Source organism: Pseudophryne corroboree, chromosome 4 (assembly GCF_028390025.1).
Source record: "Pseudophryne corroboree isolate aPseCor3 chromosome 4, aPseCor3.hap2, whole genome shotgun sequence".
Lineage (NCBI taxonomy): Eukaryota > Metazoa > Chordata > Amphibia > Anura > Myobatrachidae > Pseudophryne > Pseudophryne corroboree.
Genome location: NC_086447.1, coordinates 256862422 through 256934510, shown reverse-complemented (window position 1 = coordinate 256934510; position 72089 = coordinate 256862422). Strand labels below are relative to the sequence as shown.

General features: G+C 44.0%; 1 long non-coding RNA gene across 1 annotated transcript; it reads left to right on the top strand.

Moving 5' to 3' along the window:
• The first annotated feature begins 45061 nt into the window (after positions 1-45061).
• Positions 45062-49572, top strand: LOC134911317 (uncharacterized). Its single transcript, XR_010176475.1, has 2 exons — positions 45062-45146; positions 49097-49572. It is a non-coding gene; the product is annotated as an uncharacterized LOC134911317 (long non-coding RNA).
• The last annotated feature ends 22517 nt before the right edge of the window (positions 49573-72089 follow it).

Sequence of the window (72089 nt, the reverse complement as noted above, 5' to 3'; positions counted from 1 at the left end):
CCAACGCGTCAGTATTTGATAATTTTTTTGCAACTTGGTCTTCTTCTACATTTGATCCACAGTCTTCCAATAACTCATTGAAAACCTTCACCCGCCTGTTGGATAATTCAGTGACACGCTATATAAATACCCCGATCCAACAAAGGAACAACCTGTCCAAAGAGGAAAGGAAATCCCTCAAGGAATTGGGCAGTTATGAAGATGTGATCTTCCGCCAAGCGGATAAAGGAGGGGGCCTGGTTATCCAAAACACAGAAGATTGCAGGGGTGAAATATACAAACAGCTAGCAGAGACCAGCACATATCAGTGCCTAGAAGGTGATCCAACCCAACAGTACAAATTGGAATTGGATAGAGACTTGGATGAAGCTAAACGCAAGGGTTTGATTACCACTAAAGCAGTGGAGGCATTGACACAGAAAAATCCAGTAGTACCAGTCCTGTTCACGACCCCTAAAATACATAAGGACAATAAGAATCCACCTGGGAGACCGATTATATCTGCCAGGGACTCCCTTTACCAGCCAATTTCACAATATCTAAGTTGTGCCATACAACCATTGGTAACACGACAACCGTCCTATATCAAGGACATCACCGACTTCCTGTTAAGGCTTAAAGAAGTAGGCCAGACACCACCAAATACATTGATGTGTGTAATGGACGTTTGTAGCCTGTATACTAGCATCCCCCATGATAAGGGAATACAGGCTAAGAGAGAATTTCTGGAGGATGAAGACATGTCAGTGGTGGACAAAGACCTTTTTATGCATCTGCTATATCTTACTTTACACAGAAACTATTTCTTATTTGACGGGAAATATTACCTTCAACAAAAGGGATGTGCGATGGGCAGTAGCGTGGCGCCGGCATACGCTAATGTCTTCATGTTTAAGGAGGAGGAAAAGCTGTTCTTTGGTAAGAGAGAAGTCGCCCAACACATACTGTTATATTGTCGATTTATCAACGATATATTCATGCTATGGACAGGGGGGGTGGAGTTATTTAAGTCGGTAATGGACGGTATTAATGCTGAAGCAACCTATATTAAATTCACGTACCAATGTGACATGACATGCCTGAACTATCTTGATGTGTCTTTAAGCATAAGGGACTGTAAGATTACCACAACCCTATACTCCATGCCTACCGACAAAAACACCCTGCTTAGGGCAGATAGCCACCATCCGAAACCCCTCATTCAAGGATTACCAAGATCCCAATTGATTCGAACAGCAAGGATCCATAGTGACCGTAGTACATTAGAATTGGAACTGGATAAAGTAGTAGAGAGGTTCACTAGGCGGGGATATGATAGAGGGAAACTCCGGGAACAGAAAAGGGAAGTTCTAGCATTGGAAAGAGACACGCTGCTAACCATAGTGAATAAAGGAACTAAGGATGTTATCCCATGGACCAGTAAGTTCTGTACTTCAAGTCCAGTGGTCCAAAGAGCCACAAAAGCACTGTGGCCCATAGTGGCAAGTGATGATAAATTGCAGTGCTTCAGGTCAAAAAGACTGATGTGTTGCATCACTAGGGGAGAAGCATCAAAGAAACTATAGTATATTCCGATATCACTGGGTTTGGCAATAACCCCCCTGTGAACTTCCTATCCAAACCTCCCGGGTGCGATAAATGCCTAGGATGTACAACCTGTAAATATATGGTAACCGGATCCAAATTCAAACACCCCAGCAAAGAACAGTTTTTCAATATCCGACTCATGTTAACATGCACCTCGACTCATGTCATCTACCTCATCACGTGCCCCTGTGGATTGGGGTACGTGGGCAAAACCATCAGAGATCTAAGACAAAGAATGGCACTCCACAGATCAGCCATTTCTGCAGCCATCAAAGTAGGGAGATCAGACCAACCAGTGGCACAACATTTCGTGAATAAGAAACACCCACTAAGCGGGTTAAGACACATGATTATCGACCACGTCCCTAATAGCCAGAGAGGTGGCAACAGAAATGGAAGGTTACTGAAGATGGAAGCAAGATGGATCTTCAAGTTAGAGACCATACAACCGTATGGCCTGAACGAACAGATCTTGTGGAACTCGCTTAATAAGCATTGATTGTTACATTTAGATCTAATTAGAATTGATGGTGATAGGCTCTCTTTTTAACTCTGGTTGTGGGATTGGGTACACCATAGGGGTGATGGAGTCCGTCGTTCTCTATGTGTATCTTTACAGCTGGGATCATGATCTTTCAACAGAATTTATTATTAGTAATTACATTGCTATCATTAGTAATAATTAAATTAACTACAGTCTAATTGTATTGTCCAGTCCATTTGGTGTTATTTGTATGTTATTAACATTGTATTTATGGTAAAGGCACTTGGTCTTTTACACACTGTCACTTTCACTATGTATTTCAGCCCCTGTCGCTGACACGCTGTGGGGAGCGCCTGGAGTTGCCTGGGTAACCGAGACGCGGACCCGGCGTGCTGCTTAGCAACGAGACGCCGGAGACAGAGAGGCAGCGCGGGTGACACAAGTTCCGCGATCCGCCGGAAGTCCCCGGCGCCCGGAGCGGCAGGAAGCGGAGGGGATGTCTTTCCTCACGGGTGAACAACACATGCTTTAAAGGTAAGATGGTTTAAGTTTACACACTATATCACGCCTTGACAAAGGGGCTGCGGGCCCCGAAACGTTGGAGCACCTATGTGATTTGTTTATTGCAAATACACTTCTATTGTTTGCACAAGACCTGGAGTGACGCCGTCTTTTTTCCTGATTATGACAATTCCATTACGGAGGGCACCAAGGCAATTATGAAAGGGAGGACCAGTAGTGCCGGGCACCACAACTAGTATATGTATGTGTGTGTGTGTGTGTATGTATATATATGTATATATATGTATATATATATATATATATATATATATATATGCAAAGATAGATCGGCACTCACGTTACTGTCCCATGAAATTGCTCTGTTGCCCTCCTTAAGTCCAAAAGACTCCAACATAACACACAAGAAGGCGGCACTCACAAGGCTCCCAATGGATGAGTAATGAGACGAACAGCGTCTATAGTTCAACGTTTCAGTCTTTATGGACTTTTTTCCAAGAACAAGAAAAACGTGTACAAACATACCTTAAATAGTGCATGCCGTCCTGGTCGCCAAGCCCGCCCTTCCGTCACCTCGGGTCCCCGTCCGATGATGTCACCGTGCTGGCCGTGTTTGCTCACCGCAGCTTTCAGTCCGGTCATCTGACCTCTTCCCACATGGTGACCGCTTCCGGCGCTGGCTGCAGGGAACGCAGCACGTGACTCACCATCCGGAAGGGTAGAGGAGACGGGGTGGTTACCATGGAGACCTGTAAACGGAAAAGTAACAACACAATTCTAAAGTGCAAGTGCAAACAATAAATACAAATACAAAACATTAAAGTTTAAATTATAAGCCAAATAACATTCTTGCTTGGAGTACCCCCTGTTATTCAAACGGTTGGTAGACATCAACACAAGCTTGTCATTCATATTTATGTTATTTGGCTTATAATTTAAACTTTAATGTTTTGTATTTGTATTTATTGTTTGCACTTGCACTTTAGAATTGTGTTGTTACTTTTCCGTTTACAGGTCTCTATGGTAACCACCCCGTCTCCTCTACCCTTCCGGATGGTGAGTCACGTGCTGCGTTCCATGCAGCCAGCGCCGAAAGCGGTCACCATGTGGGAAGACGTCAGGTGACCGGACTGAAAGCTGCGGTGAGCAAAAACGGCCAGCGCGGTGACATCATCGAACGGGGACCCGAGGTGGCGGAAGGGCGGGCTTGGCGACCAGGACGGCATGCACCATCTAAGGTATGTTTGTACACGTTTTTCTTGTTCTTGAAAAAAGTCCATAAAGACTGAAACATTGAACTATAGACGCTGTTCGTCTCATTACTCATCCATTGGAAGCCTTGTGAGTGCCGCCTTCTTGTGTGTTATGTTGGAGTCTTTTGGACTTAAGGAGGGCACCACAGCAATTTTATGGGACAGTAACGTGAGTGTCGATCTATCTTTGCATACATTCAAGAGACTGAGGTCTCCTTGGGGTAAGGCACCCAACACCAATTGAATGTATACCTATCAGTGACATTTTCTACAGAACCGAGCAGTGCTCTCTCTGTTGTATGCAGCTTTTTAGTGGACCTTTTTGAGTCCAATGATAACTGAACACTGGTTGCTGATCATTCATTCACCACAGGTTCAACATGGCAGCAGGGGAATAGAGCATGGAAGTGGCTTTTTGAATTTACAGCTCACAGTGGGAGATGTGTTGTCCTTTAGTGACTCTGAGGCAGAAGCCCTGTATTTCAAGGACTCTCTGACATAGACTGCCGGAGCGGAGTCAGCAGGAGAATTGTATTCCATACTGTGTCGATTAAAAAAGAAGGAAGTAGATTACTACTTGCATGGGGTTACTTTGACCGATTATCACAAAGAGAAAAAGATACCCCGAGGGTTCAGGGTTAGAAATGTGCCGACTATTGGACGTAACAATGTCGAGTTCTGTAAACGATGGGTGGCCGTGCTCAACAAGATCGCGTTAGATCTCATCCTTCTGGTCATTGAGGAATCAACAAGAGAGATGCGCAACATTCAAGAGAAGATTCACACGTTTGAACTGGCACACAAACAAACCCTGTTGGACGATCCCTCATGCAAGTGGATGGATAAACTACAAACTCAGATAGATGAATACAAGAGAGAACTCATTAAGTTCAAGAAAGAAAAACTCTCCAAAGTCAATGCAGACTATCAGGAGCAGAGAGTATATTCCTGGGTCACAGGGAGACACTTACAAGGAGAAGGACGGTACAAACATCCACACAGAAGGCGGCCCAATAGGTTTGATAGTGATCAATTAAGAGGCAACAGCACTTCCAACAGTGATGCCGACAGCTCCTGCAAATCTTCTGCTAAGAAACCCCCTTTAGGGGTTACCACTCGCGCCACAAAAACGTAGGGCGCACACGAGATGCGGGGGCCAATGCAAAAGGGAGAAATGCAAACAAGAAGAAAACTTAGTTGTTAATCTATCCAGACGTCCCATTTCCCCTGTAGAAGCCAAAGTCTTGAACAAAGGATTAACTTTCATACCCACAGCGTACTTTGACTCTTTTGAATGGAAAAAAGAACTTTGGAAGTTCAATCGGAATCTCAAATTAAAAGAGTTTTTTCCTCAAGATGACGACGCCGACAGTTTCTCAGATGCCGGTTAAGAAAAACTCAACCTTTGAACCCCAATCGTTTAATCCTCCCATAAAAAGCTATACACGTCTTGTGGATCAGGAAGTTATGGATGCCCAAAAAAAGAATTCAGACAAAACACACTATAATCTATCTAAAGAAGAATTTCAAGCTCTGCAGATATTGAGTAAAGATAGTTCAGTGGTTTTCAGGCCAGCGGATAAAGGGGGAGCACTGGTCATACAAGACACAGAGGCCTATCTCGGAGAAATGTATAGGCAACTCAACATGACCGCTGATAGCTGAGCTATCTCAAATGTTAACATCCGCTGTTGCTGAGGGGTTCATAACTGAGAAAACATGTGATGCTTTAACCATTCAACATCCTGAGGTATCTCTGATTTATAGTTTGCCGAAAATTCATAAATCTATGCAGGCCCCTCTGGGTCGCCCCATAATTTCGGCCAGAAATTCCCTTTACAGCAAGGTGTCAAAATATTTAGACCATTTTCTCCAACCATTGGTCCAGATGGAAAGTACTTACCTTAAAGATACCAACACTTTCTTAGACAAGCTTTATAACTTAGGGAGTCTTCCAGAGGATATACTGCTTTGCACAATAGATGTTGTTGCCCTGTATACAAGCATACCACACCAAGAGGGCTTGAGTTGTCTGAAAGAATTCCTATTACAGAAACCTGATTATGTTGGACCACCAGTACACTTTTTTGTTGAGTTATTAGAAAAAACCCTTACTCGCAATTATTTTTTATTTAATAATGAGTTTTTTGTTCAGCTGAGGGGGTGTGCCATGGGGAGTCACGTGGCCCCCTCTTATGCAAATGTGTACATGTTTCAAATAGAAAAATCCTTGTTTTTTGAGCATATTTCTTTTCAACAGTATTCCCTTTTTTGCACAAGATATATAGACGATCTTTTTCTCATATGGACTGGCTCAGAGTGCAGCTTCAGACATATGATGGCAGACCTCAATGAGGCACACCCATACATCAAATTCACTTTTGATTGTCACCATCAGTGGTTTTCAGGCCAGCGGATAAAGGGGGAGCACTGGTCATACAAGACACAGAGGCCTATCTCGGAGAAATGTATAGGCAACTCAACATGACCGCTGATAGCTGAGCTATCTCAAATGTTAACATCCGCTGTTGCTGAGGGGTTCATAACTGAGAAAACATGTGATGCTTTAACCATTCAACATCCTGAGGTATCTCTGATTTATAGTTTGCCGAAAATTCATAAATCTATGCAGGCCCCTCTGGGTCGCCCCATAATTTCGGCCAGAAATTCCCTTTACAGCAAGGTGTCAAAATATTTAGACCATTTTCTCCAACCATTGGTCCAGATGGAAAGTACTTACCTTAAAGATACCAACACTTTCTTAGACAAGCTTTATAACTTAGGGAGTCTTCCAGAGGATATACTGCTTTGCACAATAGATGTTGTTGCCCTGTATACAAGCATACCACACCAAGAGGGCTTGAGTTGTCTGAAAGAATTCCTATTACAGAAACCTGATTATGTTGGACCACCAGTACACTTTTTTGTTGAGTTATTAGAAAAAACCCTTACTCGCAATTATTTTTTATTTAATAATGAGTTTTTTGTTCAGCTGAGGGGGTGTGCCATGGGGAGTCACGTGGCCCCCTCTTATGCAAATGTGTACATGTTTCAAATAGAAAAATCCTTGTTTTTTGAGCATATTTCTTTTCAACAGTATTCCCTTTTTTGCACAAGATATATAGACGATCTTTTTCTCATATGGACTGGCTCAGAGTGCAGCTTCAGACATATGATGGCAGACCTCAATGAGGCACACCCATACATCAAATTCACTTTTGATTGTCACCAACATCAAATACACCATCTAGACGTCAACATACATTGGAATGGAGCTGAACTCAGCACCTTGGTATACATTAAACCTACGGATGTGAACAATGCTCTGCATGCTCAGAGCCATCATCCTGCAGCCCTGAAAAAGGGTCTTCCGTTCTCCCAATTTTTACGTATACGCAGAATCACAGTGGATGACGGACTGGCCGCATTGGAGATTGACAAGATGATTAAGAAATTTTGGTCCAGGGGGTACTCCAAGCAAGAATTAATCAGTGCCAAAACCAGAGTGATGCAACTGGGCAGGGACAAGTTGTCTAAACAGAAATGTAAGAATGCCATTAAGACAACTATTTTTGTCAATAATTACAACACGGGCTCCAGGATAATCAATTCAGTGGCTAAGAAATATTGGCCTAGTGTCAACACTGATCAATCATTAGTGTCACTCAAGGACTCCAGACTGATGATGGGACATAAAAGAAACAAAAATTTGAAGGATTGGTTGGTACACAACAATGTGGTGACCCCAACTACAGGCAATACTTCACACTTTCTTACAAAAAAAGCTGTCTGCTATCGGTGTATTGGCTGCACAACGTGCAGATATTTGGAGACCGGTCATTATGTCTTACATCCATACTCAGGGAGAAAAATTGCCATATGCCATGTGCTCACATGCACCACCAGATATGTAGTATACATGATACGGTGCTCCTGTAGTTTGGTATACATCGGCAAGACATCTTGTACCCTTAGGGAAAGGATGACCCAACACCGATCAGCCATACGTATGGCGCTGGAAGGGAAATCTATAGACCAACCAGTGGCCCGACATTTTAAAGAAAAGAAGCATTCACTTTCATCTCTAGTGTACAAATTAATGGATCATGTACCTGCATCCATCTGCGGTGGGGATCGAGACAAAAGGTTACTCCAGTTGGAGGCCAGGTGGATACACAGGATGAATTCGGTTTCACCACATGGACTTAACGAGACTTTGTCTTTTTCTTGCTTCCTTTAGTGGAATTTAAAGATAGTGTTACCATCGGTTCAATGATGGCCAGGCATGCCATGCATAAGGTCTCATTATATACGGAGACAGCAGGTTGGGTTCAACAAGGTTAATATACTACCATAGAACTGCAGGCACTGGGCTCCTCATATGTATAATGAAGTTATATAACATGTATTTCTTAGGAGGAGTGAGCCATAGAATTGGACCGTGATTAGGGGTAGCTCTCGTTTAGTATAAGAGTTTGTTTTGATCAATTATTGACATTTTCACGATCAATGTTTCAGCATCATACATTATCTATTAGACTTTGGCAGTACATTTCCACATTAATTTCTACAGAAAGTAGCACAAGGGTCTGTGTAAGTTCACATGACCGTTTTTAATTTTCATTTTAGACTAGCACATTTTTTCACCTGGCAGCAAGCTGCCTTTTTTTAGGCTTTCCACAGTACCATTACAGGGGAGTTTATGTAGTTTAGCCCGCTGTATCTTATTCTGCTCGGTTGGTAGATATCAACACAAGCTTGTCATTCATATTTTTATATATAGACGTCCATCATCTTGGCACTCACCCTTCCAATAGCAATGGCACTCTCCAAATGAATAAATAACTAACGGATCAGGTGACCTACTTTATTTGTCATGACATAACGTATCAAGTAAGTCTCCTGACCCATTATTTATTTATTTATTTGGAGAGTGCCACTGCTATTGGAAATGTGTGTGTGTGTATATATATATATATATACACACACACACTAGGTACCAGCCCGTCAAAGTGATGGAACAACACAACAATGTCAGCACTGGCGGCTGTGCATGCCTAATTGGAACAACGATTGAATTGCTCAGTCAGTCACCATCTAGTGGCCACCAACGTATAAAAACACTTGAATTCTCCTCATAGAGGTGAGGAGCAGCATTAGCTTTTTATTATATAGGATATATACGATAGATAGAAAGCATATATCAGCTTCTGATGTGAATTCACAATCAGCCAGTCAGAAGTGGCTATCTATTACTGGTAACAGTCAACATCACCAGCATATACTTGCACCTCGGGCACCTGTAATTGGTTCGATATCCATCGGTGACATGCAGTGAGCTCAGTGACTGGGGAGCCACTGACTAATATCAGAGCCAGATTTCCAGACATACAGTATATGAACCCAAATATTTATGCGTGCATTATCAATGATGCAGCAGTATATATACGTTAGAGATATATTCTTTGTATTATTCCGATAAATTTTATAGTCAAAACTCTGGCGTGTACTGGAGTATGACCGGTGAGGATCTGCCTCACATGACTACCCTGACTGCATGTCTCTGATATCCAATTCTGTGCAGATCTTCTAACATTCTCTACAGATGTGTCCTCACGAGAGGAGTAGTGCACAGTTTTTTCTCTTTAATTTGCTACAGCTAATTCCTATTTGTATTCTGGCTGTCTCCTAGCAACTACGATGCTGGCTGCTACATGCAGCAACACACCTGTTTGGAATGCCTCGTTACCTGACTCCAGCCAAATGTATCTTGTGATTGATCTTGCTCCCTTACATTAGAGATCTGGCCAGTTCCTGTTGCCAGTGATATTCCCAAGTTCCTACACCGTGGGGCTCATTCCGAGTTGATCGCACCTAGCAACTTTTTGCTGCTCGTGCGATCAACTAGACTCCGCCTATGGGGGAGTGTATTTTAGCATAGCAGGGCTGCGATCACTTGTGCAGCCCTGCTATGCTAAAAACAAGACCAGGGTCAGACTTACTTACCCTGTGCGACGGATCCAGCGACGAATGTCCCGGGATTGACGTCAGACATCCGCCCTCCAAACGCCTGGGCCTGCCTGCGTTCGCCTCACCACACCTTGAAAACGGTGAGTTGACGCCCCAGAATGCCTCCCGCCTGTCAGTTTTCATGCGATCGCCGCTGCAATCACTTTCTGTGCTGGCAGCGTCCCTGCCCGGCGATGACCGTTGCCAGGCAATGATGCTCATGCGCATTGCGGGTGCCGCGTAGCCACAGTCCTGACCTGTTCACACCGCAGCGAAGGACCGCTGCATGCGAACGGGTCGGAATGACCCCCCTAGTGAGCTTTTCACATGGTCATTGTAGCCTGTACAGTTCAAAGCCTGCCTGTCTGTTCCTGAGTCCTGCTTCCCTGCCTTTGTGTACCTGCATTCCTGTATCCCACCTCAGTCTTCTGAGTGCTGTTCCTGCCATCCCTGCACCCATGCCCTGTCAGATCCTGCCCTGTGTTCATGCTCCGTGTTATTTTCTTGCCCTAGCCCTCCAGTTACTCTTGTGTCTGGTCCAGGCTCCTGCCAAATCTCTGAGATTATATCCTGCCAGCTCTGGTTCCATGCCCATCTAGTCTGTGTGTCTGCCATCACCTATTACAGCAAACTACATTTATTTCTGCCGTGCCTTCAACATCAAGACTGCAGCTACCTGTTTCTAATGCACCCAAACCAATACTTAAGTCACAGCTTAGCCACTTTGTTGTATTATGTTATTTCAAGCTGTGGCCTAGTCACAATTCATACAGCAAAACCATGCAGTGGTTTGCCATTTCAGTCAGCTCTCAGCCTGAGTTCAGTTCACACCCCGCTCCTGATTTCTTCCACAGTTAACCATTGCCTTGCTTTGTTTCCACTACACATTCAGCTCCAGATTGTTTTACAGTTAATTCCTGCATTGCTGTGTATCCAGTTATCATCAAATCCTGCTGTCTTCAGTCATATCAGCTTAGTCTGCATTACGTTGCCAAAGTCTGTTTGCCATTAACCTCAGCCTTCCCGAGTCATTCTGCTGCTACACTCCAGGCTATTACCTTGTGGTCTCCAGCAGTGCCGTAACTAGGCATTTTAGCGCGGTGTGCAGGAAACGGAATTGGCGCCCCCCGCCCTCCCTGTGCAAGACAGGGGCAGTCGGCTCGCAAAAAAATATATAGGGGCGTGGCTTAATGGGAAAGAGGCGTGGTCACAAAATAATACCAATTTATACTACAGTGCACAGTAGTCTCCATTATTCAGAATACGCTGCACAGTAGCACCACTACACCAGGTAGAGCCCCTTTTCACACATTACGGCAGACAGCGTCCCCTTTTTACACATTACGGCAGACAGTGTCCCCCTTTTTACACATTACGGCAGACAGCGTCCCCTTTTTACACTTTTTGGCAGACAGTCCCCCTTTTTACACATTACGGCAGACAGTCCCCCTTTTTACACACTATGGCAGACGGCGTCCCCCTTTTTACACAGTACGGAAGACAGCGTGCCCCTTTTTACACATTACGGCAGACAGCGTCCCCCTTTTTACACATTTACGGCAGTCAGTCCCCCTTTAAACACATTGTGGCAGAAGAGAGAGAGAAAGAGAGAGAGAGAGACTTACCATGTCTCCCTGCTGGCAGTAAGGCTCCTCGTGCTGGCAGAGATCCCGGGCAGCCGCAGGGGAGAAGGAGGAAGAGGGAGGGGGACTGGAGCCGCAGCAGCGATATGTCATTGGTAGTAGTGCCGCTGCAGCAGCCCTCTCTCCTTCCGCATTGGCTGCCCGACGATGTGAATGCTGGGAAGAGGGAACCACATCCCAGCATTCACAGCAGCGCCGGCCAGCCAATACGGAAGGAGAGGTGAGTGCTGCAGCGGCACTACTACCAATGACATAGCGCTGCTGCGGCTCCAGTCCCCCTCCCTCCTCCTCCTTCTCTGCCTCCGGCGCTGCTGCTCTCCACCAGCGCGGTGCACGGCAAAAAACTGCCGGCTTGTATTGAGTCAATTTGACTCATTACAAGCCACTGGCCATGCACCCTCAGGGTAACTGCGCTGTGTGCCAGGTACACTTGGCACACAGGTAGTTACGGTACTGGTCTCCAGTCTATTGTCAAGTCTCTACTGCTAGAGGTTTAAGTTCAGGCTGCATCTCAAGTACTGGTGAGCATATAAAGCTCTAAGGGAATAGGAACGGCTGTTATTGACAGAAGACACTCTTACCAGTTCTAGGGGTCTCACACAAATAGTGCTGGACAGTGGTGCAAGTAGAAAAAATGTCTTATAGGTACTGTGCGCGTGCCAAAAATGGGTGTGGCCAAATGCCATATGTGGCGTGGCCAATGAAAATGGGGGCATGATACACATATGGGGGGGCAGATACACATATGACCCCAATAGTGCCAGATACACGTTGCCCCACAGTGCCAGATATACATTGCCCCACAGTGCCAGCTATACATTGCACCACAGTGCCAGATACACATTGCCCCACAGTGCCAGATACACAAATGCCCCCATAGTGCCAGATATACATTGCCTCACAGTGCCAGATACACATTGCCCCACAGTGCCAGATATACAAATGCCCCCACAGTGCCAGATACACATTGCCCCACAGTGCCAGATACACATTGCCCCACAGTGCCAGATACACATTGCCCCACAGTGCCAGATACACAAATGCCCCCATAGTGCCAGATATACATTGCCTCACAGTGCCAGATACACATTGCCCCACAGTGCCAGATATACATTGCCCCACAGTGCCAGATACACATTGCCCCACAGTGCCAGATATACAAATGCCCCCACAGTGCCAGATACACATTGCCCCACAGTGCCAGATACACATTGCCCCACAGTGCCAGATACACATTGCCCCACAGTGCCAGATACACAAATGCCCCCATAGTGCCAGATATACATTGCCCCACAGTGCCAGATACACATTGCCCCACAGTGCCAGATACACATTGCCCCACAGTGCCAGATACACATTGCCCCACAGTGCCAGATACACATTGCCCCACAGTGCCAGATACACATTGCCCCACAGTGCCAGATATACATTGCCCCACAGTGCCAGATACACATTGCCCCACAGTGCCAGATACACATTGCCCCACAGTGCCAGATACACATTGCCCCACAGTGCCAGATACACATTGCCTCCATAGTGCCAGATATACATTGCCTCACAGTGCCAGATACACATTGCCCCACAGTGCCAGATATACAAATGCCCCCACAGTGCCAGATACACATTGCCCCACAGTGCCAGATACACATTGCCCCACAGTGCCAGATATACATTGCCCCACAGTGCTAGATACACAAATGCCCCCAGAGTGCCAGATATACATTGCCTCAGTGTGCCAGATACACAAATGCCCCCACAGTGTCAGATATACATTGTCCCCCCAGTGCCAGATATGCTCCCAGTGCCAGATACATATACGCCCCCAGTGACAGATATTCCCCCAATGCCAGATACAGAAATACCCCCAGTTCCAGATACACCAGTCCCCACAGTGCCAGATATGCCCCCAGTGCCAGATGTAGAAATGCCCCCACAGTGTCAGATACACATGTTCCCACAGTGCCAGATATGACCCCAGTGCCAGGTACACATGTCCTCACAGTGTCCCTCCTTCCCCTGCTGCTTACCCAGCTGTTGCTGTCCTGTGAATGAAAGGGTGGAGAGCGCAGCGTGCTCCTCTTTTGCCCCTCAGTCTCCAGCGGCTGTGTGGGTGTCTATCTTCAATTAGGTGCCGATCCGTGAGCCATTCAAAGCTCGCGGTCCGGCAGCCAATCAGGAGCCTTGGCTGCCGGTCCGCGAGCTCTGATTGGCTCACGGGCCGGCGCCGAATTGAAGGTAGACACTGAGGGGCATGAGAGGTGCACGCTGCGCTCTCCTCCCCTCACAGCAGCAGCGCAGTGAGCAGCAGCGGAGGGAGGGAGGGAGGGAGTGGCGGCCCGTGGCTAAATTCTTAAGGGTACGCTGTACCCACGCGTACCTGCCCACTTGCACCGCTGATGCTGGAGTTCCCTATCAATTTTGCATCTTATTTGCACTAGAGACATATACTCAGACGTTAATTAGGAATTTATTTTACAGGCATACAAAGCCGCAGATGACATTATTACACAGATTCAGATTCAATCGCACACAGATGTGCAAATGTCCCATATCCACTGGCGTGTCTATAATGGGTGCAGTATGTGCGGTGCACACGGGCCCCTGAGTCCAGAGGGGGGCCCCATCGCACACGCTGCACCCATTTTCTAAATACTCACCCCTCCGGAGTCCCACGGCGACGTCCACGGCTCTATTAAAACTCTGCATATATTGGGAAAGAAAGATACTCAGTGTGGCAGAGTGGCCTCGAATCTGGAGTGCCACGGAGGCTATTTGCCACAACTAAAGTCACAGTTTAAAAGGACACATCTGTAGATCATGGAAGAAAATCTTCATACATAAGCCACATCATGGTGTCATTATAAAAGTGTCACTGTAAAGATCCAAAAGTTATGCCTGCAAACAATTCAACCAATCCTAGACACAACATCACCACAAGGACAATGCAAGCATTAAGCATTGGCAAAAGAAAACTCAAATAATACATTATTCTTGTATAACATAAATTGTATCACCAAACGTATGATCAACTAAACCCCTGTGATAGCAATGGACGTCAAAAAGAATAAATACACACGGATCTCTCATTTGCAGGCATTGTCTGCTTTATCCTAGATTTACAATTTCACAGTTGGATAGAGAAAGGGATTGCTACGCTCCATGAGATCACAGTAGACGGAGTATTACTCTCATTTAATCGAATACAGGCACAATTCTCCATCCTGATGATGGATTTTTTTAAATACAGTATCTCCAACTTCGCCACTGACTATTCAGCAGCACAACCTGCATTTAAAATCCCCTATACCTAAGTATATTCATGACACATTTATTAGGGTTGCCTATAGTATAAAGGAAGAATTTCATGGTGGTACAGTCTCTTATACCCCTTTCACACGGTACAAATAACCCGGTATCGACCCGGTATATTGCTGGGTCAACACAGGTCGCTGTGCAGTGTGAAAGGGGTCATGACGAATTCCCGGGTCGCCTGACCAGGTCATTCAACCTGGGAATAAAGCAGTGTTATTCCCGGGTTAAATACCAGGTCAGGCGCAGTTTGAACAGGTTGCTAGGTCAATGCGACCCGGGACTCGTTCACTGCATATGGATAGCGCAGAGATGATCTGATCTCCCAGTGCCACCTCCGCACCTGCCCCACATCGTGGTTCCCACCCCCAATGGCAACCCGACCCAGCATATTGCCGGGTCAGGGAAGCCAGTGTTAGGGTCCAATGCCGGGTCGCACTCGGGAAGGACCCGTTTCCAATTCCTGGGTGCGCCCCGGCATTTGCAATGTGAAAGGGGTATTACTTAATCTACATACACCTGTAAAACCCTCTTTGCTAAAACAGTGGGAATTAGATTTAACATGCACTTTTGCAGAAGAAGATTGGGCTTTGATGTTCATATATGCTTCCACCTCTCTAAATGTATCACCCTTGTGGAACATTATTACAAACTCCTGAATAGATTGTACCAAACGCCTGGCCATCTTTATCCAATCTTTTTTGGAGAAACTATGGCCAGAGGTTCTCTGCTACATGTATTCTGGTCGTGTCTGGTGCTCGCCAACCTTTGAGCCTCAGTGTTCAACCTAATCTCTATGGTTATTAACATTATGATTCCTCATAATCCTCAAGTAGCCATATTTCATCTATCTTTGGAATCTCTCTCCAACAATGATTGTTATATTAATGGCCATATCCTTATTATAACTAAAGTATTAATTGCCCATCATTGGCACTTAGTGATAACCCTAAGCGGGAGGCGCACAAATATTTGGGCTATGGAGGGGCACATATTTTTGTGTACACACTGGGAGCCAAATTGTCTAGAAACAGTCCTGTCTGGCATTACGAGTGTCCACTGGGCCCTAGGCAGGAGCCTATGTTGACTAATAAATGATCTGGCTCTGGGATGGATATAACAAATGGAGGGAAATACAGGGAGACGTTTAGAGTTATAAATTTCATCCTAACACTCATGCAGAATACAGGTCCCTAAGCTTAATTTCCTACAGTATAAGCTTACTGTACAGTTTGATATTAGCACCACAAATGTAACAGAATGAACAGGTATGCCAATTATCTTACCACTGGCCCATCTGTTCTTGGTAGGGGAGTTTGAAAAATTGAATGTCTCTATATATAATTAATCAAAGAAGTTTAGACAGTATCCCAGAGCCACATCTTTAACAAATTTAGATACTGTACATCTAGTAATCTACACATGTTCCATGGTACTCAGGGCCTAATTCAGACCTGATCGCAGTTTCTACGATCAGTCACACTGACATGTGGGGGGATGCCCAGCACAGGGCTAGTCCGCCCCGCATGTCAGGCTTTGCGTTTGTACTTGACGAGCAGCCTGCTCCTGTGCAGCACATGCGCAGTTCAGACCTGATCGCTGTTGTGCAAAAACGCACAACAGAGATCAGGTCTGAATTAGCCCCTCAATACCACTGATCCATCTTCTCCCTCTGTGACTCTGTGATGCCAACGTACTGGGCAGGGTATCAGTGCAGTGGGCAGGTTTCTTTGGGCTTAGTGGGAACCCATGACCTGCTAGGCTGCAATTCATGTGCCAGTCTTGTCCCTCCCTTTAGGGAGCCTTGAATGAGAGCCTACATTCTATGAGAGTGTGGGAGGTGAACTGGAAAGAGGGGGTAGGATAAAGTGCTGGAGTTATGACTGTGAGGATGGCTGGTAGGCTTTATATGTATAAACAGATGGTTTTCTTAGCGCACATTTGAAGCTCTGCAGGTTGGTAGAGAGTGTTATAGGCTGAGAGAGTGAGTTTCACAGGAAGGGAACAGTGAAAAGGAAGAGACAGAGTATGGGTTGAGATGAGGTTGGAGATGAGGAAGATGAGAAGGCATAATTGAGTGCTTTGAAAGTGAGGGTGTAGAGTTTAAATTGGACTCTGTTGTAGGTGAAGGAGTGCGAGAGAAGGACCTGATAAAGAGATTGACTCAGAGCAGAGCAGCGAGATAAGCAGCAGCATTGAGGATGGAATTTAAGAGGTGAGAAATGGAATACCAGAAATAAGACCAGATAATAAGTTATAACAAAGGTGGAAAATAACAATGACATGAATAAGTGATTGGTTGCCTCTGTGGTGAGGGAGCCTTTGATCCAGGAGATATCGAGGAGGGTTATAGTAAACCGGAAAAGACAAATGCAGAAAAAGTACATTTAAACTATAAGTTGAAAAAGTTAACATAAACACATATCTAGGCAAGTGATTCTGATTTTTATCATTGACAGCTTAACCTAAGAGCATGTGAACATATATGTGAGAGTGCACTGGTGCCAAGTGCACAGACATTTTGCAGATACAGTATAATGAACTCACCTGTACCTGCTGCCACAGGTTATACAAAAGTGTTATGACATTAGGAACTCATTCGTTTCCCATATCAACTTGTTTAAAGGCTTTATAGAACCCTTACATCATTAGAGTGACCTATCAGGAGGTGAAGAGGGCAGTTTATGATAGGATGTAAACATATCCCAAAAGCCAGACTCCAATGTGCTCACAATCTCTTCGAAGTTCATCTGGGTCAGCTGCTGTTAACTCATATAACAATAAAGTTATGGGCTAAAGCTTAGTCTAGACCAGTGTTTTTCATCCACTGTGCCGTGGCACACAAGTGTGCCCTGAGCAGTCTCCAGGTGTGCCGCCATAGAAGCACAGCCAGGCCCGTCAGTGTTTTGCCGCTACTGAGGCCCTGGAAGGATCAATACTGGTGGGTTTAGTGGTTACAGGGCCAGTTCTAATGCTGGGCCCAGGCAGTGTTGGGCTCTTCTGGCTTTCTCAGATGTGGCTCAGGCATTAGCTATGGAGACGCTGCAACATGACATCCTAGGACACGCAACTGTACCATGCATCACCATTATATTTCAGTGTGCCTTGGCAATATTCAAATCTTGTTCAGTGTGCCGCGAATGCTAAAAGGCTGAAAATCTCTGGTCTAGACCGACAGTATATTGCTACTGAATTAGAGAATGTCTAACTATCTGACCAAAATAAACAAATGTAGTTTATATCTATATTTCTGTCTTTAGCCATGCACTCTTAGGTGTCATTAAACACCAGTAGAAAAGTTACACTTCTGAGTGCTAAAAAAACAGAGCTGCTCAATATTATTAAACTTGTAGCCTATTCAATATAAGCAGTCAGATGAAACATGAAATATATTTTTTTTATTGGGTATACTTGTGGGCCAAGTCACAATGTGTGCTTCTTGGCTCAGAGATATAACAACTCTCAAGCTTACACTGTAAAGCAGCCAATAACCTTTGTGTATGGGACTGTGGCCAGAATACTAGCTTTTGCGGAACTCCTGCCTATAGATCACTAAACCTGCTTTTGTAATAGTCATCTGGAGAGTTTTTGGCTAACAAAGGCACGAGGGGTATATGAATTACACAGCTGGCCAAATGCTCAGTGCTCAAAAAGATGAAATAAATATGTAACATGCATTACAAACAGAATATATTTTAGGTAACTATGAGTCAAAGAGAAAGTTACAAAATATTATTCCTACTACATATTAAGCTGTTGAGCATGAATGGCTATTGGTAGAAACTAAGTGTTGAATGAGTTGCATGTTTTGCCAAATTTCATCTAACCTATTTATACAGTACATTCTACACTTCTATCATCTGCATTCACCAGGCAAATGACATTGAAAGTTAAGTAATAACAATTTTTATTTTAACCCATGTGGGGATGAAAGGCTGAGATAACGGATTATTATGGTGGTCATAGGCAAACGCAGGGGGGGGGGGGGGGTGTTCTGGTTGCTCGGAAACCCCCCTTCTCTTGGCTCAAATTTTGACAATACCAACGCAACGGTATATAATACGATTACAAGAGCTGCTGCCACATCATGCAAGTTAAGAGACAGAGCAGTGCTGCTACACATGCCCAGTGGTAGCAGCTACTTCTATCAAGTTTGCGGTGTGTGGATCTGAGCACTCAATCAGTGTACTGGACCAGAGAGTAGCTACCAGGAAGAAGAGACAGGAGCCTTATCATGAGGTGGAAGAATGTGTGCTTAGAAAGTGTAGTACTGGTTCCATTGTGTTTGCGTATTTATTTATTTATTTATTATAGTATGTTTAACCTTTTTCATGACAACTTATCTTATTTATATTATTTAAATGTTTGATACAATCTATACTATAGACCGTCTATAGTGTTACATGTTAATTTAATACTGTATTCCATGCTCTGCAGAGTGGTAGACTGGATTACATTTGGAAACCCCCGTCTAGAAATCCTGCGTCTGTCACTGGTGGTATATGTACTGTATGTGTAATTACTGCTGTCACTTACTGAATTTTCTGCAGGAACCTGATATACAAATGGAGCCTCGCTCATCTTGGCCTCTCTGCTGCGCCTAGACACACCATGATTTATTAGTATAAGCCTTTCATCTATTGTTCTCAGCTGCAATACAATAAGAGAGAACAATACAGCAGGGGATTAAGTCCGACTGCCCTGGCTCAATTAATTCTATTAAAGGCCAAGATAAAGATGGCTCCATCTGTAGTACATCATGAGTACTCAGGCATACTTGTAATAGGCAATTTAATGAACACATTGAAACACTGATGCGCTGATCATTGACAGATTTTCTGTGAGTAGGAAAAAAAATATTAGTTTATAATTTTATATTATTTTTTTTCTTTCATTTTTAAAAATGTCTGCAATTTTTCAATAATGCCACATACATTAAAAACAATTATGTAAAGATTCTTTTAATATATGTAACATATTGTATTTCTTTACGCTATTGCCTTGTGTTCATAATCATTTTGTATTTACAATTACCTAGTTATTGACCTTGCTTGATGATCTGGAATACAATCTTCTTGTCTCTTTGCATTGGTATCTAGTTTGACTTTTTGACCTCCAGTTTTATGACAACATTACATTGTCTTGGTTGCTCTCTTCTGGTATAGACTGTTTAGCTATGTAAAAAAAAAACACCAGTGCAGTAGTCATGGTGACAAACAAAGCCCAGAAGTGAGGTGGCTCCATCTCAGGCTCCTGTTTCCCCCGGTAGGAGTTTACAGTGCATGCATCCTTCCAACCCTTGCTCTATTCTTTTGAGAACAAGGTGTGGCCCATGAAAATAATAGTGGCATCAAAGTATCCTTACCCAAATGTTTTCTATGAAGCCGGGCAATGGATTGTTCCGTCCCTGGGCCAAACCAAATACTAGTCGTAAAGATGAGGAGAGACATATCTTTAGGTGTCTTTTACAGGTTACAAGGGCTCGGTTGCATGCGCCGCTTCACGGGCTCACTTCGGGCTCAGTTGCATGCACCGCTTCACTTGCCACATAGGTGGTCATTCCGAGACTGTTTAGCTGTTTAGACTGTTTAGCTATGTAAAAAAAAAACACCAGTGCAGTAGTCATGGTGACAAACAAAGCCCAGAAGTGAGGTGGCTCCATCTCAGGCTCCTGTTTCCCCCGGTAGGAGTTTACAGTGCATGCATCCTTCCAACCCTTGCTCTATTCTTTTGAGAACAAGGTGTGGCCCATGAAAATAATAGTGGCATCAAAGTATCCTTACCCAAATGTTTTCTATGAAGCCGGGCAATGGATTGTTCCGTCCCTGGGCCAAACCAAATACTAGTCGTAAAGATGAGGAGAGACATATCTTTAGGTGTCTTTTACAGGTTACAAGGGCTCGGTTGCATGCGCCGCTTCACGGGCTCACTTCGGGCTCAGTTGCATGCACCGCTTCACTTGCCACATACAGATGTAGCCAACTTTATCTTGACTGTTTCTCCGCCGAGACGGGCGTTTAGCCACGCTAAGGCGATAGCTGAGTTTAATCACAGGCAGGCGCGTTGAGACGATCTAGATACTCATCATGCATTACACATCTCCACCACTGTGTGGCTAATGCTCCACTAATCCAGTACTTTCGATCGTACAGTATAGCGGCGGATTGATCTACAGCTCTGGCAATACTGTAGGCGTAACGGGAAGCGGTGGAAAAAGTATGGAGTACAGTACTGTATGTGTATGGAGACGCAACTACAGTAATTGTGTAAAAGGAAGAATGTACAGTACAATGTATAAACACCGTGCTTTTAAAATATATGAGCGTCTGAGTTCGCTAATGCATAATGGGAATGGAGGACTAGCAGGAGGCGGAGGAAAACACCGTGCTTTACAAATGCGAGCGTCCGAGTCCTCTAAGGCATAAACCAACAGCAATGGGGCGAGGGCCGGGCGCTGTTTGCAGTACTTTCACACATGAAATTAGAAATCTCTCATGAGGCGTCGTGGGCTAGGGGTGAAGGCTCCCACCTCCCTCACTGGGGGTCCAGGGTTCGAGACATGATGTGCTTTCTTTCTTTTTTTTTTTTTTTTTTTTCTGTAATAATGCACTGTATTATTTTATTTACATTGTAAGACAGTCAATGGAAGGATGCACACAGGTTTCACATAAATCAAAGTACATCTGCAGGAGCGATTCTTTACGCTAAATGCACCCAAACAGCGTGAATGAAATGAGTGTATTCTGGCGCTACCAACTAAGCAAAACAGTACTGTAGATCTTCAGCGTTTGTGCATTGCACAGGACCTGAATTTCCTCCCTGTGCAGGCCCCCAGGGGGGAAGGGCGATGGGGGTAGGGGGGAGACGATGGAAAATACTGTGCCTTTGAAATGCAATTACATGAGCGTCCGAGTACACTACGGCATACTGTAAACCAACACCAATGGGAAGGAAGTGCCAACCTTATTTTTAATGTGTTCCCGTGACATTCACTTTAACATTTTTTTTTTTCTCTCCAATACAGTACATCCAATGGAAGGATGCACACAGGTTTCACATAAATCAAAGTACATCTGCAGGAGCGATTCTTTACGCTAAATGCAACCTACAGTACGGTACTGTAAGTGAGCAAAATAGTACTACAGTGGGCGTTTGTGTATTGCACATGACCTGCATTCCCTCCCTGTCTACTGCATGATCTGTGCAGGCTCCCATGGGGGAAGGGCAACAGGCTAGCAGGAGGCGGAGGAAAACACCGTGCTTTACAAATGCGAGCGTCCGAGTCCTCTAAGGCATAAACCAACAGCAATGGGGCGAGGGCCGGGCGCTGTTTGCAGTACTTTCACACATGAAATTAGAAATCTCTCATGAGGCGTCGTGGGCTAGGGGTGAAGGCTCCCACCTCCCTCACTGGGGGTCCAGGGTTCGAGACATGATGTGCTTTCTTTCTTTTTTTTTTTTTTTTTTCTGTAATAATGCACTGTATTATTTTATTTACATTGTAAGACAGTCAATGGAAGGATGCACACAGGTTTCACATAAATCAAAGTACATCTGCAGGAGCGATTCTTTACGCTAAATGCACCCAAACAGCGTGAATGAAATGAGTGTATTCTGGCGCTACCAACTAAGCAAAACAGTACTGTAGATCTTCAGCGTTTGTGCATTGCACAGGACCTGAATTTCCTCCCTGTGCAGGCCCCCAGGGGGGAAGGGCGATGGGGGTAGGGGGGAGACGATGGAAAATACTGTGCCTTTGAAATGCAATTACATGAGCGTCCGAGTACACTACGGCATACTGTAAACCAACACCAATGGGAAGGAAGTGCCAACCTTATTTTTAATGTGTTCCCGTGACATTCACTTTAACATTTTTTTTTTTCTCTCCAATACAGTACATCCAATGGAAGGATGCACACAGGTTTCACATAAATCAAAGTACATCTGCAGGAGCGATTCTTTACGCTAAATGCAACCTACAGTACGGTACTGTAAGTGAGCAAAATAGTACTACAGTGGGCGTTTGTGTATTGCACATGACCTGCATTCCCTCCCTGTCTACTGCATGATCTGTGCAGGCTCCCATGGGGGAAGGGCAACAGGCTAGCAGGAGGCGGAGGAAAACACCGTGCTTTACAAATGCGAGCGTCCGAGTCCTCTAAGGCATAAACCAACAGCAATGGGGCGAGGGCCGGGCGCTGTTTGCAGTACTTTCACACATGAATAAAAGAGCGTCTCAGTCACCGCCCCGCTACCCACTTTGCAAAGCTGTTTCCTCGTAAGCAGACTTGCTGTGTGGATCTTCTCCGACCTTTCAGAAATCTCCTGATAATTTGCTCTCCGTTTCTGCCTTCGAAAACTTCTTCACATGCCATACTGTTCCAGCTCATTGACACAGTTTCGTCATACAGTATTTGACCGGTAATTCTTTCATTTACGGTTTACAATTATTTATATACTGTACGTAAATGATGAATGTCCCTGTGCATTGCTCCATGGCCTGTACAACTTATCCCGGTGTACTGTATTTTAAAATGTATACCATCTCTCACTACATATCCGAGCGCTGCCACGTGCTGGGAGTTCACGGTCGGCGGCCATGTTGTCAGGTTGCTAAGCGATCCAGCTCGGTATACCGTAATGTGCATAGACCTCGCTTATCCCAATGTAATTGAGCTAGGGGATTGTGACGCTCCTTCAGCATTGCCCCCTGAACTGTGAAATGTATGCCATATTGTATCTCACTACATATCCGAGCGCTGCCACGTGCTGGGAGTTCACGGTCGGCGGCCATGTTGTCAGGTTGCTAAGCGATCCAGCTCGGTATACCGTAATGTGCATAGACCTCGCTTATCCCAATGTAATTGAGCTAGGGGATTGTGACGCTCCTTCAGCATTGCCCCCTGAACTGTGAAATGTATGCCATATTGTATCTCACTACATATCCGAGCGCTGCCACGTGCTGGGGGTTCACGGTCGGTGGCCATTTTTAGTGTGCATAGAACTCGCTTATCCACATACTGTAGGCCCCTGTGTTTTTAACTACTATATTGAGATGCACATTTCTAGGCCTACAGTATTTAATATACAGTAAGCAGCATTGTTGTTAGGCAATAATTGAAGAATTTACATACAGTACTGACATGTACTGTATGTAATGCTTGTACATCATGTCAGTCGACCCTTATGCTGTACACTACTGTAAGTCTCACAGGGCCCATGCACTTCCAAGGAGGGTTATTTACTGTACTGTATCTGTTTCATACAGGAAACTAATTGCAGTCCATAACACTGAAGTTGTATTTTCAGTACTGTACAGTATACAATACTTAAATTTGAACATCAGGTACTGGATAGTAAACATGTACAGTATTAACTTCTATCATAAAACTCTTATGCATTTTCAGATGTGTAAATTTTAGACTACAGTATTCACAAATGTTTTCTCTCCATACAGGAATTATAGTTGGACAACATGCCAGTAACTATCAACAAAACGATGAGCAAGATAATCGCCAACATGAAAAAAGAAAATAAAACCATCAAAGAGATCCATGCATGGCTCAAGGAAAGTGGCATTATAGTCACTTTAGAAACGGTGCGCTATCATGCATTCGAGAGAACAACGCCCAGATTTGTATTTCCTACAAAATGCACATGGTACGTACTGTACACTACTGTAATGTTTAAATGACTTGCTTTATACCATAAACAATTTTTTTGAAATAAAATAAAAACTTCATCAATTGTAACTGTGATTGTGCTGTTCATGAATTCATATTTTTCATACTGTATTGTACTGTAGGAGAGTGCAACAAATTGTGGAGGAACTAACTCGTGAGGATGATGAGCGTACTGCTCTGCAAATAAAACGAATTCTCCATTCCAAGTATGACCTGGACATATCGGCCACCAGCATCAGAAGGATGCGACGGAAAATGGGATGGACCTTTGGCGCAACAAGGTAAAATACTGAAAGCAGTATAAACCATACAGTAAATGCACTGTTAATAATCCCTTGATACGTGATATAATAATGCCATAAATCATTATACAGAGTGTGTACTTTATACTATATACAGTATGTGTGTGTGTATATACTGTATATACAGTATTCTATCCCAAAAGAGATACCTACTGTATAGGCACTCAGAGACAGCAATGAAGCATTGCCGGCTTATTGTGATGATTACATACTGTATACTGTGTGTGTGTGTTTGTGTGTATGTACAGTATGTATATATATATTACTCTGTATGTAACTTAATGTACTGTATGTACAGTTTAATGTATACAGTAGGTATATAATACAGTATACTGCACATACAGTCTACTGTATATACAGTAATCTGTAAATCTGTAATTTCATAACTGTATCTGATTTCATTATTTTTGGCTCTTCACAGGATATCTCCAATGATAAGAGATGTGAATAAAGAAAAGAGAGTGGAACAGGCACGGCGATGGATTGAGAGTGGTGAAACATTTGATGATGTCATTTTCACAGATGAATCGTCTGTTGCCCTTGAGCGGTTCTCCAGAATGTCATTCAGGAAACGTAACCATATCTCTTTAAAACCACGCCCAAAGCATCCATTGAAAATCCATGTATGGGGAGGCATATCACGATTAGGAGCTGGTCCCCTATTATTTTTCGAAGGTACAGTACAGTACTATACTTTATTCTGTGCCTGTGTTCTGTAAAAATACATGTTGTACTGTAGAGTACGTGTAACTGCACAATAAAAGGAGTTGCTTATTAATGAACAACATTTTTTGATTTCTGTAGGAATCATGGATAAGAAATATTTCCAAGAAACAATAGTAGAGAAATGTATGGTGCCATTTGTGAATAAATATTACCCAACTCACCATAGGATATTCCAAGACAATGATCCTAAACACTCCGCCTCAGCCAAATTTATGGAAGAGAAAGGTATGAATTGGGAACGCACACCACCAGAGTGAGTATTCTTTCAACAGTGTACAAGTAAAATTTTGGATAGCACTCTAGTACTGTAAAAAAAATTTTTGTTTAATAAACAGTACAATATTGTATGTTTAATTTTCTCTATTTACTGTAATGTACTGTAATTAATTTTTTCTATACGCTTTTTTTTTTTTTTTAATTAGATCACCAGACATGAACCCAATCGAATTAGTGTGGGCTCAATTGAAGAGGTACGTTAGGAGTGTTGCAAAGCCAACAACAAAACAGCAACTGGTGGATGGGATAAAGAAATTTTGGCTAGAAGTACTCACACCTGAACATTGTAATAATTATATAAATCACCTGTATAAAGTATTACCTGTTGTAGTTGAAAGAAATGGTCAAGCCACAAATATGTAGTTCTGTATTTTCTGTTTAAAATTTTAAATTGGTGCATTATTAAAAAAAATGATAAAATTGCCTTTGTCTGATTATTGCATAAACTAATGTAGAATATTATACAGTAGTAATGTTATTGATGTGTACTGTATGAACAGTTATTTTCAGTTTTATAAGTCCTGAATAAGAGTACTGTACATTTTGATCAGTGCAGTACATGGAATCGGATGTTGTAATACTTTATTTTTACATTAATATTGATGTTTTTCCAATAAATATTCAATTTTACAGTATGGTACGGTACAGTACATGAGGGTACCTGTACAGTATGATACGTCATTATGGGGGAGAAATACTGTATCCACTAAATGTACAGTAAAATGTTTTTTTCTTATTACAAACACACAAATGCATCTCAGATGGAAATATGCTATACACAGCAGACAGCTTATGGTGACAGAACTTCCCTACTGTATCCCCACCCATAGTCGTGGTATATTTTAGATTGCCTAATGAGACACTCCTGCAGCATTGCCAATGATTCATGTAAAACCTGTGTGCAAACAGTATCTGTATTGAATGCAAAGTACAGTAAGAGTACAGTATACAGTATTATCAGAGCCAAACCTGACCAACATGATGCCCTAGGCTAGATTTTGGCTGATGCCCTCTTGCACAGATGCTACGTAGTTCCGCCTCTAACCCTGCACCCCTTTCCCAGCACCATCACCCATTTTGGCGCTCCTACCCCCTATAATCTAAATAAGAACAATGTGCACATTTAGTGCCAGCCCAAAACAGTGTACAGTATGTTCTTGCTGGGAAGGGGCATGGTAACACAATAATACCCGAAGATGAAATGACACAACACAGTACTGCAACTTTATTCACATTATATCATGCAGTGGTGTCTCTTATTCTCATGACATCATATCATAGTACCACATTACTCCTAACAGTAATGCCCCTTATTCACATTACACCCCACCACATTCATCTTTATTTACATTAGACCACAGGTTCTCAAACTCAGTCCTCAGGACCCCACACAGTGCAGGTTTTGCAGGTCTCACAGAATCACAAGTGAAAAAATTAGCTCCACCTACTGTATGGACCTTCTAAAATGTGTCAGTTAGTAATGAATACATCTGTGCACTTGCTGGTTTACCTGCAAAACATGCACTGTGTGGGGTCCTGAGGACCAAGTTTGAGAACCACTGCATTAGACCATGCAGTAGTGCCCTTTCCTTATGTTACACCAGAAAATATTGTAGTACACCTTATACACATACAGTACAGTAATGCCACACATTAGTAATGCATTTCATATTTCAATTTTCTGATTTAATTTCATAGAGCCGCAGTCACTCACAGAATATAGGCATGTACTGTAGCATCTCATTTTATTCTGCAGAAGCTGATTATTCCCGTTTGGCTAGTATGCCGCCTCTGTACAGTATATCACAATAGAAAAAAGTTATAGTGTCAGTGAAAAAAGCACCTCATGACAGATACTGTACACAAGCTCATGTCTAAATACTGTATACTGTAAGCAGTGACATTAAGGGGTACAGTACTGTATATGCAATTGCAGTCGAATTCCGGAAGGAATACGGAAAAAATGGACACGGGATCCCCCATCTTTTTAGAACCAGCACCGGGCTCTGCGCCTGGTCCTGGTGCAAAAAATAAGGGGGACAAAAAAAGCGTAGGGGTTCCCCATATTTTTTGAATCAGCACTGGGCTCCACTAGCTGGACAGATAATGCACAGCCGGGGGAGACTTTTATACAGGTCCCTGCGGCCATGGAATTAAATACCCAACTAGTCACACCTGGCCGGAGTACCCTGGAGGAGTGGGGGCCCCTTAAATCAAGGGGACCCCCCTCCAGCCACTCGATTATCTCTATCACCCCTGTGTATTGTAGCTAGGGGATTGTGACGCTCCTTCAGCATTGCCCCGTAGCCTGCAAAATCTGTGCTGTTATTTGCTCCATAGCTGAGTGCCTCCTAGGAGCTACTGTAGGAGTCACAGGCGGTAGCCATTTCAATTGAGTCTGCCCTGCTATAGAATTGTACAGGTATGTGTACATTACCGTACGGTGCATAGAACCTTTACAGTAGAAACTCTCCTGCAGCTTTGGCCTGCTTTACTGTATGTACTGTAAAACTTGTGTTTTGTCAGTTTGCTATGCGACCGAGCCCGGTGTAACGTACAGTACTGTAATGTGCATAGACCTCGCTTACAGTATCTCTGTGTATTTTGGCTAGGGGATTGTGACGCTCCTTCAGCATCGCCCCGTAGCCTGCACAGCTTATGCCATTTCTCATTCCATACCCAACTGCTGCCTGCCACGAGGTGGGGGTTCAGGAGGTGGGGGTTCATGGGTAGTGGTCGTTTTGACAGTGTGCTATGCGATTGAGTCCGGTGTACCGTAATACTGTATGCAATCCTACAGTAGCTTATCCCTCCCCTGTGTATTTTGGCTAGGGGATTGTGACGCTCCTTCAGCATTGCCCCATAACCTGCACAAGGGTTCAGGGGCGGCGGCCATTTTGCCAGTGTGCTACAGTATGTCATCGAGTCCGGTGTACCATAATATGCATACTGTGTATTTTAGCTAGGGGATTGTGACGCTCCTTCAGCATTGCCCCATAGTCTGTACAATCTGGACTATTACTTGCTCCGTAGCCTAGGGCCTCTGTGGGGCAAGGAGTCATAGGTGGTAGCCATTTCTATTCAGTCTGCCCAGCTACAGAATTGTATGTGTACTGTGTACGGAGCATAGTACCTTAACCTGCATAGAACCTGCACATTATGGTACACCGGACTCGATCGCATAGAACCGCTCATGCAGCTACTGTATGCCCTGGTTTACAGTATGTGAATAAAAAAAATAATAAAGTGTCTGAAAAAAACTACAGTAACATGCATTTGTACTTAAGGAATCGAACCCTGGACTCTGAGTATAGGAAGCGAAACACTTCACCACTTCGCCGCAGACAAATGTATAAATCCGTTGGTTTTGATTATGCTGTAATGGCTACGGGATTAGGACGATAACACTGTAGAAAATTCCTAATCTTGAGAGGCAATAGTGAACTTGTAACACACATCCATTTGCGACAGTGTACACTACTGGTTTTACAGTACTGTGTTTTGTCTGCGGGACTTGGACGCTCACATACAGTATTCATAAAGTATTGTAGATGGATCATATACTGTATGCTGTACTACTGTATTTGCGTCGGTGTCGTACTGTATATACTGTACAGTACTGTATTAAATAATGCAGCGTAATGAGTACAGTATTTGCTGTATGCAGCGTAATGAGACGCCTTAGTAAAGTAGTCCTTATTATGTATGTCAGTATTGTATTTTACGGGAGACCACACGCATGCGCAGTGGTGATTGTAAAAAGCGACATCTGGTGGCTGATCGCAGGTATTACACGTAAAGGTAACGCCAAACGTCAAATGTCTGTCTCCGTGCGATTAGATAGCCTCTCTGTGGCTAGGCGCGCCTCGCTACGCCACAGTACGCTGCGTATGGTCGAACGGGACAACCGCCGCGGCCACTCAAGATAAAGGTGGCTACATCTGTAGGTGGTCATTCCGAGACTGTTTAGCTGTTTAGACTGTTTAGCTATGTAAAAAAAAACACCAGTGCAGTAGTCATGGTGACAAACAAAGCCCAGAAGTGAGGTGGCTCCATCTCAGGCTCCTGTTTTCCCCGGTAGGAGTTTACAGTGCATGCATCCACATAGGTGGTCATTCCGAGACTGTTTAGCTGTTTAGACTGTTTAGCTATGTAAAAAAAAACACCAGTGCAGTAGTCATGGTGACAAACAAAGCCCAGAAGTGAGGTGGCTCCATCTCAGGCTCCTGTTTCCCCCGGTAGGAGTTTACAGTGCATGCATCCTTCCAACCCTTGCTCTATTCTTTTGAGAACAAGGTGTGGCCCATGAAAATAATAGTGGCATCAAAGTATCCTTACCCAAATGTTTTCTATGAAGCCGGGCAATGGATTGTTCCGTCCCTGGGCCAAACCAAATACTAGTCGTAAAGATGAGGAGAGACATATCTTTAGGTGTCTTTTACAGGTTACAAGGGCTCGGTTGCATGCGCCGCTTCACGGGCTCACTTCGGGCTCAGTTGCATGCACCGCTTCACTTGCCACATAGGTGGTCATTCCGAGTTGTTCGCTCGCTAGCTGCTTTTAGCAGCATTGCAAACGCTAGGCCACCGCCCTGTGGGAGTGTATCTTAGCTTAGCAGAATAGCGAACGAAAGAGTAGCAGAATTGCTACTAAATATTTTCTTGCAGTTTCTGAGTAGCTCCAGACCTACTCCTAGATTGCGATCAGCTCGGTCTGTTTAGTTCCTGGTTTGATGTCACAAACACACCCTACGTTCGGCCAGCCACTCCCCTGATTCTCCAGCCACTCCCGCGTTTTTCCCTGACACGCCTGCGTTTTTTAGGACACTCCCGGAAAACGCTCAGTTACCACCCAGAAATGCCCCTTTCCTGTCAATCACTCACCGATCAGCAGTGCGACTGAAAAGTGCCGCACAGAAAACAGCAAAACTGCTAAGTTTTTAGTTAAATAACTAAGCACATGCGCGCTGCGTACCATGCGCATTTAGCAACAAATTGCAGCATAGCAAAAATTAGCAACTAGCGAACAACTCGTAATGACCACCATGGTTACTAAAGGTAACAGTTTGTGCCATGGATGGAAACATTTAGCAAAAGCTGTAAAAATATTTTAAAAAAATGTGTCGACCTTTTGACCCTGCCTACCTCCTGACCCTGTGAACATTTTACCCTGCCTACCTCCTGACCCTGTGGACCTTTTGACTGTTGACCCTATGGTGTTGACCTAATTGACTGTCAACCTTTTTACTGTCTATCTATAAACCTCCTCCTGCGAGCAGAAATGTTAGCGCCAGCGGTGATCACACCCAAATGGCAGGACAATTGAATTGCTGCTGTTGGGCTCCTAAAAAACAATTGAGCCGCCACCTATGTGTGGAACAAACATTACTGCATCTAGTAACATGATCCCTACAGTGATGTTGGTGGCACAAGTCCCATGATGTAGAGTAAAAATCAATACGGGATTGATAAAAGTACTGCTACTTGTTTCAGTATGCAAGAAACCTGCAGCTCTGACACTTATCACAAGCATATTGCAAATCAACCATACCAATAAAGAGCCCAGCAACCAATAAATAGCCCAGCAACCTATCCCCATTGCATTAAAAGTTTACTCTCCTTCACACTAATAAATTAATAACACATGCCTCACCACCATTATATTAAGAGGTTTCCTCTCTGCCACCCAGATGTCAGCAAAGGAATAGGAAATACTGCTGCCTGACTGGTCTGCATGTCACCATAGAGTACCAGGGCCAGATTCTTGTGGCTGTGAAGTGCATTGCGCCCAAGGGAGGCTGGATCACTTCTAAATAGAGATGTGCACCGGAAATTTTTCGGGTTTTGTGTTTTGGTTTTGGATTCGGTTCCGCGGCCGTGTTTTGGATTCGGACGCGTTTTGGCAAAACCTCCCTGAACATTCTTGTCGGATTCGGGTGTGTTTTGGATTCGGGTGTTTTTTTTTCAAAAACCCTCAAAAACAGCTTAAATCATAGAATTTCGGGGTCATTTTGATCCCATAGTATTATTAACCTCAATAACCATAATTTCCACTCATTTCCAGTCTATTCTGAACACCTCACAATACTATTTTTAGTCCTAAAATTTGCACCGAGGTCGCTGGATGACTAAGCTAAGCGACCCAAGTGGGCGGCACAAACACCTGGCCCATCTAGGAGTGGCACTGCAGTGTCAGACAGGATGGCACTTAAAAAAATAAGCCCCAAACATCACATGATGCAGAGATAAATAAAAAAATAAAAAAAGGGGTGCAAGATGGAATTGTCCTTGGGCCCTTCCACCCACCCTTATGTTGTATAAACAGGACATGCACACTTTAACGAACCCATCATTTCAGCCACAGGGTCTGCCACACGACTGTGGCTGAAATGACTGGTTGGTTTGGGCCCCCACCAAAAAAAAAGCAATCAGTCTCTCCTTGCACAAACTGGCTCTACAGAGACAAGATGTCCACCTCCTCCTCATCATTCGATTCCTCACCCCTTTCACTGTGTACATCCCCCTCCTCACAGATTATTAATTCGTCCCCACTGGAATCCACCATCTCAGGTCCCTGTGTACTTACTGGAGGCAATTGCTGGTGAATGTCTCCACGGAGGAATTGATTATAATTCATTTTGATGAACATCATCGTCTCCATATTTTCTGGAAGTAACCTCGTACGCCGATTGCTGACAAGGTGACCGGCTGCCCTAAACACTCTTTCGGAGTACACACTGGAGGGGGGGCAACTTAGGTAAAATAAAGCCAGTTTGTGCAAGGGCCTCCAAATTGCCTCTTTTTCCTGCCAGTATACGTACGGACTGTCTGACGTGCCTACTTGGATGCGGTCACTCATATAATCCTCCACCATTCTTTCAATGGTGACAGAATCATATGCAGTAACAGTAGACGACATGTCAGTAATTGTTGGCAGGTCCTTCAGTCCGGACCAGATGTCAGTTTTCGCTCCAGACTGCCCTGCATCACCGCCAGCGGGTGGGCTCGGAATTCTTAGCCTTTTCCTCGCAGCCCCAGTTGCGGGAGAATGTGAAGGAGGAGCTGTTGACGGGTCACGTTCCGCTTGACTTGACAAGTGTCTCACCAGCAGGTCTTTGCACCTCTGCACACTTGTGACTGCCGGAAAGAGAGATACAATGTAGGCTTTAAACCTAGGATCAAGCACGGTGGCCAAAATGTAGTGCTCTGATTTCAACAGATTGACCACCCGTGAATCCTGGTTAAGCAAATTAAGGGCTCCATCCACAAGTACCACATGCTAAGCGGAATCAGTCTGTTTTAGCTCCTCCTTCAATGTCTCCAGCTTCTTCTGCAAAAGCCTGATGAGGGGAATGACCTGACTCAGGCTGGCAGTGTCTGAACTGACTTCACGTGTGGCAAGTTCAAAGGGTTGCAGAACCTTGCACAACGTTGAAATCATTCTCCACTGCGCTTGAGTCAGGTGCATTCCCCCTCCTTTGCCTATATTATAGGCAGATGTATAGGCTTGAATGGCCTTTTGCTGCTCCTCCATCCTCTGAAGCATATATAGGGTTGAATTCCACCTCGTTACCACCTCTTGCTTCAGATGATGGCGGGGCAGGTTCAGGAGTGTTTGCTGGTGCTCCAGTCTTCGGCACGCGGTGGCTGAATGCCGAAAGTGGCCCGCAATTCTTCGGGCCACCGACCGCATCTCTTGCACGCCCTTGTCGTTTTTTTAAAAATTCTGCACCACCAAATTCAATGTATGTGCAAAACATGGGACGTGCTGGAATTTGCCCACATGTAATGCACGCACAATATTGCTGGCGTTGTCCGATGTCACAAATCCCCAGGAGAGTCCAATTGGGGTAAGCCATTCTGCGATGATGTTCCTCAGTTTCCATAAGAGGTTTTCAGCTGTGTGCCTCTTATGGAAAGCGGTGATACAAAGTGTAGCCTGCCTAGGAACGAGTTGGCGTTTGCGAGATGCTGCTACTGGTGCCGCCGCTGCTGTTCTTGCTGCGGGAGGCAATACATCTACCCAGTGGGCTGTCACAGTCATATAGTCCTGAGTCTGCCCTGCTCCACTTGTCCACATGTCCGTGGTTAAGAGGACATTGGGTACAACTGCATTTTTTAGGACACTGGTGACTCTTTTTCTGACGTCTGTGCACATTCTCGGTATCGCCTGCCTAGAGAAATGGAACCTAGATGGTATTTGGTACCTGGAACACAGTACCTCAAGCAATTCTCTAATTCCCTGTGAATTAACGGTGGATACCGGACACACGTTTAACACCACCACAGCTGCCAAGACCTGAGTTATCCGCTTTGCAGCAGGATGACTGCTGTAATATTTCATCTTCCTCGCAGACGACTGTTGGACAGTCAATTGCTTACTGGAAGTAGTACAAGTGGTCTTCCGACTTCCCCTCTGGGATGACGATCGACTCCCAGCAGCAACAACAGCAGCGCCAGCAGCAGTAGGCGTTACACTCAAGGATCCATCGGAGGAATCCCAGTTAGGAGAGAACTCGTCAGACTTGCCAGTGACATGGCCTGCAGGACTATTGGCGTTCCTGTCTAAGGAGAAATTGACACTGAGGGAGTTGGTGGTGTGGTTTGCAGGAGCTTGAGTACAAGAGGAAGGGATTTAGTTGTCAGTGGACTGCTTCCGCTGTCACCCAAAGTTTTTGAACTTGTCAATGACTTCTGATGAATGCGCTCCAGGTGACGTATAAGGGAGGATGTTCCTAGGTGGTTAACGTCCTTACCCCTACTTATTACAGCTTGACAAAGGCAACACACGGCTTGACACCTGTTGTCCTATTTTCTGTTGAAATAATTCCACACCGAAGTGATTTTTTTTTGTCATTTGACCAGGCATGTCAATGGCTATATTCGTCCCACGAACAACAGGTGTCTCCCCGGGTGCCTGACTTAAACAAACCACCTCACCATCAGAATCCTCCTTGTCAATTTCCTCCTCAGCGCCAGCAACACCCATATCCTCATCCTGGTGTACTTCAACAGTGACATCTTCAATTTCACTATCAGGAACTGGACTGCGGGTGCTCCTTCCAGCACTTGCAGGGGGCGTGCAAATGGTGGAAGGCGCCACCTCTTCCCGTCCAGTGTTGGGAAGGTCAGGCATCGCAACCGACACAATTGGACTCTCCTTGGGGATTTGTGATTTAGACGAACGTACAGTTCTTTGCTGTGCTTTTGCCAGCTTAAGTCTTTTCATTTTTCTAGCGGGAGGATGAGTGCTTCCATCCTCATGTGAAGCTGAACCACTAGCCATGAACATAGGACAGGGCCTCAGCCGTTCCTTGCCACTCCTTGTCGTAAATGGCATATTGGCAAGTTTACGCTTCTCATCAGACGCTTTTAATTTTGATTTTTGGGTCATTTTACTGAACTTTTGTTTTTGGGATTTTACATGCTCTCTACTATGACATTGGGCATCGGCCTTGGCAGACGACGTTGATGGCATTTCATCGTCTCGGCTATAACTAGTGGCAGCAGCTTCAGCACGAGGTGGAAGTGGATCTTGACCTTTCCCTATTTTACCCTCCACATTTTTGTTCTCCATTTTTTAATGTGTGGAATTATATGCCAGTAATATATCAATAGCAATGGCCTACTGTACTGTACTATATATGTATACTGTTGGTCACCAAAATGCTGCACTGTAATACTAGAAGCTATAGAAAAGTATATATATTATTGTATATATATCAGTACAGAGCAGTGTAACTGTGACACATGTGTCCTGACAAGCAGTATAGAAGCTATAGAAAAGTATATATATTATTGTATATATATCAGTACAGAGCGGTGTAACTGTGACCCATGTGTCCTGACAAGCAGTATAGAAGCTATAGAAAAGTATATATATTATTGTATATATCAGTACAGAGCGGTGTAACTGTGACCCATGTGTCCTGACAAGCAGTATAGAAGCTATAGAAAAGTATATATATATTATTGTATATATCAGTACAGAGCAGTGTAACTGTGACACATGTGTCCTGACAAGCAGTATAGAAGCTATATAAAAGTATATATATTTTTGTGTATATCAGTACAGAGCAGTATAACTGTGACACATGTGTCCTGACAAGCAGTATAGAAGCTATAGAAAAGTATATATATTATTGTATATATCAGTACAGAGCGGTGTAACTGTGACCCATGTGTCCTGACAAGAAGTATAGAAGCTATAGAAAAGTATATATATTACTGTATATCAGTAGTAGTACAGAGCGATGTAACTGTGACACGTGTGTCCTGACAAGCAGTATAGAAGCTATAGAAAAGTATTTAAATTATAGTATATATCAGTACAGAGCAGTGTCATGTGTCCTGACAAGCAGTATAGAAGCTATAGAAAAGTATTTAAATTATTGTATACATCAGTATAGAGCAGTGTCATGTGTCCTGACAAGCAGCATAGAGGCTATAGAAAAGTATATGTATTATTGTATATATCAGTACAGAGCGGTGTATCTGTGACCATGTGTCCTGACAAGCAGTATAGAAGCTATAGAAAAGTATATATATTACTGTATATCAGTACAGAGCGGTGTAACTGTGACACGTGTCCTGACAAGCAGTATAGAAGCTATAGAAAAGTATATATATTACTGTATATATCAGTACAGAGCAGTGTAACTGTGACCATGTGTCCTGACAAGCAGTATAGAGGCTATAGAAAAGTATATATATTATTGTATATATCAGTACAGAGCGGTGTAACTGTGACCATGTGTCCTGACAAGCAGTATAGAAGCTATAGAAAAGTATATATTATATACTGGTGGTCCCCAGTCCCCACAATGCAGCACACAGATCAGATATTTGCAGCACACTGAGCACAGATATGGAGCATTTTCAGGCAGAGAACGTAGATATTTTCAGCACACTGAGCACAGATTATTTGCAGCACACTGAGCACAGATATTTTCAGCACACTGAGCACAGATTACAGAGCTTTTCAGGGAGAGAACGCAGCCACGTCCTCTCCGTTCAATCTCCAAAGCACGAGTGAAAATGGCGGCGACGCACGGCTCCTTATATAGAATATGAATCTCGCGAGAATCCGACAGCGGGATGATGACGTTCGGGCGCGTTCTGGTTAACCGAGCAAGGCGGGAAGATCCAAGGCTGCCTCGGAACCGTGTAAAATAGGTGAAGTTCGGGGGAGTTCGGATCCCGAGGAACCGAACCCGCTCATCTCTACTTCTAAACTGTGCAGTATCTAGTTACTTTTGAAGCTACTGTAAGGTAACAGTTTATCCGAGACTGTTTTTAACGTTATTGACGCGGACACATAGTATGGTCATTTGTGGCCTATGGCTGCAAGAAATACTATATTTCCAGCAAAACACAAAGGGGTACATTTACTAAGCAGTGAATCAACCAATTGGCAGCTCTGTATCATTTTATAGTATGCAAATTATAGATGTTACTTCAGTGCTGATTGGTTGCCATGGGCACTTCTCCACTGGCTCACTTCTCCGCTCTTATCACTGCTTAGTAAATGTACCCCTGAATGCGTGTCCAGTTTGGGAGGTGGGAGGGGATACCCCACTGCCCCCTGCTAAGCCTGCCCTGCCTGTTGCCTTACCATACATGAGTGCAATCAAAGTCTTCTGCTTCTTTGACACACCTGTTATAAAGCATATAAGTAAGAAATGCAAACACACAAATATACAAATACGCAAATGAATGATAAATATGCTGATGAGGGAAATCCACAATCAACGGACTAGAAGCATCTACCTGGGTGATAAGCAAACTGATGTTCTCTAGCCTCCAAACGGACCACACATTACACTTAATCTCACTATTAACTAGAACCATACATTTAGTGCTGCCGAGAGGTCTGCCAGGCCCGGGTAAAATTTTAGTTGCATGGCCTAATCGCGTGAGGCATGGACACGCCCTCTTAGGGAAAGATAGAAAAGAAAGTCTTTGTAGAGCAGAGCAGGGGATGCCTTGGGCCCCTCAGTCAGGAGCAATCAGTGTGATCGCTCTTCTCTACCCACACAGCAACAGGAAAAGGCTCAGCAGCAGCAGCCTCACTGCAGCATGTGCTGTGCTGACATGATTAGAGCTCATGCTGCTGCTGCTGCCTAGTAAGGAGGAGGGGAGTTCAGCAGACCCAGACCCACGCCAGGTCCCTCCATCAGGCCCGTGCCCGAGTAATTAGTACCCGCTCCCCCCTCGGTAGCCCTGAATACATTTATTTGTAATGACATGACAGCAGATATTTAAATTGCTGCCCTAGGTGTAACTCCCAGAAGCAACAGAAGTGTTTGCCTCCAGGTGCCATTTGTGGGTCCTCCAATGGGTTTGCAAAGAAGGAAATTAGTGCAGTGTAGGGTGCTCGGGAGGGATCTTATCTCTGGAGGGTTGGGAGGTGGGACATGCCTCTGCGCAGTGGGACTTAGGTTCCGCCACTGTTTGGCGCCCATAACTTGTCTAGATAATGCATAATATATAATGCACCTGCATTATATATTATACTATGTCCATATGTTATTTTTCTAGCCATGTAGTACACATCAAACATCTCACTTCTTCATCCACAATAAATAAAAACCCAGACTTCATGATATTTTACATTGTTATAAAGTTACAGCACGTAACCTAGAAACAAAATAACTTGAATATTTGCATTGTACAGTAAGTACATTAATCCATTTTTCTTTTGCAGTTGTCCATAATTTTTTAAGACTTACAGATGTGACTGTAAAATGCAGTGGATCAGTACAGACATTTTTCTTCTTATTCTGTTGTATTCCAAATCAGGAGTGACAGAAATTCCAGAAGCATCAAATCATAATATGTGACGCATTTTTAAACCGTAACATATGAAACATTCTTTCTGTTTCAGTAAATCAAACTGACAAACAATAAGATACATATAACGTATTGTTTTAGGATGGTGATTATCCTTTTCTTTTTTTGTTTTTGTTTTATAAATTCCTTATTTTGGCTGATTACAAACCAGAAAAACCATATATATTGGTAGATGCTCAATTAGCTTAGTGATATCATTCAGATGCTTGAAAGGGAGGGGTATTTCTGAGCAAGAAAAAAAGGCATTTGTTTCCCCCAGCACCCTGCATGATAACAGTAACCAGATATAAATCCCACATAATAATAGAATTCAGAGATCTTCGTTACACATATTTGCGCAAATGTGTGGTTAAGCTCGAAAGCTGCATCAAGGAGTCTCTGTATATTTGGGGTCCCTAGCGCTAAGCCAGAAAGCCCAGCGTAGCATACCAGTGAAAAACTATAGTGTTAATAAATTAGTATTTAGGAAGCCGAAGCTATAGAGGGGGTGATACAAACATGAAATGTAATTAAAATAGAGAAATAGTGTTAAAAAATTAATAAGTGAAAAGTGTTAATAGAATGTAAAGGTTGCCACACTAAAGCCATCCAGCTCAGCCAGTCCAGAGGCACCACACCTCACACCTCCATTACCCCAATCTGGGTCTAATATTAACCAGCAAGGAGCCACATGATAATGGCTCCTTACTACAATATGTCTAAGCTAAGAGCTACCTACCTTGGAGCAACCCCATAATGCTCCATGTGGCATGTCAGGGCCTGCACCTCCTCCTAATGCAGGAACCTCTCTGCCTCTCGCAACAGCCATATATATTGGTAGATGCTCAATTAGCTTAGTGATATCATTCAGGTGCTCGAAACCAGAAAAACCATACAACAATGTAGGGATTCGGTATTATTTCCAGACGGTCAGGAGACCTAGGCCTTAATCCCAACAGTAGGAATCCTTACAGCAGCACATCGAGTCCCCTCGTGGGCTGGGAAATTAACTGCGACCCCAATGTAGACGTGTAACAAGTGTAAACTATGTTACACCAAGTTTATGAGCAATAAAGTCTAATACAGATGTGTCCACATACATCTTTGCTCAAATTGTACCAAATAAATCCATTTAGCATGCCATGCTGTACCAAGCATGCTGCCAGAGAGCCCACACCTGGAAGAACATGTGGCCCTGTCATGCCACTAATAGGTGATCTTCTCCACAACTACAATCTCACAGATTTCTTTAGAGCAGAAAGCAGAAGATGACGTAGATTCTTCCAGTGTTCTGCAATACTTCGTACTGCAATATATGGGAGGCCAGCTTTGCTGAGGTCTTTTGGGGGTCGGGAAAGTACACAGTGTATAAAATAAATATCCATGGATTTTTCAGCACTGGGGTCTCAATAAATGATTCAGTAGATTGTGAATTGCTGTCCATTAAGGGGCAATCACTGGGCAGGTCCACCAGATATGAGCTAGGGCAAACTGGAAGCTGCAGTTTCTCCAGCAGGTGTGTGAAGCACTGGGGAACTTTTGGCTAAAGGTGCATACACACATACCCTAACCCTAACCGGTGGTGCAAGTAGAAATATTTTCTTAGTGGTACTGAGTGCTGAAAAATGGCCGTGGTCATGTGTCATGAGGGGGCGTGGTCACAAGCCACAAGAGAGAGTGGCTACATGACACTAGTGGCGTGGCGACACTACAATGACCCTTTTCTTTGTACTCTGGAGGCAAGGCTAGAAATATATAGTAATGCCAGTATAATAGAAATATATATATATAGTAATGCCCCCAGTATATGTAATAACAATATATAATAATGCCTCCATTATAACAGGAATATATAGTGTAGTAGTGTCCCTGGTATAATAGAAATATATAGTAGTGTCCACATTACAATAGAAATATGTAGTAATACCCCCATAATAATAGACATATATAGTAGTGTCCACATTATATTAGAAAGGAATGCTCCCAGCAAGAGACGCTGCTGGAAAGTGCAATCAGGCTCCTCTCTTCACGCCAGCCACAGCCACCAGAGGAGGAAGTGTGATGTAGCATCATGACATCACCATTACGCTCCCAGTAACCCTGACAAACTGGGAGGCCCTGTCATGCTGCCAAGCACCATGGTCTTGTTACTATGTGGCGCATTATAATTGTGGTAATGGCGGTCACGGGTGCAAAGTGTTTGGCAGGTGGTACTGAGTACCCGCTGCCATATTCTTAAGGGTATTCCATACCCGAGTGTATCCACATACTTGCACCACTGACCCTAACCCAATGAGAGGCCAGCCGTACACACTGAGCAATATGACCGTTCAGTAGGACATCTCCTTGAGTTCAGTGTAGATGGAGAAAGCGTTTAGCTATTCCCAATCTCATGAACTCCCAATCTTCCTCATCACGGTATGACCAAAGTCTCTCTCCCGTGTTGCTACTTGATAGTTGTGCACAGGAAGGGCAGTATCAAGGAGGAGGCCATTTACTGGCAAAATCATGCTCTTAGTCATAGAGCAGTATCTACATATGAGCTTGTAAGAAAAAGGGGGATTGGGGCTTGAGGAAAGAAGTTCAGGAAATGTCATATTGCTTGCTATGTTTTTTTCCCTTTTCCCTTTTCTCTTTCTTACTAAGATTATACATCACTCAATTCAACAAAGGGGGCTCAAAGATTGCTTGTAAAGGGTTACTATTACTAATTCTATTGCAGTGCTGATTGTGATTTTACAATCACTGTATACAGCCTGGAACATACAAACAAGACCATATATGTAGGGTTTTAGTGGATTTCATACTATAATGGTTTATCTTAAATCAAATTCAGTCAAAAGTGATGCCATCCAAACCTTAAATTAACTTAGCAGGACTATCGGATCTTTTAAATAAAGCATGTACTGGATCTTCTACATTTACTGCTTATCAGACCAGGCTGTTTCTTACGATACCACAAACAACTGTTTACAACAAGCCCTAACAAGACTCCATTGCAGAAAAGCACAGTAGAGAAAACCTTTATGGCACTACACCAACCCTTACTGTAAAGACATAATAAAACAGTACTAACTGTATGCAGCCTTTATAAAACTCTACAGTTATTACTCACAGACTTTGTATTTGGACATTTTTCTTGGAAATGACAGGCCAGGTTTGCTGTGCCTTGCTTGGGACACTCTGCTGGAGTGATGTGGTTGAATTATGACCCGGGGCAGCTAGAAGCCACTTAAATTTATAAGCCAATGTTATTACAACTTGGACGGAAGAGGAGGAGGAGGAGGTGCTGACCAGGAGGAGCGGACCGGCAGCGGGGTATCGCTGCTGCCGCTGTTGTCTGTGGTCTGTGTGTGTGCGCGGTGTGAGTGTGTGAGCGGCTGGGAGCAGAGTTCAGCGAGGGATCACTGCTGCTGCCGCTGTTGTGTGAGTGTGAGGCTGCTGGGCTAAATACAGTGCTGCGTCAGTGTGTGTGTGGGATTGTGTGAGTGAGAGTACATTACTGCTACCGCGGCTTGTGGATTGTGTGTGTGTGTGTGTGTGTGTGTGTGTGTGTGTGTGTGTGTGAGGAAGAGTGAAAGGTTCAACATATTTATCAATGACCTAGCGATAGGCCTGGAAAGCACAGTGTCAATCTTTGCAGACGATACTAAACTGTGTAAGGTAATTAATTCAGAATTGGATGTGGAGTCCTTGCAGAATGATCTATCTAAACTTGAACTCTGGGCGTATAAATGAAAAATGAGGTTCAATACAGACAAATGCAAGGTTATGCATTTCGGGACTAAAAACAAACTTGCATTGTACATATTAAATGGGGAACGCCTAGAGGAAATAGAATTGGAAAAAAATGTGGGGTATTCATTAATAAAAGGCTTAATAACCGTACACAATGTCAAAACGCAGTAAAGAAAGCAAGTAAGGTGCTAGCGTGCATAAAACGGGGAATTGAGACAAGGGACTCGGATGTAATCATGCCGCTGTATAAGGCATTGGTACGTCCGCACCTGGAATATTGTGTTCAGTTTTGGGCACCACTGTATAAAAAAGATATCGGTGAACTCGAAAGGGTTCCAAGGCGAGCTACTAAATTGATTAAAGGCCTAGAAGGACTGGACTATAAGGAAAGACTTACTAGGCTGAATATGTATACACTAGAAAAGAGGTGCCTAAGAGGAGATATTATTAATATCTTCAAATATGTAAAGGGACATCACAAAGTGTTATAAGAGAAATTACTTATTAAAAAGACACAGTTTAGGACACGTGGGCACTCGCTGCGACTGGAGGAGAGAAAGTTCCGAACGCAACGGAGGAAAGGGTTCTTCACTGTTAGGGCAATTAGGCTGTGGAATTCCCTGCCAGGGAAGATGGTAATGGCGGACTCTGTAAATGGATTTAAAAAAGGAATGGATACATTTCTGAATGAAATTATGTCCAAGGTTATAATATTTAAAATATCAGCATGGTTAATTCAGGGGTTATATGCGTTATAGTAGTTAACTAGTCATAAAACATTATTCATCGGGTATGTAGAATCATCACAACTTAATACAGGTTGAACACGATGGGCAATTTGCCTCTTTTCAACCACAATTACTATGTTACTATGTTACTAAATGGTGAAAAACCAATGGCAAGGAAGTTGTACATCATTGCTTAAGACATCTTATTTCTGTTGTATTAATTGTTTCAAAAACAATTTTACATTCAGCTATGATAAAGTCAGTATTTATATATCGTAGATAAATATGATCTTTTTGATAATAGTAGTGTCATTGTGCTTGAGCAAAGCTACAGTACAGTATGACTACACAGACTAGTGCCAACTGTGTAGGAATAAAAACTGGAATCGAAGATATTCGGTGAGGCATCTTTATTGTAAGAGATTTGCATGAAGAGATTTTATATTTAACAATCAGGGTCAGTGCGCGTTTTTTTGGCTCCTTTGGCAAAACTTCAACAGGGAGGCATTCAATATGCCAGCTGTAGGATCACGGCACTCAGCATACCGGCGCCGGGATCCCGACAGCCAGCATACCGACAACAATTCTCCCTCTTGAGGTGTCCACAACACCCCTGGAAGGAGAATAAATAGCGTGGCACACGTAGCTATCCACCGTGCCCGCAGCGTGACAAGCGCAGCGAGCCCACAAGGGGCTCTTTTGCGCTCGCCCTGCTGCTGGCATTCTGGTGGTCAGGATCCCGGCGCCGGTAAGCCAGGCGCAAGGATCCCGACCATCGGTATAACGTAGTACACCCCTTCAACATAGCGTCTCCTCACCGCAAATAGTGACATTCGGTAGGGTGAGGTAGAGCCTTTACTGTCATACTAACGTTTGTGCCAGAGTTTTGGCTGTATAAAGTATAAGAAAAATACACAAAACATGTTAGAAATATCTTCTTTACAGTATATTATTCTAATAATTTTTATAGTCAAAATGCTGGGGAAAAAAGTCTATGACAGGGGGAGGTTCTGCCTACCTTTTCTGCACTTCACTGATCAAAACTCCCCAAATTTCCAGGAGTTTATACCTCTACAACTTTGCATAATGCCCACATGAACCCATTTGGCTTATATATTGTATGTAAATCTGGCTCTGGTACTAGCCAATGCCTCCACAGCCATTTACCTCAATGCACGTCATTGCAAATACTGTTTGCTTTTTCTATCCCCTTACACTACGGATGTGCGCCGGCCCAAATCTCTGGTTTTGAGTTCTTGTTTTGGATCTGTAGCTCCTTCATGTTTTGGATCTGTATTTGTTTTGCCAAAACCTCCCTTGCGAGTTTTGGAGCTGTATTATTTTTTAAAATTATAAAAACAGCTCAATCACAATATTTGGGCCTGTTTTTGTTCCTATGGTATTATTAACCTCAATAACATTAATTTCCACTAATTTCCAGTCAATTTTGACAACATTACAATATTGTTTTCTAGCGTTGGATCTTGCAGGTTTTGAATTCCATATAAGGGAGCTGCATCCGGGACTGGGCGCAATTGCACTCCCTTTGCCACGGTGTCTGCAGTAAAGTGGAAATATGCTGAATTAATAGAAAAATGTATTGTGTATATTAGTTAAAAATAAATTTACGTGGCACTACATACCTTGTGAAAAGTTGGATGAAGCAGAACCTTCTCCAGATCGAACATTACTTTCAGGAACTGATCCTACATTGAGACTAAAAATAATATGCACAAATTATTACAGCATCTACAAATATATATTGCACAATATATATTTTTCATTGTTTGTATTGTGGTCAAAATTGCCTGGAAATGCCGAATAAGCCATGGCTGAATCAGTCTGGGATGAAAGTTTTCAAAGGATGAATGTTTCTAAGGATGTCGTCTGTGACTGATTCTGGATAATTTTATAAACAATATGCAAAGGACTATGAAGTAACTTCAAAATCTCATTGTTCTCTTACCTACAGGTAATGAATAGTGGAACTACACTTACCAGCAAGCTATATTACATCTGCTGATTATCACAAATGAATACCATGATTGCATAGCTATAGGTAATGACTAGTTGATTTATTGTTATAAGCAGATTTAAGATGGTTTTATTATAAGTTATTTGGGGAATCTGTTGATGGTCCCATCCCCATGCACTATTTGTTTGTTTACGTTTTATTGCTTCAAATGGGTGATGGGCAAGGGGTGGGTCCAATCAATCAATGTGCTTACAAACACGTTTGTTGGTCTTGATATTATGTATAGTTTGGCTGAATAAGCCTTGGCTGAATCAGTCTGGGATGAAAGTTATCGAAGGATGAATGTTTGTAAGGATGTCGTATGTGACTTATTCTGGACTTAAACTGGACGAAAACTGAAATGAAACAACAAACGAATGCAGAAAATCCTTCAAAGGCCAACAATACTTGGACTGCATCCAACTACAAATGTATGTTCACTACTAATATTCTCCAGTCCTCACTGACTCGGGAGACTATACAATCACTTTCTGAAAAAAACATCTATAATGCAATTTTTACTCGGACCCTGCATATACCTGGAAAACAAATTTTGCACTGAGAAGCATAGTTAATGAACACCAACTTGCTGTTTGCAAACACTGGGGTATATTTACTAAGCTCCCGATTTTGACCGAGATGGTGTTTTTTCTTCAAAGTGTCATCTCGGGAATTTACTAAACTCAAATCACGGCAGTGATGAGGGCATTCGTATTTTTTTTACGGCTGTGTATTAAAAATACGAATGAATACATCATCGGTCAAACGCGGCAGTTTAGGTATAGAACTCGGTCATTTACTAAGCATTCGTATTTGAAATCTCTTCCGTGAAAATGCATGTGCGGCCGTGAAAAAATGCAAATCGTAAAAAAAGCCTAAAAAAAAGTAGACCTGCTTTTGAGAAGCATGTTTACATGTGTTTCCAATTCTACATTACTCACACCTGATTTTTTGGACCTTTAAAAGGGACCCAAGCACATGTTTCACATCTCTCACACTGAAATGGCTGCTACCGTGTGTAGTACTGATTTCTTGTTTTCTGGGGGATACCTGAGACTGTTCCATGAGGCTACAATAAAGCCAGGAAACTGAACATGGTCAGCAGGTTGTACAGGTTCCGCGTAGGCTGGGCAGGCCAGGTTTTTTTAGGGGGCGTTTAAACTTGAACAAATTGGACGATGACCAGGTTATACAGATGGTCCGGCTAAATAGACTAAACATTTTCCGTCTGTATGACCTTGTCAAACTGAACCTAGACCCTGACACAGCACGCTCTCACTCTGTCTCAGGCCTGCACAAACTCCTGGCTGTGTTGCACTTTATGGCTACTGGCAGCTTCCAGCCTGTGACTGGCGATGTAATTAGTATCTCACAGGCCACCATTTCTAAATGTTTAATTCAGGTGACTTAAAACATACATACACGTCTATGTCTAAGTGGTGCTTCTGTTATGTAATATAACACAGTATAGTATTTATTACAGGTCATGACACTCACCTTAAATTTGGTAATGTCCACTCAGGTTTTGGATGTCTTGGATGCCCACATAGATGCCTCTATCTGCTTCCCTACCCAGGAGTCGCAGAGGCATGTAGTCAGGGTAGCTTTCTCTGAGCTTGCTGGCATGGCCAATGTGCTGGGTGCCATAGATTGCACACACGTTGAGCTGAGGCCACCTAGGGGCAGGCAATATATTTCTACCAATAGACATCTGGGCCAATCCAGTAATGTGCAGGTGGTTTGTGTTGCAAATTAAACAATAAACAGATTCCAAGTGAAAAATGTATTACCTTTAACACAGGCATTTTTTGTGTAACAAATCAAAAAACATTATTTGGACTAAACTATTTTCTGCAGGCCTCATTATTTTTTTTTGTGTGTGTGTGCTGGGTGCAGAGGCTTGCCCTGGTTCGTTGGGCCGGGTTCGGCTTGAGCGTCTAACTGGGGAGTTATCTGGGGTCTGGCTTGGTGTAGTTGTTCCCGAGCTAGAGCTTACTTGGTGTGATGCCAACACATTAAGGCTTTGGCTGAGGTTATTTAGGCTTGCAGTCATTTGGATATTAGTGGCAGTGTTGTTTGCTATGATTCTGGACAGGTTTTCGTTAATCATTTGGTTGTGTTGTATGATTTGAATTAGGGTTTGTTGTTGCCGCTGTTGTTCATCCATGATGCGTTGCAGATTGGCTTGCATTTGGGTGTTGTCTGCCCTCATCTGCTCCATTGAATTGGCAATTCTGCCAACCTGAACTATCAGTCTGCCTGAGTTCCGACTGAGTCGCGGCAGATGATGGGGCAGACTGGCAAGGTATTGGCTGTGGGTGTTCAGGCATGCATAGTGTTGCACCTGTTGTGTGGCCCAACTGCTCCAAAACTCGGTGGCCATTTGTGGCTGGGGTGGTGTTGGGCTTAATTGGGGGCTGTGGGATGTTTTGGGTGGTTGGGGTATGTCCTGCGGTGTGGTTGTCTGGTTAGGATCTATGGCTTGCAGGTGTAGTGTGTAGGTATCCTGCTGGTCACTTTCCTGCTGGGCATCCTCGGCCATGATGGGTGGTTCTGTATGGGGTTGAAGACAGCCACTATTTAGTCATTATTTAGCATTTGTCTAATTATAGCGTTACGTCAACATGCAATACTTCTTAATATTCATGTTGGTATTGATAAATAGTTTGTTGCCGAAACTTCACAATTTAGCTCACCTTTTTGAAAAAAGATGTTGCTTATAACGTCCACTACGGGTGTGGTATTGAAAGTCGACAGTAACTAGGTCGACAATGTCTAGGTCGACCACTATTGGTCGACAGTAACTAGGTCGACAGGGTGTCTAGGTCGACGGGGTCTTTAGGTCAACATGTTCTAGGTCGATAGGTCAAAAGGTTGACATGAGTTTTTAATGTTATTTTGGTGTCGTTTTCTTTGTAGAGTGACCGGGAACCCCAATTAGTGCACCGCGTCCCCTCGCATGGCTCGCTTCGCTCGCCATGCTTCGGGCATGGTGCCTTCACTCCGCTACCGCTTCGCTCAGCACAGATTACCGTTCCAATCGTAGTCCACGTTAAGTATGAAAAGGTTCAAAAAAAGAAAAAATTGTGAAAAACTCATGTTGACCTTTTGACCTGTCGACCTAGAACATGTCGACCTAAAGACCCTGTCAACCTAGACACCCTGTCGACCTAGTTACTGTCAACCAATAGTGGTCGACCTAGACATTGTCGACCTAGTTACTGTCGACTTTCAATCCGGATCCTGTCCACTACTCAGTTGAAAAATGATTAAGGGAATTGTTGGACTCTGAGCCATAATTAATGTTCGAACACGAAGAACTCTAACAAATACAAATTACTACATTTACATATTGTGTATGAAGCTTCCATTTGAAGAACACACACAAAACAATAAATGTGTTGAGCTATACACTCATACATTGTTCAAGGCAGTCAGTGGTCTGGGCAAAACTTAAACAAATATAGTGGTAAAAAAGTTAAACATTAACAATGGGGGAAAAAGTCTTAAGGTGTCCTATGTTTCGAACTGGTGATGTTGGGCATGCAAAACAATTGGATGAAACTTTACATTTATGTAGCTGTTTCTAGCAAACATGTAAAAAAAAATGTTTAGTTGCTATGCCCAACATCACCTCTGAAAATTATGCACAAAAAAAAAAACATAAACCCCCATGTGCTTGCTGTTGATGATTATTACAAGTATGAATGTTTCTTTGTGACTCCTTTTTTTTTTCTGTGCACAAACAGTGGGGCAGATTAATTAACCTGGAGAAGACATAAGGAAGTGATAAACCAGTGATATGTGCAAGGTGATAAAGGCACAAGCCAAACAGCTCCAATATGTAAATTAACAGTTAGGATTTGTTTGGCTGCTGCCTTTATCACCTTGCACATATCACTGGTTTATCACTTCCTTATGTCTTCTCCAGGTTAATACATCTACACCACTGTTTTTTAACTTCTTTACACGTAATTGTTATGTTTACTCACCAGACACCTGAGGGGATTGAGGATCCTCGCTTTCTGGGCTTGCCAAAATGGCTTGTGGTGGCAGGGCCGACACTATGGAGATGCGTCGTTGGGGTGGTGAGGATGCTGCTGGTGCTTCAGCCTCAAGACGGCGTCTCTTGGTTGGCCCCCTATGTTGAGGATCCGAGCCCTGTGATGGGTGCCTTAGTGGAAGGGGGTTTGCTGAAGAAGAACCTATGTGATAAGATAAACATTAACATTCTGCTTTTCTATGTGTTTTCAGAATATGTGTTTACACTAAATTCTTACCTGCATCGCCAGCATCTGCATCTCTTGGCAGTGTGGGATGTGGCCTGGCTGTGCTGCTTCTCTTTCGTACTGTAAAAATATTAACAATGTACTAATGAACATACTATTATGTTTATCTGTTTATGCTAATTCCTTATTGTGATGGAAACATATGTGTAACCTGATGAGAAGTAAACTAACCTATTCTTATGCTTTTCTGCCTGACTTCATTGGGTGTGTATAGTTGAATTAATAAACAATTTCACCAACCAATCCATACACAAAGGTGTATAATGCACAATATTATACTACTTAAATCCCAAACTTGGGGCTAAATTTACTAAGATGGGAGTTCTATTTGAGCTGGGATGTTGCCCATAGCAACCAATCAGATTCAAGGTATTATCTTCTAGAAGGTGCTAGATAAATGTGAAGTAGAATCTGATTGGTTGCTATGGGCAACATCCCATCTTAAATACAACTCCCATCTTATTAAATTTACCCCTTGGTAGCTTGACACAACCAGAATATAGCACGATATGTTACTAAATTTGGCGCCTAACAACAAACCACTACCCACAAATATCTACAACAAATTGTAAGCCTCAAATAAAAATATACTTGAAATATCACATCAGAGCCGGCCCTAACCAATATGATGCCCTAGGCAAGATTTTGGCTGGTGCCCCCTAGCACCACCGCTGGTTCCGCCTCTGACCTTGCACTTCTTTCCCAGCACCATCACCCCTCACCCATAGCAGTCCTTATTTTGGTGTTTGTACCCCCTATACTTTAAATAGGAACAGCTCGCACATTTGGCGCACAGCACAGCAACTTTATTCACATTTGATCATGCGATAGTGTCCATAATTCACATTACATCACACAGTAGTATCACTTTACCTTATAAACGTTACTCCTCACAGTAGAGCCCCTTATTCACATTACATTACACTGAATTGCTCCTTATTCACATTACACCAAACCCTATTGCTCTTTATTCACATTAGACGACACAGTAGTGCTCTTTCTATACGCAACGCCACATAGTATAGAACCTTATACACAAAATGCCACACATTAGTAATGCATTTATACACATAATTCCACACAGTAATGCCCCTTACACATATGAGACACCTTATTAATTTCCTTATAACCATAATGCACCTTACACATTATGACAACCTATATTAATGCCCTTTTACACATAATGTCCCTTACACATATGCCGCACATGAATGCCCTTATACACATAATGACACACAGTGCCCCTACACATTTGATGCACATTATTAGTGCCCCTATACACATAATGACACTCATACAGTAGTACCGTTACACATATGCCGCACATTATTAATGCCCTTATACACATAATGACACACACAGTGCCACCTACACATTTGCTGCACATTATTAGTGCCCCTTTACACATAATGACACACATACAGTAGTACCCTGTTACACATATGCCGCACATTATTAATGCCCTTATACAAATAATTACACACAGTGCCCCTTACACATATGTTGCACATTATTGATGCATTTTTACATGACACACATAATGCTCCTTACACATATTCTGAACACTACAGCACAACCAACCCACTCACATGCACACAGCACTCACACTGCTACTAACACTGTGACCTCTGCCTCTGCTTGGATACAGATGTGTCCTCATAAATCTTGCCTCAATGATAACGTCGGGCACGTTTTTTTTTATGAAAATGCATCTTATTTGCATTGCTATGTGGCTAGGATGCACAAGCAGCTTCTGCTGATTAAAATGATATGCAGCATGCCTATATACTGTGTGAGACTGTGGCTGTATCTGCATATGAAATGCTACACTCAGAATATAGGCATGCCGCATATCATTTTAATCAGCAGAAGCTGCTGATGCCCCTAGGCATATCAGATGCCCTAGGCAATTGCCTAGTTTGCCTATACCTATGGCCGGCTCTGTATCACATCAACCACACAAAAGAAAACCCAGATCAACACACAATAAACATAAGTCCATTGAAAAATTTTACTTTTAAAAAGTATCAAAAAACACATGAATCACACTTCATTAAAATACACCGACAAATATTTTCTTTTGAATTAAAACACCAGAAAAAGCCAAAGACAAACTGCTAAATTGATAAAACAAAGGGAAAAAAAACTAATTGTGATTACAACTACATCACCAACACATTATAAGAATGAACCAACTTACAATCACAATTAGCTAGAAGACATTTCAGACAACTAAGGACAAAGCACAGATGTTAAAATGATAAATAAAAAACAATAATAAACTCATCATCCTGCCTTGGCCGATCCGAATCCCGGACATGAGTCGCACCAACCACTTCTGGCGGAATCAGAGTACGCACAGGCTCCTCCCAATCCCGATAAGACGCTCGGAAGGGGTGTCAACCCCCTGTTTGGCGGGCTGATTTAGCCTCCTTCGACATCTTAGCCTTGACACGGCGCTTGATGTCGTAGAATCGCTTACGACACGTGTCCTCAGTCCGCCTCACCACACCCTCACTATTCACAGCCACAACAACCTTCCCCCAGAGAACAGTCTTCCTGCGTGACGACACCTTTGCAGCATCATGGCCAAACAGCTGCCGATGATGCCTCATCAGCTCCCGCACCAAAGCCATATTTTCAGCGTAGCTGAATTTAACATTGCGGCCCATCTTTGTAGTGGTGCGTGGCTGCGGAGCAACAACACCATCACTCTCACTATTACTGGAGGCCGCAGCAGCAACCTCCCCCTCCTCCTCACTAACCTCCTCCACCTCACTCACCTCCTCCCTCTCACTCACCTCCTCCACCTCACTCACCTCCTCCCTCTCACTCACCTCCTCCCTCTCACTCACCTCCTCCACCACACTCACCTCTGACTGGGACATAATCAGGACAAACAACAAATAACACTGATAAAAAAAAACACTAAACACACTCCTCCACTACCACTACACACCACACACACACACACACACACACACACACACACACACACACACACACACACACACACACTCACTCACTCACAAGCAATGACAATAGACCTTAAAAAAAAAACAAAGACAAAAAACTAGACAGACTTTTAAATAACTACACAAGTATGACAAGACTACTTACACACACAGTACTAAACAATCGCAAATAACCTCCTCAAAACCGCCAAAAACTCCAAACAACTCACCAACTCCTAACACACCTTCCTCTCACCTCTCCACTAGCTAAACCCACGAGCTGCGGACGGTTTGGGGCGGTTTTATAGTAATGAGCACAGACACTCCTCCATCACGAATCAAACCAATCACGGTCGAGTGACAAAAACGAAACTTAGAAAAAAAATGCGCCCGGGAACGGATAAACACTGCCGTAAACGAAAAATGACGCAGTCGTGGAGAAACCTCATAACACGGCCGCAAATCCTCAAAATCGGCCGCATTCTACCTTTGAAAAACACGAATGACATCGACATCGGAAAACACGAAAATTAAAAATACGACAGCTTAGTAAATGAGTCGTAATAAATTCAAAAAGTTGCAACTTTACACATTCGATGTCATTCGTGTTGGAACTTTAATCTCTTTCTGAAAAATACGAATTTTAGTAAATATACCCCACTGTGTAATTTTCCATCTTACATCAGCAAAACATTTGCCTTACTGTTAACCTGTAGACATTAACCACATTTTAATTACTTGCAAATCGTCTTTATTTCTGCTATTCCACTGCTCTCTCAATTAGCAACCACTTCTTCTCCTATTCTCATTTTACTACCACTATTTACACAGTAGCGGATCTTGCCACGGGCAAGCAGGACTTTTGCCCGGGGCGCCGCCTTCCGGAGGGCACTGGCGCCATCCGGAGGGCGCCGCACCATGGCAAGATCCGCCACTGCTGCCCGCTGTGTCCCCCGTCCGCTGTGTCCCCCGTCCGCTGTGTCCCCCGTCCGCTGTGTCCCCCGTCCGCCTCCGCTGCCCGCTGTGTCCCCCGTCTGTGCCTCCTGTGAAGGGAACTAGACGCGTAGCATCTAGTTTCCCTTCGTGGAGAGTACCTTTCCTGAGCGGTGCGCAATGACGTCATCGCGCACCGCACAGCAAAGGTCCTCTCCACGAAGGGAAACCTTTGTGGAGAGGACCTTTTGCTGTGCGGTGTGCGATGACGTCATCGCGCACCGCTCAGCATTCAAGCGGCGCTACTAATGTACAGGGGGCGTAACTGACCACGCCCCCTGTATTAAGCCATGCCCCGTTTCCTGCCCGGGGCGCAGAGCGGGATTGAACCGGCCCTGTATTTACACCATCCACACAATGGCCAGGCTGGCAACATCCCCATTAATCCTTGTCTTCCTAATCCTTTATTCTGTCCCCTGGTACCACCTCTATCCTTCTCTCCCAGTCTCCTACATCTCATCCTCTCTCCTCTTCTCTGTCTCCCATCCTCCCCTCTGCCTCACTTCCCCTCCTCTTCTGTTTCCCCATTGCAATTTGCTTCTGCCCCTTAACAGGCTCTCTACCCCACCACTCAACCCTGCTCTCTCCCTGCTCTGCCTGTCACTTCACCTCTCCTCCACCACTATCATACTGCACTCCCTCCATGCCTCTCTCCTGCAGTCTCCCTTCCTAGCCAAGGACCCAGCACCATCATTACACCCTCTATATCCCTTCCTTCCAAATTAATCTTACCTCAACGCTACAGCAACCCGGATAATCTCATTCACATCTCTCCCACAAACTTTAACCCCCTATCCTGTGCCCTCTGGAATACCAAACTGACCCCTACTTATGACCTTTTCATTTCCAACTCCTTGCATCTCCTGACCATAACAGAAACCAGGATTACTCTCTATGACACCACTTCACGTGATTTGCGATCAAACCTGAAAAAGGCCCAGAGCACCTCTTTCAGATACAGCAGACAGAGCACCCCTGGACTGATACAGCAGACAGCGCACCCCTGAACTGATACAGCAGGCAGAGCACCCCTGGACTGATACAGCATACAGAGCACCTCGCCTGGACTGATACACCAGAGCACCCCTGGACTGATACAGCAGACAGAGCACCCCTGGACTGATACAGCAGACAGAGCACCCCTGGACTGATACAGCAGGCAGAGCACCCCTGGACTGATACAGCAGGCAGAGCACCCCTGGACTGATACACCAGAGCACCCCTGGACTGATACAGCAGACAGAGCACCCCTGGACTGATACAGCAGACAGAGCACCAATGAATTGATACAGTAGAAAGGGCACCCCTTGACTGATAAAGCATACAAAGCATCCCTTTTAGATACAGCAGACAGAGCACTCCACCTGGACTGATACGGCAGAGCAACCCTTTTGACATACAGCAGACAGAGGGGACCCCTTTCAGATACAGCAGAGACAGAGCACCCACCCCATGCCAGACAACACAGTACTGAGACAGACATGTCCTTCCAGTACACTCTTCACAGCCGGAGTGAAGATGTGCAAATCACCGGGACCTTTATAGAATCCAAAACCCGCAAGAATCCAACAGCGGGATGATGACGTTCGGCTTTGATTTGGGATCCAAGTAAGGTGGGAAGTCCCGACCCGGACTCGCATCTGGACCAGATCGTAAAATTCGGGTGGGTCCGGTTCTCAGAGAACTGGATCCGCTCATCTCTACCTTACACATGATGTTCATAAAAATTCTAAATATTACCTCCTCCTGGCTGCCTCAAAATGCTGCACTACAGGTCCAGGCTTCACTGCTTCCCAGGGGCAAATGTAGGATTTCTAGAGGAATGGTTTGCAAATGTTAGCTTTTAGGGCAAAAATAAATAAATCTTGTTGTGATATACCAACAATAGACACTTTTTATAATGATTTTTACTAGCCCTATGGTTGAATTTACTAAAGGGCGGATTAAGTGGTGTTTTGAACCCACAGTCCATCACACCTCAAAACTGCCAAAAACTATTTCTGCGGTCTGTGAGATGGGCCTAAACTGCCGGAATATACCTGCTGTAATATCAGAAGGTGAGGACTCCCAATCCATCTTAATAAGGACATTCATTATGTATTGATGAAGGAAGGCTTATACTAATAATAATCCTATGGGGAAATATTACATTATTAATATATTTAATTGCAAATATAATGTTTAATTTGATTAAGAAAGCAATATTATTTATAGCACAGGATTTCAAGACCGCAGCTTGATAAATGTGGCTGTTTCTATTCTGAGCGTTGTGTCTGACAGCGGATTCTTAACTTTTTTATTTCCATTGGTTTTACCTTTAGTATATCTGACGGTTTCTGAACCACTGGAGAGCTGCCATGTTTTAACAAACTGCCTTTAGTAAGTTTCTCTTTTAGTCAATTACCACACCCACCCCTCTCTTACACCAATACCACACCAATCCCTTGTTCAAGTTAATCCTGTAATGTTCCCCCCTGTAGTGCATTTTTAGTAACCCCTCATACTTGCCCACCTTCAGCTATGAATATATTTTAACCGCGTTTATCATTGCAATTTGTACTTTCTTTATCACCAACTGTGTATTTATGTTAACCTCTGATATTACTGCACCCTGTAACTTACCCACCTCCAACGGTACATGTACGTTCACTCCATATATCACAAGACATTGTAATTAACATACCTGCAATTATACAGTACATGTACAGTGTACTAATGTGTTATGTGTCACACTGTCTATTTAGAATTGGCTCCTCTCCTATAATGAGAAGGGAGGGGAGGGGCACCTTGCATACAGGGGTCACAATTTAATGCACTAACAGCCTCATGCACAGTGGGAAGTGGGTAAAATCACCCATATACACTTATACCCCATACACTGAGAGAAAGAAGTTACAACACCCATCTGGACCACCCTTTGTGCAGTATACCCTCCTAAATGGTATACCCTGATCTGGATTGACCCCTGATGGGTGAATGTCAGGTGTTCCTTGTAGAGCACCTTTACCATAGGTGGATATGACCTATGTATTTAGTATGAGTATAATAGTTTATTAGTGTTCGTGGGGTGATGGGACTGTTGCGGCGTCCCGTTAGTCCGACCCTTGTATTGCTGATGTCTATGTGCACCACTATGAGGAAGACAGATTACAGGCTTGGTTCTTTTACTTACCGCCGGGGGTGCATTTGGCGCGCCTGTGAGCGCAGTCTCCCATTTTTTCTTTTGATATCACAACACCCATCTGCACTGACAGCCCCATGCTTGGGGAAATGGTAATAACACCCATATACTCTGAAACCACTATACAAACCCATATACTCTGATGGGAGGCATTCATACCGACACCGGAATCCTGACACCCTGTGAAATATCGGAGGTCGGAATACCGACCACCGTCCAGAATCCATAATCGGGTGGTGGTCCATGCCACGAGGGAGAGGACACGCAAGGGGACATGCTGCTCTCAATGCCGGTATTCTGGCTGTCGGTATCCCATCGTCAGTCTCCTGGCCGCCGGGATCCCGACAGCCAGGATACCATACTGAATCCACTCTGATACCCCTACACAAAAGAGGAAGGGAAGTAACAAACCTACTGTATCTGCACTGACAGCCCCGTACACAGGAGGAAGGGGGTAATAACATATATACTCTGATAACCCTATAGAAAAGAGGAAGGGAAGTGGCAATACCCATCTGAACTGTTAACCCCAAAGACAGTGAGAAGGCAGTAATAACAACCAGCAGCAGGTGTAGGCAGTGGCATCAAGGAGGGGGGGGGGTAATAATTACCCGGGCCTGGGCTGCTGGAAGGGCCTGGGAGGGGGCCTGAGTCCACTAACGCATTGCCACCACCCCCAACCACCTTCCCCCTGAGTACACCAGTGCTGTGGCCGGCCGGCAGCGACACCATCTTCACGGTGATATCTTCAGGAAGATGGAGCCACACATAGAAAGCAAAGACTCTGGCAGTGTGCCAGAGATTTTGCTTCCTTGTGACCAGCATCATCTTCCCAAATATAACTGGAAAGATGGCGCTGGCCAGGGAGGAGGGACCTGCTTCCAGATCAAGTAAGGTAGGAAGCGGGTGCCCTCCCCGCGCCCCACTTGTGATAAAATGGCACACCCCTTATGGATTGCGGACATGCAATTATTTCAATTTGGAATAACTTTTATATTAAAGGGCATAGTAACACCTACTTTCTTAAGCCACGCCCCAGCCGCTTTACCATGGCCCGGCGTGGCTCTCAATGGCCCTGGGTGTGGGGTAGAACATTTATAACTGCACCAAATGTGACACTAGGGATAGAAGATGGTTACTGTCCATCATTGACCAGAGCTCATGTTATCCATGCCATTACACAGAGCATGATGTATAGATGACATTTGGGGGCTGCTGCTAATATAGGGGAGTTAATACTCGCCCCACACCAAAAAAAAGAATAAATAGTAATATTCATGTTCCCCTTATGTGCCCCACAATTCCCAGCAGTGATTAGGAGAGTGACGTACCCCATGGCAGGAGAAGCAATGAGACCCAGCCAGTGGCTGCATGGAACAATGAAGCAACATGCAGAGCCGCTCACATCACACTTTGCAGAACACACTTGCAGTGCTGATACATTGCCTTAGCATTGCTCTCTGCATCCCTCCAAAGACAGCTGTAATGGCCCCAGCAGCCACTTTGCAAAACTTCTCCCCATGCACCACTCAATAAATGTGCTGACACAGGAATGATACAATTCAGCCAGAAGTACAGCGCATAGTGTAGAACAGTGCATACACCCATCGGGTGGGGGGAGGGGGGAGGGGGTCTGCAGTAGGATCCATATGGCAAATCACTATCACTGCAACTTGCTGGTGATGTTGTCCCAAGTTACATAACATAGACATACAGTACATACATGACATAGATAACATACATAACATAACCATGTGCAGGTGCCTCTCTGACTTGCTCACCTCTTAGTGTGCTGGATTTTGCCAACCCCCTCCAACCTTGAAGACTGCTCTGCGTATGGGCCTGGTCTGTCAGCTGCAGTGCCCAGATCCCCCCTTCTCTAGCATGGTACTGATCCTACTGCTGAAGCACACAAGGGAAGGAGGCCTCCTGCTAGGCCCTGCAGAGGGGTGACACTGCACTTCCAGCTCCAACACCATGCCCTAGTCCTGGTGACCCTCAGCCTCAAAGCCCAGGTTATAATAATAATAATTTTATTTATATAGCGCTCTTTCTCCAATAGGACTCAAGGCGCTTAACAGATACATAGCATAATATAGTACAGAAAATAATGAAGTACATTTTCATAAAATACAGAAGCATGAAGATACTAAAAGGGACACTATGGAAATGCTTGAGTAAATAGGAAAGTCTTGAGTCTACTTTTGAAGGATTCTATAGTTGGGGCCTCTCGCACTGTGCAGGGAAGTGAGTTCCATAGAGTCGGAGCCGCATGACTAAAAGCTCGACCCTCAGATGAATTACGGTAGATTCTAGGTACTGCTAAAAGTCCTTCATCTACAGATCGCAGTAATCGAGTGGGGCAGTATGGGGTCAGAAGCTGTTTCAGGTACCTTGGGCCTGGTCATGTAATGCTTTGAAACTCAGTAAGCCAATCTTGAAGATGATTCGCCATCTTACAGGCAGCCAGTGAAGGGAGTAGAGGATGGGTGTTATGTGGCTAGAACGGGGCTGGTTGGTTAATAGCCTGACAGCTGTGTTTTGCACCAGCTGTAAGCGTTGCAAGTCTTTTGCTGGGAGACCAAGGTAGAGGGCATTACAGTAGTCTAATCGAGATGATACAAATGCATGTATGACTTTTGGCATATCATCTGAGGGAATTAAGTGCTTGATTCTGGCTATGTTCCTCCGGTGAAAAAATGAGGATTTGATTGTGGCTGATATCTGATGTTTAAGTGTCAAGCCACCATCCAGGACAATGCCAAGATTCTGCACACGATCACTGGTCTGTAATTCTGAATCCCTGAGTGTAATTCCAGTTGGTTGGCTATGCTGCAGTCTTGTCCTTTGATGTTGCGGTCGTATCATAAGGACCTCTGTTTTATCCGGGTTCAGTCGCAGCCAACTGGCGCTCATCCACTCCTGTAGCTCAGCTAGACAGCCATTTAGGGTTGCTATTGGGTATTCAGTGCCCGGAGCAAAGGACAAGTACAGTTGTGTATCATCTGCATAGCAGTGGTAGACCAGGCCATGGCGCCTGATTATTTCACCCAATGGGAGCATGTATACTGCAAAAAGCATGGGGGATAGTATAGAACCTTGAGGGACACCACATGGCAATGGCACTGGTGGTGATGAGTATAATCCAGACGATACTCTCTGTGACCTGCCTGTGAGAAATGATTTGAACCAGCTTAGGACTGTGCCATCCAGATCACAGAAATGTATCAGTCGCTCAATCAGAAGCCCATGGACCATGGTATCAAATGCTGCTGAGAGATCTAGAAGGATTAATATTGAACAGTCATCTCTGTCTCTTGCCATCAGAAGATCATTTAACACACACACCAGGGCTGTTTCAGTGCTATGTCTTCTCCTGAATCCTGATTGAAATGGATCATAAATATCATGGGTTGTCAGGCGGGTTTCCAGTTGATTTGCAACCACTTTCTCAATAACCTTTCCTAGGAAAGGAAGGTTTGATACCGGTCTGTAGTTGGTCATGCAGTCGGGATCTAAGTTAGGTTTTTTAAGAAGCGGTCTAACAATTGCTTCTTTAGGGGTCCAGGAAAAATGCCTGTCTGCAAAGCGCATTGAACAATTTTTGCAAAGACAGGAACAATTATATCCATACAACCTATTAGAAGCTTGGTTGAGGCTGGGTCCAGATCACAGGTGGTGGGACGCAAAATCCGAGCAATTTCAGCAGTGTCTTTTACATCCACTGGGTCAAAGCTGGTCCATGAAGGCAGGTAGCTTATATTGGCAGGCTTTGTAGTTTGGCACTCCTTTGATGGCACTGTGGAGATTCCAGCCCGGATGGTGGATATTTTATCTGCAAAGAAGTTTGCAAACTCGTTGCATCTTGCCTGGGAGAGGGTCTCATCAGTCTGCAGGCATGCTGGCTTGCAAAGCATCTCCACTGTGCGGAAAAGTTGAGCTGGCCTATTGTTTGCTGCTGTGATCTCATTTGACAGGAACTGTGATTTCTTACAAGTGATTGTCGATTGATATTCTCCGTTATGCTTTATTAGTTTTATTTGTCATCCACTAGGTTAGTCTTCCTCCATCATCTTTCCAGTCTACGCCCCCTTTTCTTGAGCTCATTAACACTGTTGTCGAACCATGGAGCTTGACATTGTGGTTTACGAGGTCTTATACGCACAGGGGCGATAATATCAATTGCAGCCATAACATCCCTATTATAATAGCAGACTAGGGAACAGGGATCTTCACAGGCACCCAGTATAGCAGAGAGATCCAGATTTGCTGCAAGAGCCTGGGGAGTCATACCCCTCCTTGGACGATACCTGTCAACTCCACGGGCAGAGATCTTATTTGAGGGGTTGCAACTGAGAACCAAAGGGAGTAGTGGTCTGACCAGATGACTGGGTTTATTTTTAGGTCAGTGACTTCTAATCCAATCTGAAAGACAAGATCGAGAGTGTGACCGCTTTTATGTGTGGCAGAGGGAATGACCTGTGTGAAGCCCAGACCATTCATTGTGCACAGGAGGTCTTGGCCAAGGCGTGAGAGCTCATCATCCACCCATGCATTGAAATCCCAGAGGATGAGCCATCTTTGATGTTCCAGAACCAGGCCAGCAACCGTGTCTTCAATTTCTTGTAGAAATATCTTTCCATCTCCAGGTGGCCGGTAAATGAGAAGTACTCTGAAACCTAATCCTGTCGAACTCCGGGCAGCAATGCACTCGAATGAGCTACCTGTTCCACACCTGTCAGAGTAGGAGGATAGTGACAAGGGAGTGGATCACCCGATGGTAGCCTTGGGGCTTGAGCAGGGAGCAGTTCCTTTGTGGGCAAGGTGTCCATCTCTAGCATGGCTTGGGGAAAGATGCAGAACACACTGCCATCTACTAATTCTGCTTCCTTCTTCTCTTCCTCTCCCTCCAGCTCTGATGGCTGAGGTTTCTATCTGCTGGAATTCACCATGCAAGCCGCGAGTTGTGACACTCCGACATTCCTTCCACTCAACCCTGGCAGCCAATTTATTGTGGACACAGTCAGAACGCTCTAACACAGAATTCCTTGATTTCAAACATTTGCTCTCATCCTGTCATACTGTACTTCAAGAACCTCATCTCCTCCCAGTCTCCGAATCCCCGATGCCTCCTTGCCACTGACACCTTCCTCCTCTGCTCCCCCCCCCCCCCACACACACACACACACCTCATCTCTCCTTATTCTCTGCTCTTGACTTTGCCACTTACTTCACATACAAAATTGAATCCATATGTCAGGACATCACATCCCAACAGACCATCAGCAACCAGCCACCTCCTTTCCCTTTAAAACCACCCCGTCTCTCTTACCAACTCTGCCATCTTTCTCCCATGTATCTGGTGAGGTAGTCATGGCCCTCATCCATTCCTCTCCCCACTTGACACTATGTTAAGATCAGGGTTCTGTGGTGGCCATATCATCACTTCCAGGACTCCTTCTTCTTTACGCTGAAGATAGTTGTTGACATTGGCTATATGTTTGGGGTCATTGTCCTGCTGCAGAATACATTTGGAGCCAATCAAATGCCTCCTTGATGGTATTACATGATAGATAAGTACCTACTTATTTCTCAGCATTGAGGACACCTTTAATCCTGACCAAATATCCAACTCCGTTTGCTGAAATGCAGCCCCAAACTTGCAATGAACCTCCACATTGCTTCACTCTTGCCTGCAGACACTCATTATTGTGCCGCTCACCAGCCCTTGGAAAACAAACCGACTTCTGTTAGAGCCAAATATTTCAAATTCTGACTCATCAGTCCAGAGTACCTGCTGCCATTTTTCTGCACCCCAGTTCCTATGTTTTCATACATAATTGTGTTGCTTGGCCTTGTTCTCATATAGAAGGTATGGCTTTTTGGCTGCAATTCTTTCATGAAGACCACTTCTGACTAGACTTCTCCAATCTGTAGATGGGTGTACCTGGTTCCCACTGGATTCTGCCAGTTCTGAGCTGATGGCAGTGCTGGACATCTTCCAGTTTCGAAGGGAAGTAAGCATGATGTGTCTTTCATCCGATGCACTAAGTTTCCTTGGCCAACCACTTTGTCTACAGTTCTCAACGTTGCCCATTTCTTTGTGCTTCAATGCTGAGAAATGCAGGCAGGTACTTATCCATCATGCAATACCATCTGTGAGGTGCCCCCACATAGCCCTGATCTCCACATCATCGAGTCTGTCTGGGATTACATGAAGAGGCAGAAGGATTTTGAACAAGCCTATATCCACAGAAGATCTGTGGTTAGTTCTCCAAGATGTTTGGAACAACCTCCCTGCTTCAAAAACTTTGTGCAAGTGTACCTAGAAGAATTTATACTGTTTTGAAGGCAGAGGGTGGTCACACCAAATATTTATTTGATGTACTGTAGATTTCTGTTTCTGTATTTTGTTAATTGATAAAAATAAATTAATAAACTTTTATTTTTTAAAGCATTCTTACTTTGAAGTATTTTTTCCACACCTGCCTAAAACTTTTGCACAGTATTGTATATACAGTACATGCATGATCCTAAAAATTAAGAGGAATTTAAAACCACTTTTACTGCACAAGGTGAATTTTTGCAGCCCACAACTGGATTTATGTCCAAGTTTAAATCAGGTCTCAGCTGGCTGTAAAAGTGGAGTCTATTTTATTGCTGAAGCAGTTTTCATGTAAAACAAAAAGGTCCAGTCCGTAACACTCAACGCGTTTCGTCTGTATGGAGACACAGGCCGGACTTCATCAGGAATGTAAAGCCCCATTGCCAGGATGCTCTATTTAAACTCTAAGTCAACAAAAAAGAAGAAAAGTAACTCGCGCCCTTGCTGCAGCTTGGTACCAAACTCCCAAGAGCACAACTCCTTAAAACAATATATAGCACAAAACATATAGAGTAGACAACAAGCGCTGCAAGAAACAGTCAAGTCTTCATAATTTTTTTTCAGACTCCTTTATATTCTTATGGGACAGGAACCTCTTTTAGCTCGTACCCCCTTATGACTTCTCTATATCGAGGATTCGCACCTTTTGACTAACCTCCTCTGAGCGGGATATGTACATCAAAAGGTTTCTTTTTGGTTCCTCCCATACATTATCACTTCCAAAAGAATTGGTGACCGTCCCATCCCATAAAGGGGGCACTCACCTCGTTACAGTTCCCTATGTTCCTTGAAAGGTTTCTTTGCTGTCTCCCTGTTTCAGGATACCAGCTGTTGACCACCGTACTATGTATCGGCAAAAATGTATTGCACATCACACAGGTATATCCATAATATAAAAAAAAATTAAAAACATATACAAAAACATAAAGCACAGTACCCCAGATGGTTTAAGAATTTGCTCCACTATATACCCTAAGGTACCAAGCACTGTACTTTCCTCTATAAAAATTATAAAAAAGGTCTCTAACATAAACAAAGTGCTAGTCCTGCTTGGGAATTAGAAAAGTGGGAAAGCCAATCAAACCTGGGGTACACAGTAGCACCACACCAACGCGTTTCGGATTCAAAATCCTTCTTCAGGGTGTATCATGGAGTAAACCCTGTTGGCCATTTATACCTCCTGGTCTCCCCATGCAGCCATAACAGCCAATCACAATTCATTAATTAAAAAAATTAATTATAACCTCTTTATAAAATTATTATCCACATATTTCTATTCATAACGTGGGACAATTAATTTAATGTCCCTAAACATACAAAACTTAAAAAAAAAATACATCTATTATCAGACCTCAAAAGTTAATAAATTAAAGTGCCGGATTGGTGGACCGTCCATTTTCCTATAGTGTCCCATACTGATAATCCTAATTGATTCCGGATTTCCGACCGCATATTTTTCCTCTGAAGTGTAGCCGGTGACTTCCGTTATGGTTCCCATAACCCATTTCGTTTCAACCAACTTTATGTGATACTCCTTTATTCCGTTACGTGTTCCATTCCCTCTGAGCTGCCGGAGACTCTGACACTAGACTTCCCCTCAGTGGAACGCATCCCACCGGTGGAACGCATCCATGTGATCTCCGGCTTCCCCGGAAGTGCGGGTCACGTGATCCGGTATATGGAACGCAAGCAGGAAGTCTCGTTTTTATTAAGGGAATCCATCATATCTTTCCATGTATCACCACTGTCATAAAAACGGGCTCATGTAAAGGAACAAATAACAATCCATTAGTAATATACTTTGTTTACATATGTAAAATAGCAGCAGGATTACAAAGACAGGGATTTAAGCACATAGATAACCATTATATATGGCCAACCTCTAATTCTATGCATTAAATCACAATGCGCTTTTTAGTGTAAAAACCACTTCATTTCGAAATCCACATTGAGTCTCTTGGGATCAAGGGTCTGCATTTCATAAATGGTATGCATTTCTGTCTTAGCTAATTTGACTTCCCCATCATTCGTTCTCCAATTTGAGACTACAGATTTTATTCCACAAAAGCTGACTAAATGTTTAATATTGCAGTTAAGCATATTTTTAAAATGTAACGACACATTGGGGGTTTCCATACCCTTCTTTATGTTGCGCACATGCTCCGCCATACGTGTTTTTAACATACGGGTGGTGCGTCCCACGTATTGTGCACCACAAGAGCACTCCAACAAGTATACACAGTTTTTAGTATTGCAGGTCACAAAATCAATAATCATATAAGTTTCATCAGTTTGGTTGGATCTATAATGAACAATTTTATTTGTTTGCTTCCACATGTGCCGCACATGTGGAAGCAAACAAAATAAACTTTTGAGGTCTGATAATAGATGTATTTTTTTGAGATTTGTATGTTTAGGGACATTAAATGAATTGTCCCACGTTATGAATAGGGATATGTGGATAATAATTTTATAAAGAGGTTATAATACATGAATTTTTAATTTATGAATTGTGATTGGCTGTTATGGCTGCATGGGGAGACCAGGAGGTATAAATGGCCGACAGGGTTTGCTCCATGATACACCCTGAGGAAGCATTTTGAATCCGAAATGCGTTGGTGTAGTGCTACTGTGTACCCCAGGTTTGCTTGGCTTTCCCACTTTTCTAATTCCCAAGCAGGACCAGCACTTTGTTTATGTTAGAGACCTTTTTTTATCTTTTTATAGAGGAAAAGTACAGTGCTTGGTACCTTAGGGTATATAGTGGAGCAAATTCTTAAACCATCTGGGGTACTGTGCTTTTTATGTTTTTGTATATATTTTTTATTGTTTTTTTATTATGGTTATACCTGTGTGATGTGCAATACATTTTTGCCTTTTTGGATATCCATTGGTTTTTATTATCCACATATCGGTTGAAGTACGGTGGTTCGACAGCTGGTATCCTGAAACAGGGAGACAGCAAAGAAACCTTTCAAGGAACATAGAGAACTGTAACAAGGTGAGTGCCCCCTTTAAGGGACGGGACGGTCACCAATTCTTTTGGAAGTGATAATGTATGGGAAGAACCAAAAAGAAACCTTTTGATGTACATATCCCGCTCAGAGGAGGTTAGTCAAAAGGTGCGAATCCTCGATATAGTTGTAAGGGGGTACGAGCTAAAAGAGGTTCCTGTCCCAGAAGAATATAAAGGAGTCTGAAAAAAATCTTGCAGCGCTTGTGGACTACTCTGTATGTTTTGTGCTTTAAACTCTAAGTATCTACTAAACTGGGGGGGGGCAAAACAAGCCAGAAAGTACTTCCACTTTCTTTCTCTATTGTGATCACCGCGTATACATATATACAGAAGTTTCTGAAGGCGGCACTCACAGGTTAATAATCAAACATAGTCCATATATCACTTCTACGTTTCGGTTTTATTAAAGAAAAAATGTCATATTCCTGATGACGGTTTTTCTTTAATGAAACCGAAATGTAGAAGTGGTATATGGACTACGTTTGATTATTTACCTGTGAGTGCCACCTTCACAAACTTCTGTATGCATCTCTTAGAAAGGCACCTGGGGGTTTATTTACTAAAGTCCCGATTTTGTCCGATTTTGTCGGCAGTGTTGGGGCTATTCGTAATGGTTTTCATGGCAGAGATCAGAAATACGAGTGACTGAACAGACCATCGGTCAAACACGGCTGTTTGTTCATACAACACGGGAATTTACTATTCATTCGTATTTGGGTGTTTGTCTCTGAATGCTCAATTGCGGGTGTATTTTTTTGCGAATCGTTAAAAAAAGCAGCAAAAAAATAGACCTGCTTTTTCCTGGCGAGTTTGGATAATCATGCACGGATCAGTGAGATCTGTGCATGGGTATCTGCGGGAAAGTGTCTGTTAAGGTGACAAATGTAAAAAAAATTTGCGTGGGGTCCCCCCTCCTAAGCATAACCAGCCCCGGGCTCTTTGAGCCGGTCCTGGTTGTAAAAATATTTTACAAGTACGTGGATCACAAGGAGAAAGAAGAGGACCGATCTACACAGGATTGTTTGTAAGTATATATATTTTATTTACAGGTACCCAATGGATTCTTCTGGAGAAGAGGACCGAGGGGCTCCGTGTCAACATAGGTAAGTATGTATGTATGTATGTATGTAAGTGTGCATGTATGTACATTAAAGTTGTACTTTCACGGTGTCTGTGTAGTGTTTTTTGGGGGGTATTTTTTTTGTAGTAGTACTACAGGTACCAGCGGGCCCGTTTTCCCCCCGGCATGCTGGTACTTCTGGTTCTCCAAGTACCAGATTGTGAGGGAGGCTTGCTGGGACTTGTAGTTCTGCTACAAAAAACAATATTCTTTTTTTACACAAAAGGCTATCAGCCTCCCATCCACCACCCACGGTCCTTGGGTGGCTTGATTTAAGGGGTCCCCACTCCTCCAGAGTACCCCGGCCAGCGGTGACTAGCTGTGGATGTAATGCCAGGGCTGCAAGGACCAATATAAAAGTGTCCCCCGGCTGTGGCATTATCTTTCTGACTAGTGGAGGCCAGTGCTGGTGTTAAAAATACGGGGGACCCCTATGTCTTTTGTCCCCCGTATTTTTGGCACTAGGACCAGGCGCAGAGCCCGGTGCTGGTTGTTTAAATATGGGGGAACCCTATGCATTTTTTCCCCCTGTATTTTTACAACCAGGACCGGCTCAAAGAGCCCAAGGCTGGTTACGCATAGGAGGGGGAACCTCACGCAAATTTTTAACATTTTTTTTAAACGCTTTCATCACTCGTCATAATGCACACAATGAAGCCCTGCACGGATCTCACAGATCCGGCCGGGATTCATTGTGTTATGTCCGGCAGTATTTTACTAATCACTCCCGTAAAACACTGCCCGACAATACGAATCACATCGACATCGGAAAATATGAAACTATAAAACTCGGCAGCTTAGTAAATTAGCGTAGATAGATTCAAAAAGTTGCAGGAAAATGCACCCGATAAAAAATGAGTTTAAACTCTGCCCAAACCAACTCAAACACGAATATTAGTAAATAAACCCCTAGGTGACTTGAATTCAAGGAAGCGAGGAGTGCCAGCTTTATGAATACACAATATATACATATATATATATATATATATATACACTATATATATATATATATATATATATATATATATATACACTATAAGTTGTAACGCTGTAGGGGTGCAAGGCGCCTCTTCCTGGGGAATATGGCAGCACGCAGCAGCTGAGGAACAACACAAGTCCAGTGTCTGGTACAACTGGCCCCGGCCAGTTTTATTGAAACAGAAAATAAAACAAACACCAAAAGAAAATACCTTGCCTGTCCGGCACTAACTAAACACAAGATGTTCCTAACTATCACTAAACAAAAACACAGAGTTCTCCAGTACCCTGTATAGCTCACTTGTATCAGGAAGCGTGTCTCTCACACAGAGATCCTGCAGTCTTCCCAGGCAGTCTGCACACCCTAATCAGGCCAGCAGCTCTATAACACTCTTACACAGCTGAAAGCCTGATTAGCCTTCTGTGAGGCCAAAGACCCGAACTGGGCCCAATGTCTAGAACTCACCTTATCTCTCTCAGAGCCTTTACCCAGCTTTTACAGCAAACTGAAAAGGTTCTGACAAAAATAAGAATTTACTTACCGATAATTCTATTTCTCATAGTCCGTAGTGGATGCTGGGGACTCCGAAAGGACCATGGGGAATAGCGGCTCCGCAAGGAGACTGGACACAAAAGTAAAAAGCTTTAGGACTACCTGGTGTGCACTGGCTCCTCCCCCTATGACCCTCCTCCAAGCCTCAGTTAGAATACTGTGCCCGGACGAGCGTACACAATAAGGAAGGATTTTGAATCCCGGGTAAGACTCATACCAGCCACACCAATCACACCGTACAACTTGTGATATGAAACCCAGTTAACAGCATGATAACAGAAGGAGCCTCTGAAAAGATGGCTCACAACAATAATAACCCGATTTTTGTAACAATAACTATGTACAAGTAATGCAGACAATCCGCACTTGGGATGGGCGCCCAGCATCCACTACGGACTATGAGAAATAGAATTATCGGTAAGTAAATTCTTATTTTCTCTAACGTCCTAGTGGATGCTGGGGACTCCGAAAGGACCATGGGGATTATACCAAAGCTCCCAAACGGGCGGGAGAGTGCGGATGACTCTGCAGCACCGAATGAGAGAACTCCAGGTCCTCCTCAGCCAGGGTATCAAATTTGTAGAATTTAGCAAACGTGTTTGCCCCTGACCAAGTAGCTGCTCGGCAAAGTTGTAAAGCCGAGACCCCTCGGGCAGCCGCCCAAGATGAGCCCACTTTCTGTGTGGAATGGGCTTTTACAGATTTTGGCTGTGGCAGGCCTGCCACAGAATGTGCAAGCTGAATTGTACTACAAATCCAACGAGCAATCGTCTGCTTAGAAGCAGAAGCACCCAGCTTGTTGGGTGCATACAGGATAAACAGCGAGTCAGATTTTCTGACTCCAGCCGTCCTGGAAACATATATTTTCAGGGCCCTGACTACGTCCAGCAACTTGGAATCCTCCAAGTCCCTAGTAGCCGCAGGCACCACAATAGGCTGGTTTAAGTGAAATGCTGAAACCACCTTAGGGAGAAATTGAGGACGAGTCCTCAATTCTGCCCTGTCCGTATGAAAAATTAGGTAAGGGCTTTTATAGGATAAAGCCGCCAATTCTGAGACACGCCTGGCTGAAGCCAGGGCTAACAGCATTACCACTTTCCATGTGAGATATTTTAAGTCCACAGTGGTGAGTGGTTCAAACCAATGTGATTTTAGGAATCCCAAAACTACATTGAGATCCCAAGGTGCCACTGGAGGCACAAAAGGAGGCTGTATATGCAGTACTCCCTTGACAAACGTCTGAACTTCAGGAACAGAAGCTAGTTCTTTTTGGAAGAATATTGACAGGGCCGAAATTTGAACCTTAATGGACCCTAATTTGAGGCCCATAGACAGTCCTGTTTGCAGGAAATGCAGGAATCGACCCAGTTGAAATTCCTCTGTAGGGGCCTTCCTGGCCTCGCACCACGCAACATATTTACGCCAAATACGGTGATAATGTTGTACGGTTACATCCTTCCTGGCTTTGATCAGGGTAGGGATGACTTCATCCGGAATGCCTTTTTCCTTCAGGATCCGGCGTTCAACCGCCATGCCGTCAAACGCAGCCGCGGTAAGTCTTGGAACAGACATGGTCCCTGCTGGAGCAGGTCCTTTCTTAGAGGTAGAGGCCACGGGTCTTCCGTGAGCATCTCTTGAATTTCCGGGTACCAAGTCCTTCTTGGCCAATCCGGAGCCACGAGTATAGTCTTTACTCCTCTCCTTCTTATGATTCTCAGTACTTTTGGTATGAGAGGAAGAGGAGGGAACACATACACTGACTGGTACACCCACGGTGTTACCAGAGCGTCCACAGCTATTGCCTGAGGGTCCCTTGACCTGGCGCAATATCTGTCCAGTTTTTTGTTGAGGCGGGACGCCATCATGTCCACCTTTGGTTTTTCCCAACGGTTCACAATCATGTGGAAGACTTCTGGGTGAAGTCCCCACTCCCCCGGGTGAAGATCGTGTTTGCTGAGGAAGTCTGCTTCCCAGTTGTCCACTCCCGGAATGAACACTGCTGACAGTGCTATCACATGATTTTCCGCCCAGCGAAGAATCCTTGCCACTTCCTTCATTGCCCTCCTGCTTCTTGTGCCGCCCTGTCTGTTTACATGGGCGACTGCCGTGATGTTGTCCGACTGGATCAACACCGGCTGACCCTGAAGCAGAGGTCTTGCCTGACTTAGGGCATTGTAAATGGCCCTTAGTTCCAGGATATTTATGTGAAGTGACGTTTCCATGCTTGACCACAAGCCCTGGAAATTTCTTCCCTGTGTGACTGCTCCCCAGCCTCTCAGGCTAGCATCCGTGGTCACCAGGACCCAATCCTGAATGCCGAATCTGCGGCCCTCTAGGAGATGAGCACTCTGTAACCACCACAGGAGAGACACCCTTGTCCTTGGAGACAGGGTTATCCGCTGATGCATTTGAAGATGCGATCCGGACCATTTGTCCAGCAGATCCCACTGAAAAGTTCTTGCGTGGAATCTGCCGAATGGAATCGCTTCGTAAGAAGCCACCATCTTTCCCAGGACCCTTGTGCATTGATGTACTGACACTTGGCCTGGTCTTAGGAGGTTCCTGACTAGGTCGGATAACTCCCTGGCTTTCTCTTCCGGGAGAAACACCTTTTTCTGTACTGTGTCCAGAATCATTCCTAGGAACAGCAGACGTGTCGTCGGAATCAGCTGCGATTTTGGAATATTTAGAATCCATCCGTGCTGTCGTAGTACTACTTGAGATAGTGCTACTCCGACCTCTAACTGTTCTCTGGACCTTGCCCTTATCAGGAGATCGTCCAAGTAAGGGATAATTAAGACGCCTTTTCTTCGAAGAAGAATCATCATTTCGGCCATTACCTTGGTAAAGACCCGGGGTGCCGTGGACAATCCAAACGGCAGCGTCTGAAACTGATAGTGACAGTTCTGTACCACAAACCTGAGGTACCCTTGGTGAGAAGGGCAAATTGGGACATGGAGGTAAGCATCCTTGATGTCCAGAGACACCATATAGTCCCCTTCTTCCAGGTTCGCTATCACTGCTCTGAGTTACTCCATCTTGAACTTGAACCTTTTTATGTAAGTGTTCAAGGATTTCAGATTTAAAATGGGTCTCACCGAGCCGTCCGGCTTCGGTACCACAAACAGCGTGGAATAATACCCCTTTCCCTGTTGTAGGAGGGGTACCTTGATTATCACTTGCTGGGAATACAGCTTGTGAATGGCTTCCAATACCGCCTCCCTGTCGGGGGGAGATGTTGGTAAAGCAGACTTCAGGAACCGGCGAGGGGGAGACGTCTCGAATTCCAATTTGTACCCCTGAGATACTACCTGCAGGATCCAGGGGTCCACTTGCGAGTGAGCCCACTGCGCGCTGAAATTCTTGAGACGGGCCCCCACCGTGCCTGAGTCCGCTTGTAAGGCCCCAGCGTCATGCTGAGGACTTGGCAGAAGCGGGGGAGGGCTTCTGTTCGTGGGAAGATGCTGTCTGCTGCAGTCTTTTTCCCCTTCCTCTATCCCATGGCAGATATGAGTGGCC